The 72089-nt window shown below is 40.8% G+C and overlaps 1 protein-coding gene and 1 pseudogene across 1 annotated transcript; one reads left to right on the forward strand and one right to left on the reverse strand.

The window, feature by feature from the left end:
* Positions 1–3467: 3467 nt before the first annotated feature.
* On the reverse strand, positions 3468–3567 carry LOC127089183 (uncharacterized; annotated as a pseudogene).
* A 29045-nt stretch (positions 3568–32612) lies between these two features.
* Positions 32613–35413, forward strand: LOC127081268 (uncharacterized). The gene is made up of 2 exons (XM_051021537.1): positions 32613–32864; positions 33050–35413. The coding sequence occupies exon 2, from the start codon at positions 33153–33155 to the stop codon at positions 35118–35120; it is 1968 nt and encodes a 655-aa protein (XP_050877494.1). The 5' UTR covers positions 32613–32864; positions 33050–33152; the 3' UTR covers positions 35121–35413.
* Positions 35414–72089: the final 36676 nt, after the last annotated feature.

Raw genomic sequence — 72089 nt, forward strand, 5'->3', positions numbered from 1 at the left:
TACATTCACATGCCCTTATGGTACATTCGCCTACCGACGAATGCCATTTGGCTTATGTAACGCTCCCGCAACATTTCAAAGATGCATGATGGCAATCTTCGCCGATTTTATAGACGACATCATGGAAGTCTTTATGGACGATTTTTCTGTTTGCAGGCAAAGTTTTGAAGGATGTCTATCTAACCTCGAAATGGTACTCAAAAGATGCGTGAAAGTAAACCTCATTTTAAACTGGGAGAAATGCCATTTCATGGTTCAACAAGGAATTGTATTATGTCACGTGGTATCTGATAGAGGAATTGAAGTGGACAAAGCTAAAATCGAAATTATAGAGAACCTTCAACCTCCGAAAACCGTACGAGAAATACGAAGCTTTCTAGGACACGCCGGTTTTTATCGACGTTTTATTAAAGATTTCTCAAAAATAACCAAGCCACTTACAGGATTACTAATGAATGACGCTGACTTCATATTTGATGAAAAATGCTTAACGGCGTTCAACCAACTAAAAACATCTTTAATCACCGCACCCATAGTGCAACCACCTGACTGGAGATTACCATTTGAACTCATGTGAGATGCGAGTGATTACGCAGTAGGCGCAGTACTGGGACAAAGGAAAGATAAGAAGATTCATGCTATTTACTATGTGAGTAGAACGCTTGATCCAGCCCAAATGAACTACGCCACCACTGAAAAAGAACTTCTAGCCGTCGTGTTCGCTTTGGACAAATTTCGTTCCTACCTAGTAGGGGCAAAAATTATCATCTATATCGACCACGCCGCTATTAGATATCTGTTAAGTAAAAAGTATACCAAACCAAGACTTTTAAGATGGGTCCTGCTCTTACAAGAATTTGATTTAGAAATAAAAGATAAGAAAGGTACTGAAAACGTAGTAGCAGACCACTTATCTCGTATCGAAGGGAACAAGCCTGAACAAATCCCAATTAATGACGATTTCCCTTACGAACGACTCATAGCCTAAATGGAAAGTGATATGTCTGAACTGACATTAAACGATACAGAAATAGAAGAATCAGTGGAAGAAGTACACGCGAATGCTGATAACACGAAATTATATCATATTTTAGGACTTAATTCAATTAAATTTTATTATTATTTATTTCAGTTCACTTCATTTTATTAGATATTACGCGGTATTTTCTTCCTATTTGTCTCAGGTGGCTTATTTTGAAGCATAAGTAAAAATGGAAGAAAAGGAGGTGCAAAAAGGAGAGAAAATGAACCAAATGTCAAAGCCCAGCCCAAAACACAAAACGCAGGTGCCGTGCATGTGACGGACGTCACAGAGGGCGTGACGAGCGTCACGCCTTGCACACTCCTGTGACGGACGTCACACATGGTGTGACGAACGTCACACCATTCCCCTACATTTTTGGCGCAAGGAACGCCTCAGAGACGTTGAGCGTTGAGGGAGTGTTGAGCCCTATATCCACGCCATGCTTTTATGCACGTTGAAGACCTTTTTGGCAGCGGAAGCGGTTACTCAAGCATATATAAATAGCCACTTGCAAAACTAAAAAGGGTTCCGAAGCTTTTCCATATTTTTTCCTTTGCCGTTTTCGCTTTTGCATATTTTCTTTTCCAACAACTTAAGCAGTATTGTTTCTTTATTATTTTTACGAGTTCTACACTATTTCCCTTGCAATTTCCTTTTTCCTTTTTAGCATTTAGTTAATTCTTTTCGCACAATAGTTTCTACACCGGAAACCATTGTGCACCTTTTTACCGGATCTAACCTTACGTTAGAATCTAGTTTTTTATTTCCTTCGTTTTTATTTGTTGTTTAATTGAAGAAGCCAAGAACAAATCCTACCGGCTTGTGGTGGAGTGTTCAAGACTATTGTTTAACTCATTCAGGTTCTTTAATTATTATTTAATGCTTTGTCTTATTATTTATTTATATTATCTGCCTGGGATGAGTCTGTTAATGCATGATAAGTATTTTAGTTTGTTTAGCATGTCTGGCTAATTCGCTTAGATATCGGTATGTAAAGTAAGCGGAATAAGGGATCAGAACTAAGTCGGTTTAACTAAATTTAAAATCAAAATCACTCTTTTTACGGTCTCAATTTACAGGTTTAATAACAAAGGTTTTTACGAAAGTAAAAGACATAAAGAAGTTAAAATCAATAGAGCGAGAGTTTGAGGTTTTAACTGGACAGTGTAAATTAGACATTAATTCTAGATCAGGGCGAGAGCAAGTTTTAGAGTTAATTAAATTCTGATCTTTTCCAAAAAGTATTTTTAAAGATTGAATGTGAGGACGAGAGTTAAGCATTCAGATTTAATTATATAACCTAAGTCAACAGAGCGAGAGTTTGAGATAAGGGTGTTTAAACGGTCAGTGTCTTCTTAAAAAGGGTTTCTACGGATTTTATTGTTTTCAAAAAGTGGTTTTTGACTTGACTATAAGTGACAGCTACGTTAATATAAAATCATAGTTTATTCAACAGAGCGAGAGTTTGAGATAAAACTTTTAATCAATAAAGTCAACTGAAAAGATTTGTTTTAAAACCAGGAAACCGATAAAGAATTGATTCCCTAATTACGACAAACTACATACCGATATCCGCTTTATTAATATTCAATCTAGATCTTAGTTTAGTTTTTTTGCTTTTCCCCCAAACAATCAACCATTATCCACCTTAGCTTTACGAAGTAACCTTAGATAACGGTATATCGATTCATAAGTCCCTGTGGGATCGATATCTTTTAAAACTACGCGATAGAACTGTGCACTTGCAGTTTGTACACATTCTCGACTCACACAGTCGAGCGATCAAGTTTTTGGCGCCGTTGCCGGGGACTTTTATTTTATCGATATCGTAACTCTTCCATTACGCTGTAGAGACTAAGGTTTCTTTTTCTTCTATTCTTTCTTTCGTTGATTTGTATGCCACGCACTCGCTCACAAGGCGAACCGCTCTATTTACGAATCAACGACATCGAACTATATCTCTGAGTCCTACGACGAATTCGGGAATATCGTGCTGCAAACAATCTCCCTCCTGTAGAACTTCCTGATTTCAAAAACATTTTTCCTTCGATAACCGAGATGGCAGAACCAGCTCGTGCTCTTAGAGATTACGCCGCTCCATCGCAAGATGAGCCGCATTCAAGTATTGCTCCGCCCGCAATCGAAGCAAACAACTTCGAACTTAAACCTTCGCTGTTGCAGGCTGTGCAACAGAACCAATTCTCTGGAAATCCTACCGAGGATCCAAACCTTCATCTATCCGTATTTGTCCAATACGCTGATACTGTTAAAGCTAATGGTGTCACTTCAGAGGCAATTCGACTTCGTCTTTTTCCTTTCTCATTAAGAGATAGTGCTAGAAGATGGCTTCAGTCTCTCCCTTCAAACTCTGTCACCACATGGAACGAGTTGAAGAAAGTTTTTCTTGCCCGATACTTTCCGCCAAGCAAAACAGCTATGTTAAGAGCCCAGATAAACGGATTTAAACAGAAAGACAACGAGTCTCTTTTCGAAGCATGGGAAAGATACAAAGACATGATGAGACTTTGCCCACACCATGGTTTGGAAGACTGGTTAGTAATTCACACATTTTATAATGGTCTCTTGTACAACACAAGGTTAACAATAGACGCCGCTGCAGGTGGTGCACTAATGAACAAACCTTATGCTGATGCTTACCAGCTCATCGAGAGCATGGCCCAAAACCACTATCAGTGGGGAACCGAACGAACAATGGTGGAAAAACCTCAAACGAAAATTGGCATGTACGAGATAAGCAACCTTGATCACGTTAACGCAAAAGTGGATGCTCTGGTCCAGAAAATTGAAAATTTAAATGTATCACCTCCAGCCGCCATGGTTGCTATAACTCAGAATTGCGAGGTCTGTGGAATCCAAGGTCACACTCCTACGGATTGTCAACTCTTGACAGGAATCCAAGCAGAGCAAGTGAACTATGCTCAAGGAAGCCCCTACTCGAATACCTATAACTCAAATTGGAAGAACCATCCAAACTTTTCATATAAGAGTAATAATGCTTTGTACGCACCTGGACAATCTCCAAATCAAGCCCCAGCTATACCTCCGGGATATCAGAAACCGAACCCATCCATGCCTAACAATAACGCCCCTAGGAAATCCAACTTGGAAATCATGATGGAAAACTTTATAGCTTCCCAACAACAAACCAATAAAGATTTCTTAAACCAGAATGTACACACTGGCGAACAACTTAAACAACTAGCAAGCAAAGTAGATGCCCTGGCTACCCATAACAAAATGCTGGAAACACAAATATCACAAGTAGCTCAACAACAAGCACCTACTGCTGCCCCAACTGGTACATTCCCTGGACAGCCCCAACCTAACCCGAGAAGCCACGCTCATGCAGTTATATTAAGAAGTGGAACGGAAGTGGAAGGACCGTCTGATCCCAGGATAGAAAACCAAAACCCTAAGAAATCAACTGAGGAAAGTGAACCTAAGGAAAGGAAAGAAGAGAGTAATAAAGAAACCCTAGAAAAGAAGGAACCTTATGTACCTCCACCACCTTACAAACCACCTATCCCTTACCCTCAAAGGCTTGTTAAAACCAAAGATGCGGGCCAATTTAGAAAATTTGTTGATCTCCTTAAACAATTAAACGTTACAATTCCGTTCACCGAAGCTATCACGCAGATGCCCTCATATGCTAAATTCTTAAAAGAAATTCTTTCTAATAAGAGGAAACTTGAAGATAGCGAAACCGTTACACTCCCTGCCGAATGTAGCGCTATAATCCAAAACATGCCTCCTAAACTCAAGGATCCGGGTAGTTTCTCTATACCCTGTCACATAGGAAAATTTGTCATCGACAAAGCCTTATGCGATTTAGGAGCCGGAATTAGCGTTATGCCTTTATCCATATGCAAGAAACTGGAAATGGGAGAATTAAGACCAACCAAAATGTCTGTGCAACTAGCAGATCGTTCCATCAAATATCCTGTAGGAATCCTTGAAAACGTTCCCGTACGCATAGGTCAATTCTACATCCCAACTGATTTTACAATTATGGACATTAGAGAAGATGATATTACACCCATTATACTGGGAAGACCGTTCTTAGCAACTGCCGGTGCAATCATAGACGTAAAACGAGGATGACTCACCTTCGAAGTAGGTGAAGAGAAAATTGAGTTCATTCTTTCCCAATTCTTGAAAGCACCTGCAATAGAAGATACATGTTACTTCATGGATATCATCGATGAATGCATAAAAGAAGCAGAGTTAGTAGAAGACAAATCACCCGACTACCTTGTAGAAGACAGATCTAACCAATGTTTAGCAATAACACCGGACCCCACGCAATGTCTTAACAAACCAACCCCTGACCTGAAAACACTTCCCAAAAATCTGAGATATGAATTCCTAGACTTAGAACTTGAACGACCTGTGATAGTTAATGCAGACCTAGGAAGACTCGAAACAGAAAAACTCCTACATATCTTAAGAAAGTATCCAACCGCACTAGGTTACCACATCACCGATCTTAAAGGAATAAGTCCTTCTATTTGTATGCATCGCATCATGCTAGAAGAAGACTGTAAAACCTCTAGGGAACACCAGAGGAGACTAAATCCGATCCTGAGTGAGGTAGTAAAGAAGGAAATAACCAAGTTATTAGAAGCAGGTATTATATATCCTATATCTGATAGCAAATGGGTTAGTCCTGTACACGTAGTACCAAAGAAAGGAGGCATAACCGTTATTGAAAACGAAAAAGGGGAAACTATAACTAAATGAATCGAATCGGGATGGAGAATGTGCATTGACTATAGGAAACTAAACAAAGCAACCCGAAAAGATCATTTCCCTTTACCATTCATTGACCAAATGTTAGAACGACTAGCAAAACATTCGCATTTCTGTTATCTAGACGGTTATTCAGGCTTCTTTCAAATACCAATTCACCCTGATGACCAAAAAAAGACAACGTTCACGTGCCCTTTTGGTACCTTCGCTTATAGACGAATGCCGTTTGGCCTGTGTAATGCTCCCGCAACCTTTCAAAGATGCATGATGGCAATTTTCGCCGACTTTCTCGAAAACATCATGGAAGTATTTATGGATGATTTTTCCGTATACGGACAAAGTTTTGAAGAATGCCTTGAAAACCTAGAAAGAGTTCTTGAGCGATGTGTAAAAGTAAACTTAGTACTTAACTGGGAGAAGTGCCATTTTATGGTACAAGAAGGAATTGTTTTAGGACACATCATCTCGAACAGAGGAATTGAAGTAGACAAAGCCAAAATAGAGGTAATCGAAAAACTTCAACCCCCAAGAACCGTGAGAGAAGTACGAAGCTTCTTAGGACACGCCGATTTTTACCGACGATTCATCAAAGACTTCTCTAAGATAACTAAACCTTTAACCGGACTATTGATGAAAGATGTTGAATTCATATTCGACGATAACTGTTTAAAAGCATTTCAAACGCTTAAGCAAGCATTGATCTCCGCACCCATAATGCAGACACCCGACTGGAATGAACCATTCGAAATAATGTGTGATGCCAGCGATTATGCTATAGGTGCTGTTTTAGGACAACGAAAGGATAAAAAGCTTCACGTTATGTATTACGCAAGTAGGACCCTAGATGAAGCACATATGAATTACGCCACTACCGAGAAAGAACTCCTAGCAGTGGTATTTGCGCTAGATAAATTTCGTTCTTACTTGGTCGGAGCTAAAATAATAGTTTACACTGATCACGCTGCTATCAAGTACCTTTTAACAAAAAAAGATGCTAAACCTAGACTCCTAAGATGGATCTTGTTGCTACAAGAATTCGACTTAGAAATCAAGGACAAGAAAGGAACTGAAAACGTAGTAGCAGACCACCTCTCTAGACTTGAGAACCTTGAACCGGAAAGAACATCAATTAATGATGATTTCTCGTACGACAAACTTATAGCTACTTTGGAAGAGAACAACTCCGACACGCAAGTAGAAACCACCTTAGCTATATCTGTCACACCATGGTACGCTGATCTCGTCAATTATTTAGCTGCCGGAATAGTTCCGCCTACTTTATCTTACCAGCAGAAGAAACGATTCTTCTACGACATAAAACACTATTACTGGGATGATCCCTTACTTTTCAAAAGAGGCCCCGATGGTATTTTCCGTCGATGTATACCCGAAGAAGAGGTAGAAAATATAATCCAACACTGCCACTCCGCTCCTTATGGTGGACACACAAGTACATCCAAGACCTGCTCTAAAATCCTACAAGCCGGCTTTTATTGGCCAACTATATGGAAGGACGTACATGCGGCTATTAAGGAATGTGACAGATGCCAACGCACAGGAAACATATCTAGACGTGACGAGATGCCACAAAAAGGTATTTTGGAAGTAGAGATCTTCGACGTGTGGGGAATAGACTTCATGGGACCTTTTCCATCCTCTTTCGGTAACAAATACATACTCGTGGCAGTTGACTACGTATCAAAATGGATCGAAGCTATAGCTTCCCCAACAAATGACACCCGAGTAGTAACTAGACTCTTTAAGAATATAATATTTCCGAGATTTGGCATCCCAAGAATAGTAGTCAGTGATGGTGGATCGCACTTTATATCCAAGGTACTCGAAAAACTACTGCTTAAGTATGGAGTGAGACATAGGATAGCGACACCTTACCACCCTCAGACCAGTGGACAAGTGAAAGTGTCTAACAGAGAAATCAAGCAGATACTAGAAAAAACAGTCGCCACTTCAAGGAAAGATTGGTCATTAAAATTACCAGAAGCTTTGTGGGCATACCGAACTGCTTATAAAACCCCCATAGGGACGACCCCATTTAAGCTCATCTATGGAAAATCCTGTCACCTCCCGGTAGAGTTAGAACATAAAGCCTATTGGGCTATTAGAAATCTGAATCTAAACTATAAAGCCGCCGGTGAAAAGAGAATCCTTGACATAAACGAATTAGAGGAACTCAGAAGAGATGCCTATGAAAATGCCAGAATCTATAAAGAAAGAACAAAACAATGGCATGACAAGCGTATATCAAGAAAAATCTTCAAGCAAGGCGACGCAGTCCTTTTATTTAACTCTAGACTAAAGTTATTCCCGGGAAAACTACGATCCAGATGGTCAGGTCCTTTTCATATCACTAACATCTTTCCCAGTGGAGCGATAGAAATTAAAGGCAAATCCACAGAACCGTTCACCGTAAACGGGCAACGTCTAAAACACTATCACTATGCGGAAACCAATGGAGATTCGCAAATCCTACACTTAGACGAAATGCCCCCAGGGCCTATAGATTATACTTAACAGTTTCTTTGTCGAGCTTGCGACATTTAAACAAAGCGCTTAGTGGGAGACAACCCACAATTATTTTATTATTTTCTTATTCTATTATTATCATTTTCCTATTTCTTCCTTAACTATTCTTTTAATTTCTGTTTAGTATTCATTCCTGATTTATTTTAATTCAAAAGAAAATAATAATAATAATAATAATAATAATAACTTTTTTTTCTTCTTTCGGCATTTGGCCAAATCCTAACTAAAACTCATGTTTTCTTTTCTCTAGCTAACACTAACCAGATGGGACATATTGATCGTATGGGTATCAAATTCAGAGGGATGGCTCAGAAACAAAAGTTTGAAGAACTAGCCACTAGAGAGATGCTACCTAGTCTATATGCTGATGATTGGGCTATGACTGCCCTTGGACTAAGAGAAAGTGTCCTGTATTTGCTGAATCAGATAGGATGGGAGACATCCCCTATCCTAAGACATTTCGCCACCTACCGGAGACTCACACTAGAATTCCTTAGCTCATTAATCTATCTACCCAGCCATGGAAAAGGAATTAGTAGAGGTTTTATCCAGTTCAGAATGTTCAACATGGAGTACAAATTTAATATTAGAGACTTTACAAACCTATTGGGTTCTCCTACCTCCTTTGACACATTCACAGTAAGCCAGGAAGAACTTTTTGAGTATAGAGAACTTGAACACTTTTGGGGTAGTTTGACTGGAAATGACGATCCCGAGGAACATGAGTTTCTCTCTGGAAACATACACAACCCGGCCTTTCGCTATTTCCATAAGATCCTGACCCACACCTTATTTGGAGAGAAGCCAAACAGCACTTCAGTTTCACGTGATGAACTCTTCATCCTATTTTGTGCTTCTCAGAGCCGTGCAGTAAATGGTGCCACTTTTATGTTAGCTAATTTAGACCACCTTGTCCAAGATGAGCGAGCACCCATTAGAATAGGCGGTCTGATAACCATGATAGGTAATGCTATTGGGTTACGTCAGTCGATTCTCGACCTAAGCCCTTTTTGTGGCATTACTACTATGAGTATACCCTTCCTCTTCAACACTTTATTTATAGCAAACCTAGGATCTGATGAGTTTGAGCTTATTATTGATAACCAGGTTCTTTGCCTATTCACCATGCCCGATCCTAGGACTAGTGTTCATAACCGCAATAACTGGCTCTACAACCTGAACGAAACCCCAACTCCTGCTAGATCCACTGAATCCATCCAGGACTATGAGATTTGTGATGACTATGAGACTTATGATGACCAGATTCCTTATGCTGAATCTGACCCTCAGACACCATCTGGCTACCATGATATTGACCCTCCCCCTCAGCCTGTTCAGACCGAAGAATCAGCAATATCCGACCTCCGGCATCATATGCCCGGAACTGATTATAACACCGCCATTGAAGCTTTGATGTCAGAACAAGACGCCCTCAGAGAAGAATTTACTGACATGAGACACGAAGTTCTAGGATACATGAGCAGTATGACAGATCAGTTTCACGAGTTGCTACACCGTGTTAACTCTTTTGCTCCTCCGGCCAGAGATCGTGCAGATGGATAGAATTTAGTTATTTTTCTAAGTTATTTAGTTTTAAGTTAGATTATTCATTAATGTTATTTGAATTCATGTTCACATTTATTTCTCTTTCATTTTATTGTTTTCCTTTCCAGTATTACATTATGATCATTTTATTGAAGCTGTTTATTTAATTTTATTATGCAATAGCTACTATATTCTCTACTATTGCTGTCCATAACCTATTGAATTATTCATGCAATATTATATAGAATAGCATGCACGATAAATTAATTAGCAAGATAAAATAATCTAAAAGCAAAACAAAATAATAAAAAAATTAATAAATCCATTACCAAAGTGATTCTGTAGAACGCTACTGAAGCCTTGCCAAAAGGAATGTGTGACGAGCGTCACACAATCCATGACGAACGGCACGCCAAGTGCCTGTTACGACCGTCACACCCCTGTGACGAGCGTAACACCCTTCTGACTAGGTGAACGTTACAGTACCGTTGGAGACGAACGTTACACCCTTTCACTTTTTACCTTCCCCATTTATTCCCATTAACCCACATTTATTCACTTTTCAACCACCTCCTTTCCAACTTCCAAATTCTTTTCCTATAAATACCCATCAAAACATCCCTTCATTCACCACAAACCATTCTCTCCTATCAAATACATTTCTTTTCTTTCCAAATCACTCCTTCAAAATTCATTCATCACAATGGCGGGAAATCAGAATTTCGGAAATATCATCTTCCGATCCGAAGATGAAAATTATCAAAGGGAGCAATTCGAGCGTTTCCAACAGCGAGGCGTCGTTTCCACCAGGTACCCTGATTTTACTTGTTTACACCAATTAGGATTACTCCAAGGTATCGAATGGATGCTCCGTCAAGCCGACTTAACCTTCCTTTGCACTCATAATCAACCCACTTACCCTTCCCTAACCTTAGAATTCTTAAGTTCATACGCATACACCACTCCAGCCGGTGAGGACGAATTCCTAACCGGTACCGCAACCTTCCGTATGTTCAACACCGAGTACTCCTTAACCCAAAACCAGTTGAGTACCATGCTACAATTCTCCACAGAAGGCCAAGTCTACCCCAGAATCCCTCCCGACCTAAACTGGAACACAGTTGCCGTTTTCACCCTTTTTAAGAAAATATCCGGTCTAGATGCCTACAACTGGGAAGAACTCCTTCTTTCCCACATACATAACCCAACCATCCGATATTTTATCCGCATCTTACAGAACACAGTTTTTGGTAGACCAAACAACAGCAAGGTCAACGCAAAGGAACTCTTCTTCCTCGAATGCGTCTTCGAACCACGGGCTAAGGTAAACGCCGCCTCTTTCCTATTTCATCATATCCGCACCTTATGTGCTAGAGGCCGGCAACCTTTTATAATTGGTGGATTAATCACCACCATAGCACTTGGCCTAAACCTAGGGGATAAACTCCAAACTTTAGAATCTCTACCTCCCCTATCTATGGATATCAGCTACTGTCGATCCAGCCACCTGATTAAGAACAGAGTAGGCGGAGGATATTATCTTATGGTGAACAACCAGGCAACCCCAAGCGTTGTTCTACCCAATATCGCCCTAACTGATGTCACAAACCCCGACCGCCACCTCTATGATCTAAACGCTCCCGAAGCCACCGAGCCTTCACATGCAAACCCGCCCACAGACGAGTTTGAAGAAATGGAGCAAGGTGATCAGCCTCTTGCACCACAATCCGCCCCACCCAATCCTTCCGGTAATGCAACTGGCCCATCCTCCCAACGTCGTCGACGAAGAAGGCCTGCAACCAACGACGACATCATGGATGCTATTGATGGTATGCAGGCACAGAATGTCGAGATGATGCAGATGATGCGTCAAATGCAACAACAACAGGATGCTAGGAATGCCATAACCGACCAACGGTTTACTGAGTTGTTCAGCAGGTTCGACAACTTAGACTTACGTCAGAGATCACCTGGCCCAAGAACCAGAGGCGGAAGACAACCTTAGCTGTAGCTTCTTTTCTTTTTTTTCTTTCCATATTGTATCTCATTTCCTTAAAACATTGGGGACAATGTTTAATTTAAGTATGGGGGGGAAACCATGTTCTTTCTATTTCCATTTTTCAAGTATGTACCTTTCCCTTCATTGTTTTGTATTATTTATTTATGCAAAAAAAAAAAATCTATTATTTTAAAGTTAAGTCCCGAGTGTGAACAAATTTCTATTATCTATTCCCTCAATTTTCTTGAGCCATAACAAAAATTTAACACACCCAATAAGTATAAAGGTTGCTTATTTTATAAAACTTGAGTGAAATCAAAAACAAAATCATTACCATAACAACACTCTGAGAACCTCAACATGTTAGATCAGGATAAGTACCTATTATACCAATCCCTTGAATTTTTAGTTTTATAGTAACCCCGAGTAGTTTATACGAGAAGTCAGCACCATCTTAATAGCAAACTACGTGGAGAGCCGATGAATATAAGTGAATGATTCCCAAAGTAACATAAAAAAATATATATATATAAATATATCAGGAAATGCACTAATTAAATTAGGTGATCCTTACCAGATCATTTAATCTAAAGGTTGCAGATCATACAAAAGCATAAGATGAAAGATCCATTATGAGTTGGTTCAGTAGGTATCTGGTACTGAACTTGGTAGGGCGGACTACGGTTCGATCCCCCGCGATTTGCAATGGACTGAATAACGAAGTTATCCGACTTATGTACCAGAACTTCTAGCTAAAAGGGGATCAGAATCACTAACCGGCTACTCCACTATGTGCGCGAAAAGATAAAGGGCTTAATGTGATTTCGCTAGAATGAAAACGGGTGAAATAAGAGTAAAGGAACCAGGATAGCTATCATAATGTACTTGAACTGATTTACATAAGGCAGGGTTATCTAGGTTGTGACGGTGGTTGTTATGTCAAGATTAAACTCAAGTTGCTTCTAAACTAAATCCACTTGCAACCTATTACGAATTGATGTGTGTTTTGAAATTTTATCTGGCTAAAACCTTTAACGAGTTCTATACTGAATTTTGCTTGAGGACAAGCAAAGATCCAAGTATGGGGGAGTTTGATAACACGAAATTATATCATATTTTAGGACTTAATTCAATTAAATTTTTATTTATTTATTTCAGTTCACTTCATTTTATTAGATATTACGCGGTATTTTCTTCCTATTTGTCTCAGGTGGCTTATTTTGAAGCATAAGTAAAACTGGAAGAAAAGGAGGTGCTAAAAGGAGAGAAAATGAACCAAATGTCAAAGCCCAGCCCAAAACACAAAACGCAGGTGCCGTGCATGTGACGGACGTCACAGAGGGCGTGACGAGCGTCACGCCTTGCACACTCCTGTGACGGACGTCACACATGGTGTGACGAACGTCACACCATTCCCCTACATTTTTGGCGCAAGGAACGCCTCAGAGACGTTGAGCGTTGAGGGAGTGTTGAGCCTTATATCCACGTCATGCTTTTATGCACGTTGAAGACCTTTTTGGCAGCGGAAGCGGTTACTCAAGCATGTATAAATAGCCACTTGCAAAACTAAAAAGGGTTCCGAAGCTTTTCCACATTTTTTCCTTTGCCGTTTTCGCTTTTGCATATTTTCTTTTCCAGCAACTTAAGCAGTATTGTTTCTTTATTATTTTTACGAGTTCTACACTATTTCCCTTGCAATTTCCTTTTTCCTTTTTAGCATTTAGTTAATTCTTTTCGCACAATAGTTTCTACACCGGAAACTATTGTGCACCTTTTTACCGGATCTAACCTTACGTTAGAATCTAGTTTTTTATTTCCTTCGTTTTTATTTGTTGTTTAATTGAAGAAGCCAAGAACAAATCCTACCGGCTTGTAGTGGAGTGTTCAAGACTATTGTTTAACTCATTCAGGTTCTTTAATTATTATTTAATGCTTTGTCTTATTATTTATTTATATTATCTGCCTGGGATGAGTCTGTTAATGCATGATAAGTATTTTAGTTTGTTTAGCATGTCTGGCTAATTCGCTTAGATATCGGTATGTAAAGTAAGCGGAATAAGGGATCAGAACTAAGTCGGTTTAACTAAATTTAAAATCAAAATCACTCTTTTTACGGTCTCAATTTACAGGTTTAATAACAAAGGTTTTTACGAAAGTAAAAGACATAAAGAAGTTAAAATCAATAGAGCGAGAGTTTGAGGTTTTAACTGGACAGTGTAAATTAGACATTAATTCTAGATCAGGGCGAGAGCAAGTTTTAGAGTTAATTAAATTCTGATCTTTTCCAAAAAGTATTTTTAAAGATTGAATGTGAGGACGAGAGTTAAGCATTCAGATTTAATTATATAACCTAAGTCAACAGAGCGAGAGTTTGAGATAAGGGTGTTTAAACGGTCAGTGTCTTCTTAAAAAGGGTTTCTACGGATTTTATTGTTTTCAAAAAGTGGTTTTTGACTTGACTATAAGTGACAGCTACGTTAATATAAAATCATAGTTTATTCAACAGAGCGAGAGTTTGAGATAAAACTTTTAATCAATAAAGTCAACTGAAAAGATTTGTTTTAAAACCAGGAAACCGATAAAGAATTGATTCCCTAATTACGACGAACTACATACCGATATCCGCTTTATTAATATTCAATCTAGATCTTAGTTTAGTTTTTTTGCTTTTCCCCCAAACAATCAACCATTATCCACCTTAGTTTTACGAAGTAACCTTAGATAACGGTATATCGATTCATAAGTCCCTGTGGGATCGATATCTTTTAAAACTACGCGATAGAACTGTGCACTTGCAGTTTGTACACATTCTCGACTCACACAGTCGAGCGATCAAATGCAACTCTGCCATGGTATGCTGACTTTGTCAACTACCTAGTCGTCGGAGTACTTCCACCGGACCTATCTTATCAACAACAGAAGAAGTTCTTTCACGATCTAAAATAGTATTACTGGGATGAACCTCTTCTTTTCAAAAGAGGGACCGACGGTATTTTCCGTCGATGTGTTCCTGAGGATGAAATCGATGATATAATCTCCAATTTACATTCCGCTCCCTATGAAGGGCATGCAAGTACCTCAAATACCTGCACTAAGATCCTACAATCCGGCCTCTTTTGGCCTAATCTATGGAAAGACGTCCATAACGCGGTTATAAAATGCGACCGGTGCCAACGCACTGACAACATCTCAAGACACGATGAAATGCCACAAACAGGAATCTTAGAAGTAGAAGTCTTCGATGTATGGGGGATTGACTTCATGGGACCATTCTCAGCTTCTTTTGGTAATAAATACATACTCGTTGTTGTCGACTATGTTTCAAAATGGATCGAGGTTGTAGCCTCTCCAACAAATGACACACGAGTAGTGATCAAGTTATTCAAGAAAATTATCTTTCCCAGATTCGGTGTGCCAAAATTAGTAGTCAGTGACGGTGGCTCCCACTTCATATCGAATATATTTGGAAAACTCCTTTTGAAGTATGGAGTCCGACACCGCGTAGCAACACCGTATCATCCACAAATTAGCGGGCAAGTTGAAGTCTCGAATCAAGAAATAAAACAAATTCTTGAGAAGACTGTAGGAATATCCAGAAAAGACTGGTCATCTAAACTAAACGAAGCTTTGTGGGCCTACAGGACGGCTTACAAAACCCCGATATGAACCACACCCTTCAAACTAGTTTATGGTAAATCATGTCACCTCCCTGTGGAATTAGAACACAAAGCGTATTGGGCAATTAAAACCCTGAACATAAACTACACTTTCGTAGGCGAGAAACGGATTTTGGACATCCACGAATTAGAAGAGCTGAGATTGGACGCTTACGAGAATGCCAGGATCTACAAAGAACGAACCAAAAGATGGCATGACAAACGCATTTCTAGGAAGGAGTTTAAAGTCGGTGACATAGTGCTGCTATTTAATTCAAGACTTAAACTTTTTCCAAGAAAACTCAAATCTCGATGGTCTGGCCCTTTCGAGATCACCAAAGTTCTCACTAGTGGTGCGATAGAAATAAAAGGTAGAAATAGTGACCCTTTTGTAGTAAACAGGCAGCGACTAAAGCATTATCACAATATAGAAAACAGAGACTATTCGAACAGTCTCAGACTCATAGAGCTGCCCGCTCAACCCAAAACCTAGTACAATGCGACACTACTGTCGAACTTGCGACATTAAACAAAGTGCTTAGTGGGAGACAACCCACCCTTTTCCCCTTTTGTTCTTTTTCTTACACTCTATTTTCCCTTCTTTAATTTTCTTCTTTATTTTGTTTGCTCCCCTCTTCTTGATTCTTTGCAGTCACTCTTGTTGCTTCTAGTAACTAACTTAGACATATTGGATACTGACAAACAGGAAAATTACTAACTAGTTAGTTAATTACTTTCATCATGCAACCAGAGACAATTTTCAGAGGCAGAGTTCAACGCAGGCGGTATGATTATCTAGCCCGAAAGGATATGGCATTGACCATATATTATGATGGACCGACCATGGATAAATTAGGCATCCGAGATAGCATCCTATTTATGTTTAACCAGCTTGGGTGGGAGAACGCAGCCATTAAGAGACAGTTTGTCACGTACCGTGAACTAACCTTAGAATTCCTGAGTTCCCTTGTATACATCCCTCAGCATGGTTACGGACTTAACAAAGGGTTGATATCCTTTAGGCTATTTAGCATGGACTTCACCTACACCCGTCGAGACCTTGCTGACCTCCTAGGATTTCCTAGTGGCCCTTTCATTTTTACTACCCGCCAAGAGGACCTTATCGATGACATTGACCTCGATGACTTTTAGGGTAGCATATCTAGAGAATCCAACCCTAACCCGAATGAGATGCACTCACAAAAGATCCATAACCCTGCTATCCGATACTTTCATAAAATACTAGCCCACACCTTATTTGGTAAGGAAGAGAATAACACCTTAGTGTCCCGCGATGAACTCTTCATCTTGCTATGTGTCGATTGTAACACCCTTCTAAAATACCCCAAATATTTAATTAAAATAACAATATATCAATCAGAGTAAATATGCAATTAAGGGTGTCACACAAACATTTCACAACATTCACCATAATATTTAGTCATGCTCATTATTTAACTCAAAACGTAAAGTATTGCACAATACGCAGCGGATAGAGATCAAATCGATCATTCAAAACATGTAACACATTCCATGTAAAATTATTCAACAAGGTAAAACATCCCGTCCCGATGTTACATCTATCAGAGCATGACCCACTAAGGAACTACACTAGACTCCAAGCACTAGCTCCTACTCAATCACTGCTCGTTACCTGAAAAATAGTTGTAAGGGTGAGTTCCTCAATCGATATAATAAGCATTATAAAATATCATGCAATGTTATGTAATTTAACACATTTCATCACCCAAATCAGATTACACATTCAGCAACGGCAATATCAACTCAAATATCATACTCAATACCAATGCAACTCATACTCATACTCAATGTCAACACAAACACACGTATAATATTGGAATACATCCATTCATATTATACGCCATACATATATTATGCAATGAGACTCCATGCATGCGGTACCGACTATTCGTGAACATATAGTTCAACCTCACCGTCCAAATCCAGGCACGGCTACCAAGCCCACTAGTCCCACTCATTTGAGACCTAGTGACTCACTCACTAATTCCTCACCATGGGAATTAGCTACCACCCCAAGGGCCATGCTATGCACGCTAATCACCTAGCATGCAAACATCAACAACAATCCACAATGATTTACTCACTAATTCCTCACCATGGGAATTAGCTACCACCATAAAGGCCACAATATGCACGCTAATTCACCTAGCATACAACCATCAACAACAATCCACAATGGACATATGCTCACACTCTAAGCCATAAAACAGTCCATTCACAAATACATGCATAATACATACATTCACAACATTATGCATATTTTCACATATCATCGGCATATTTATCACATACTCATATCATGTCATGCCAAATAATTCAATCACAGTATTAGCACACTCTACTAATACCTACACTGTTCAAAACAACGGGAAGTAATCCCTAATACATCATACATCAGCTAAATTACATCACTCAGCTGAAACGACCAAAACTGCACAACAACAGCTCAGAAAATCACAATTCTGCTCATACGCGTATTGCCTAGTCCCATACGCGTATGGCCCATCTCCTGACCAAGTCCCATACGCGTAACACCATCTCATACGCGTATGCTACGCGTAACACCTCTCCCATACGCGTACCAACAGAGACAAAACCACGTTAAAATCATCATCTTCCTCATCCATACGCGTATTGCCTAGTGCCATACGCGTACCAGACCATCTCATACGCGTATTGCCTAGTGCCATACGCGTATGACCAGAAACCAGATTTCCAGATCTGCTATGGTCTTCTCTGCTACGAGATCTATCCAATTCAACCTTCCACAGTCCAATTTTACACAGTAATCGTTCATATCATCTAACACGAATCATACCCTATTCGATTTCACAAATTCTAACATTATTACATCTAATTCCTACAATTTTCCTTCGATTATAATCCAGATTTCGTTCATCCAAAAGTTCACAATTTCATCATGCATCATTCTAATCAGAGGCAATTCAATGGTTTATCACTACCCATTACATGTTATCCCATAATACCCATTAAACGATGATAAACCCCCCTTACCTGAGTTAATCCGGCAAATCTCTGAGCTCCAAGCTTTTCCTTCCTTCAACCCTTGTTCTCTTGCTCTTTTTCCACTTTCTGTCTCTTTTTCCTTTTCACGTGAAAATAACCCTTTTTACCAAATGGGACCTTTTCTAATTCCAATTTTTATTCTAATAATAATAATAATAATAATCCAATAATAATAATCCCAATAATATTCCAATAATTATTATTCCAATAATAATAATAATTCCAATTATTTAATTAAATTAATAAATATATTATTAACTCAATTTAAATAATTATCTTATTTTATCGGGGTGTTACAACTCTCCCCCACTAAAAGAGTTTTCGTCCTCGAAAACATACCTCAAGTGAATAACTCCGGATAAGACTCCTTCATCTGACTCTCAAGTTCCCAAGTCACATTGCCACCTGCTGGTCCTCCCCAAGCTACCTTTACCAAAACAATCTCTTTACCGCGCAACTGCTTCAACTCTCGATCCTCGATCCTCATAGGTGATGTTTCAACAGTCAGGTTATCTCTCACCTGTACATCATCTACTTGGACTACATGCGACGAATCAGGAATGTACCTCCTCAACTGAGACACATGAAAAACCTCATGCAAATTCGCAAGTGACGGCGGTAAAGCGATACGATAGGCTACCTCCCCTATCCTCTCCAAAATCTGATAAGGACCAATAAATCGAGGTGTCAACTTCTTCGACTTCAAAGCTCGACCAACCCCAGTTATCGGAGTAACACGAAGAAACACATGATCTCCCTCTTGAAACTCAAGTGACTTCCTCCTCTTGTCGTGATAACTCTTCTGACGACTCTGAGCAATCCTCATCTTCTCCTGAATCATCTTAATCTTTTCCGTAGTCTGTTGAACAATCTCCGGTCCAACCACAGCACTCTCACCGGACTCGTACCAACATAAAGGCGTCCGACATCTCCTACCATACAAAGCTTCAAACGGTGCCATACCAATGCTCGAATGAAAACTATTGTTGTAGGTAAACTCAATCAAAGGTAAATAACAATCCCAAGCGCCTCCCTTTTCCAAAACACAAGCTCTCAAAAGATCCTCTAGTGACTGAATCGTCCTCTCAGTCTGACCATCAGTCTGCGGATGATATGCAGAACTCAATCTCAGCTTAGTTCCCAAAGCCCTCTGCAAACCTTCCCAAAACTTCGATGTAAATCTAGGATCTCTGTCCGAAACAATACTCGACGGAATACCATGCAAACTTACAATTTTTTCAATATACAACTCAGCTAATCTCTCTAATGGATAATCCATTCTGATCGGAATGAAATGAGCCGATTTTGTCAATCTGTCAACAATCACCCAAATAGCTTCAAAATTCTTAATTGTCCTCGGTAAACCAGAAACAAAATCCATACTGATACTATCCCACTTCCACTCTGGAATCGCCAACGGTTGCATTAGCCCAGACGACTTCTGATGCTCAATCTTTGACTTCTGACAAGTCAAACAAGAATAAACAAAACTCGCAATTTCTCTTTTCATTCCCGGCCACCAAAATAACTTTTTCAAATCATGATACATCTTCGTAGCCCCAGGATGAATACTCAGGCCACTACGATGTCCTTCCTCAAGAATACTCTTCTTAAGTTCGGTAACATCCGGAATACACACCCGATTACCAAATTTCAAAACACCATTCTCATCAACTCTGAATTCACCACCTTGACCTTGATTCACTAGAGTCAACTTATCAACCAAAAGCACATCGGATTTCTGACCCTCTCTGATCTCATCCAGAATACCACTCGTTAACTTCAACATTCCCAATTTAACACTATTGTGAGTACTCTCACACACCAAACTCAAGTCTCTAAACTGCTCAATTAAATCCAATTCTTTAACCATTAACATAGACATATGCAATGATTTCCGACTCAATGCATCAGCCACTACATTTGCTTTACCCGGATGGTAATTCAAACCAAAGTCATAATCCTTCAGAAATTCTAACCATCTCCTCTGTCTCATATTCAGCTCTTTCTGATCAAACAAATACTTTAAACTCTTATGGTCACTGAAAACCTCAAATCTTGACCCGTACAAGTAATGCCTCCACAACTTCAGAACAAAAACCACAGCTGCCAACTCTAAATCGTGCGTCGGATAGTTCCTCTCATGAACCCTCAGTTGTCTCGAAGCATAAGCTATAACCTGCTTATTCTGCATCAAAACACCACCCAAACCCAACAATGAAGCATCACAGTAAACCTCAAATGGTTCCGACGGACTTGGTAGTATCAGAATAGGAGCAGTAGTTAACCTTCTCTTTAACTCTTGGAAACCTTCCTCACATTTTGAGTCCCAAACAAACGCTCGCCCCTTTCTAGTCAACATCGTCAACGGTAACGCCAACTTAGAAAATCCCTCAATGAACTTCCTATAATAACCTGCAAGCCCAAGAAAACTCCTTATCTCAGAAACTGACTTTCGGAGCTTCCCACTTAGATACCGCTTCTATCTTAGAAGGATCAACAGCAACACCACCTCTTGAAATCACATGACCAAGAAAACTAACCTCTTCTAACCAAAATTCACACTTAGACAGTTTAGCAAATAACTTCTTTTCTCGTAGAACTCCTAACACCACTCTCAAATGCTCAGCATGCTCTTCTTCAGATTTCGAATACACCAAAATATCGTCAATAAACACCACAACAAACTTGTCTAGGTACGGATGGAAAATCCTATTCATATACTCCATAAATACTCCAGGCGCATTAGTCACACCAAAAGGCATTACAGAATACTCATAATGTCCATACCTTGTTCTGAAAGCAGTCTTCTGAATATCCTCAGTTTTCACACGTATCTGATGATACCCCGATCTCAAATCTATTTTGCTGAACACGCTTGCACCAACCAACTGATCCATCAAATCATCAATCCTCGGCAAAGGATACCGATTCTTGATCGTCACTTTATTCAGTTGTCTGTAGTCCACACACAACCTCATAGTACCTTCTTTCTTCTTAACCAATAACACTGGTGCACCCCACGGTGACACACTCGGACGAATAAATTTCTTATCCAACAGATCTTCCAGCTGACTCTTCAATTCAGTTAACTCAACAGCAGACATACGGTACGGAGCCATCGATATCGGCCTAGTACCAGGTACCAAATCAATCGAGAACTCAACTTCACGCTCTGGCGGTAATTCATTCACTTCTTCCGGAAACACATCAGGAAAATCACACACCACGGCTAGATCGCAAATCACCAGTTTATCTTTAGCCTCCAAGGTCGCTAACAGCATAAACAACTCTGCCCCATCTGCTACTGCCTCATTCACCTGCCTTGCTGATAGAAACAAACTCCTTCCTTCCTCAATCTCAGGAAGGATCACAGTCTTATCAAAACAGTTGATATAAACTCGATTAAACACCAACCAGTTCATACCCAGAATAACATCAATCTGTACTAGTGGAAGACACACAAGGTCCATCCCAAAGTCTCTACCAAAAATACTCAAAGGACAATTTAAACAAACTGAAGTAGTAGTCACTGAACCCTTCGCAGGAGTATCAATCACCATACTTCCATGCATCTCAGATATCTCTAACTTAAGTTTCACAGCACAATCCAAAGATATAAAGGAATGAGTCGCACCTGTGTCAATAATAGCTACAAGAGGAAAGCCATTAATATAACACGTACCTCGGATCAAACGATCATCTGCAGAAGTCTCAGAACCCGATAAAGCAAAGACCTTGCCTCCCGACTGATTCTCTTTCTTCGGCTTAGGACACTGTGGACTGATATGACCCACCTCTCCACAGTTGAAACAAGTCACAGTCTTCGACCGGCACTCTGCAGCCAAATGACCACCTTTTCCACACTTGAAACACTTTTTCTCATTACTGGTACACTCATGGATACGATGTCCAGCCTGACCACATCTGAAACACTTAGTAGGGGCACTGGAGTCTCCCCCACTAGGCCTCTTCATCCCACTTTGTCTCTGGAAACCTTTGCCAGCTGCATACGGTTTCCCACGATCATTCTGATTCTTGCCTTTCCTATCAACCCTCTGCTGATAGCTCTCTGCTATAGCCTTGGTATCCTGTTCAAAAATCCTGCAACAGTCAACCAAATTAGAAAACACTCTAATCCGCTGATACCCAATAGCCTGCTTGATTTCGGGACGTAACCCGTTCTCAAACTTCACACATTTCGAAAATTCCCCAGTAGCTTCGTTATAGGGAGTGTAATACTTCGACAGCTCTGTGAACTTAGCAGCATACTCAGTAACAGACCGGTTGCCCTGCTTCAATTCTAAGAACTCTATCTCTTTCTTTCCTCTGACATCCTCTGGAAAGTACTTCCTCAGGAATCTCTCTCTGAACACCGCCCAAGTGATCTCAGCATTCCCAGCAGCTTCCAACTCAGTCCGGGTGGCAACCCACCAATCATCTGCTTCCGCTGACAGCATATGCGTACCGAACCTGACCTTCTGGTTATCGGCACACTCAGTCACTCGGAAGATCCTCTCGATCTCCTTCAACCACTTCTGAGCACCATCTGGATCGTATGCTCCCTTGAACATTGGAGGATTGTTCTTCTGGAACTCACTCAGTTGACGAGCAGCTCCCATTCCCACAACATTCGGATTCCCTCCAAGTACTCCAGCTAGCATACCCAGAGCCTCGGCAATCGCAGCATCGTCTCTACCTCTTCTAGCCATCTCTATTCTGAAAGCCCAACAAGCTAAAACAATAAGTACTGATAGGGTTACACAACACCTATCCCGTACAGGGGAACAAAATAATTACGACTCAACTCGACCAACCAGGCTCTGATACCACTAATGTAACACCCTTCTAAAATACCCCAAATATTTAATTAAAATAACAATATATCAATCAGAGTAAATATGCAATTAAGGGTGTCACACAAACATTTCACAACATTCACCATAATATTTAGTCATGCTCATTATTTAACTCAAAACGTAAAGTATTGCACAATACGCAGCGGATAGAGATCAAATCGATCATTCAAAACATGTAACACATTCCATGTAAAATTATTCAACAAGGTAAAACATCCCGTCCGATGTTACATCTATCAGAGCATGACCCACTAAGGAACTACACTAGACTCCAAGCACTAGCTCCTACTCAATCACTGCTCGTTACCTGAAAAATAGTTGTAAGGGTGAGTTCCTCAATCGATATAATAAGCATTATAAAATATCATGCAATGTTAAGTAATTTAACACATTTCATCACCCAAATCAGATTACACATTCAGCAACGACAATATCAACTCAAATATCATACTCAATACCAATGCAACTCATACTCATACTCAATGTCAACACAAACACACGTATAATATTGGAATACATCCATTCATATTATACGCCATACATATATTATGCAATGAGACTCCATGCATGCGGTACCGACTATTCGTGAACATATAGTTCAACCTCACCGTCCAAATCCAGGCACGGCTACCAAGCCCACTAGTCCCACTCATTTGAGACCTAGTGACTCACTCACTAATTCCTCACCATGGGAATTAGCTACCACCCCAAGGGCCATGCTATGCACGCTAATCACCTAGCATGCAAACATCAACAACAATCCACAATGATTTACTCACTAATTCCTCACCATGGGAATTAGCTACCACCATAAAGGCCACAATATGCACGCTAATTCACCTAGCATACAACCATCAACAACAATCCACAATGGACATATGCTCACACTCTAAGCCATAAAACAGTCCATTCACAAATACATGCATAATACATACATTCACAACATTATGCATATTTTCACATATCATCGGCATATTTATCACATACTCATATCATGTCATGCCAAATAATTCAATCACAGTATTAGCACACTCTACTAATACCTACACTGTTCAAAACAACGGGAAGTAATCCCTAATACATCATACATCAGCTAAATTACATCACTCAGCTGAAACGACCAAAACTGCACAACAACAGCTCAGAAAAATCACAATTCTGCTCATACGCGTATTGCCTAGTCCCATACGCGTATGGCCCATCTCCTGACCAAGTCCCATACGCGTAACACCATCTCATACGCGTATGCTACGCGTAACACCTCTCCCATACGCGTACCAACAGAGACAAAACCACGTTAAAATCATCATCTTCCTCATCCATACGCGTATTGCCTAGTGCCATACGCGTACCAGACCATCTCATACGCATATTGCCTAGTGCCATACGCGTATGACCAGAAACCAGATTTCCAGATCTGCTATGGTCTTCTCTGCTACGAGATCTATCCAATTCAACCTTCCACAGTCCAATTTTACACAGTAATCGTTCATATCATCTAACACGAATCATACCCTATTCGATTTCACAAATTCTAACATTATTACATCTAATTCCTACAATTTTCCTTCGATTATAATCCAGATTTCGTTCATCCAAAAATTCACAATTTCATCATGCATCATTCTAATCAGAGGCAATTCAATGGTTTATCACTACCCATTACATGTTATCCCATAATACCCATTAAACGATGATAGACCCCCCTTACCTGAGTTAATCCGGCAAATCTCTGAGCTCTAAGCTTTTCCTTCCTTCAACCCTTTTTCTCTTGCTCTTTTTCCACTTTCTGTCTCTTTTTCCTTTTCACGTGAAAATAACCCTTTTTACCAAATGGGACCTTTTCTAATTCCAATTTTTATTCTAATAATAATAATAATAATAATCCAATAATAATAATCTCAATAATATTCCAATAATTATTATTCCAATAATAATAATAATTCCAATTATTTAATTAAATTAATAAATATATTATTAACTCAATTTAAATAATTATCTTATTTTATCGGGGTGTTACATCGATCAAGGTCGACACGTCAATATAGTGACATTCATGATGGAAAGAGTTGTCCACCTTGCTAAGAATAATTGTACCCCAATAATCATAGGTGGCCTAGTAACCATGATAGCAGGCGCCATAGGACTTGTATGCCCACTTTATGAGCTTGTACCTTTTGGAAACATCCGTCCAATGGATATCGAATTTTGCTTTAACCGCAGAATCATAGGAAACATTGGGACGAATACCTTTGATTATCTAATCAGTAACGAAGTGGTTCGACTATTCACCTTGCCTAACCATGAGAAAACGAGTGTTCACAACCGAGATAACTGGCTCTACGACTTAGAGGAACACCCTATTGATCCACCTTCACCTCCTGCGACCCCACCTAAATATGAATGTATCAATGACCCTATCCTAATGGAAGAATCTGACCCTGAAACACCTCCTAACTATTATAACATTGTTGAACCGATTCCTCCATCTTATGCTGATAATCATGCCATGCTCATCACCCGTCTGAATGCTTTCTAAGTTGACATCACCATTGTGAAAGAAGAGATAAAACTCATACGCTTTGATGTCCTATGCCTGATGGATATAGCCGTTGAGCAGTTTCATTATCTGAACAAAGTTGTCGCTGCATTGGGACAAAAACGTGGCTAATACTATTGACCACTGATTTCTCCTACTCGCACTAAGCAATGAGGACACTGCTTTGTTTTATGTAGGGAGGCAGCATATTTATTTATTTCATTAATTTTGTTCTATTGCTTTTCTTTGCTATGTTATCGCTACAAATTTTTCCTATGTTACATTTAATTTCAATGTATTAATTCAATTGCTACTCATTTACTTATGCTTATTTCATCTATCTATTTATTTTTTGCATTTATGCTGTTAAAATTCAATGCTTAGTTATCATTTATGCTATTATCAAATGCTTCCGCAACCTGTGTTAGAGAATTGTTTTGAAATTCAGCGTGTGATGACCGTCACTATAGGGTGACGTCCGTCTCACAAACGTGACGACCGTCACGGATCTGGCACGATCGTCACACGCATGAAAGTGACCGTTACGAGCATATGACCATTGCAGACGACCGTCACACCCATGTGACGACCATCACGAATTCCAGAGAGCTCGCCTATAAATGCAGGCGCTCTTTCTCCCTTCTTCCTCACCAATTATCACTCTCTTACAGTCTGCTCTTCATCTATTAAATTCTTCACATTTTCTTCAAGCGTGTAACTCACAAATATTCCACTTCACCCACCAACACCAAAAGTTTCATACAACTCAGCAATGGCCCGTCAAGAAAGAGCTACTCCCGACCTTTCAACCGTCATATTCCGTGATGGAGAAGCCGGCGAACGCCAAAGAAGCAATTACCTCAAGTTCTACCAACGCTCCATTCAAGCCACGAGGTATGTTGATCATGAATGCCTGAGGGAGTTAGGACTTTTGGAGGGCATGGAGTGGATGCTAACAAACTCCAGCTTGACGCAACTCTGTACCACGCCGCAGCCAACCTACGAAGCCCTGACCCTGGAATTTCTGAGTTCCTACTCCTACATCACACCCCTTGGCGCTACCCAATATCTCACTGGTGTAGCCACATTTAGAATGTTCGGCACCGAGTATTCCCTTAATCAAACCCAGATAGCGAGAATGCTTGGTTTCCGACATGGAGAAGGAATTCACTACTGCATCCCAGAAGGATGGTCAGAGATAGCATTCCAAGTTTGGCACAACCTCACCAACATGAACGCGACGAGCTGGGACACGCTTAACGCAACATATATCCACAACCCGACCATTAGATACTTTCACCGAGTCCTGGGGCACACAGTTTTTGGAAGATTCAGCAACCACAAGGTAAACTCGAAGGAAATTTTCCTTCTTCACTGTGTGTTTGCCCAAATTGCGTTCAATGTTACTCCTTTCCTACTAGCCAACATCCAGGTTGCTTGCATGAGAGGCAACCAAGCGTTTGTTGTGAGGGAATTATCACCTCCATAGCATTAGGCTTGAACCTGGGAGATAGGCTAGCCAACTTACTAGCCCTGGAAGCAGAATTCCTCGACATCGACTACTGCCGTGCTTCACACCTGATCAAAGCAAGAGATGATGGGAAGTATCATCCTGTTGTCAGAAACAAGGTAGTTCGAAGTATCATCATGCCCAATAGGAACCGCACAGATCCAAGAGAAATGGAAAATTAGATTTTTGATCTGGCACCCCCGAGGCAAATGATGGAAATCCTGGTAATGGTACAGATGAAGTAGAGGAGGAGCTTGACAGAGGCATGTCTCAACCACCTCAAGAGCACGCTGCAGAGACTTCTTCCCGAGGACAGCAGAGTAGTGAACGAAGACCCGCCTCCATGGAAAACATCTACGCCGAGATGTTGCGACACAATCAAATAATGGAAGACCTCCAAACAGAAATAATGCAAGTGATCCAGCAAATGCAGCGGGATCAACACGATTATGTTAATTGGCATGATCAAGGGATGGCGGAACTTTCGGACCAAATGAGTGCCCTCACCTACCGCGTAGATACCATCCAGGAGTACACTCAGCATATGGGATTGGATCCTACCCAGCGAGGAAGAGGTGAGCGCGCAAGAGCAAGAGCCAGAGCACGCAGAAGCCAACAGCGTAGCGATGAGCAGTGATTTTTGTTTCTTTCTTTTATTTTTATTTTGTACATTGTCGCATTGAGGATAATGCATTGTTTAAATATGGGAGGAAATCCTTATCACTCCTCTATTTGTTTCTATTGCTAATATTTTTAGCCAATACAAAATTTTTCGCTTGTCCTTTTCAACCGTTTTTACATATTTTAGGCATACAATTTTTTTTCCTTAAGATTAAAATGCATACCCTACGAGTATATAGGTTGTCTTGCAGAGGTTTTGTTAGGAAAACTGAGAAAGATCTAACAAAATTGATACCGTCCCGACACCCTAGATCCTTCACTTCTACGAGATCAGTTTGAATAACCATTATACCAACACCTTAAGTCTCCACTCTAGATTAACCCCTAATAGTTTATACTAGCAGTCAGCACCGTCTCAAGCGCAAACCACGTGGAAAGTCGATGAATATAAGTGTTTGATGCCTACAAATTAAGAAACTCCTTCATACTGTTGCTATCAAGAAATTGATAAAAGAACCATACAAAAGGTTGCAAAGTTATGCAAAAAGAAGGAATAGAAACCCCAGTTGGTTGGTCCAGAGGTACCTGGTACTGGACTCGGTAGGGCGAACTATGGTTCGATCCCCCACAACCTTCAAAAAGGGGATATATATAAAGGGGTACCACACTAGTGTACCAGACCCCCGTGCTAAGAAAAGGATCAAAGTCAGTAACCGACTACTTCACTAAGTGCGTGCGGAGGAAAAAGGCTTAATGTGATTGCACTAGAACGAAACCGAGTGAAATAGAAACAGAGACACTAGGTCGAGCTATAATAGCATGATTCGAATTGGCCTGTGTAAATGAGAGATCTATGCTAAAGCCGAAAGCTCGTGTCATCACAGTATCTTTGGTGTTTTACTCAATATCGGACATCCTAACAATCCACCTGAAAACCACATACGAATGGGTAATGTATTCGCGTTTAACTTCGTTTTCAAATTGTGTTTGCTTAAGGACAAGCAAAGATTCAAGTTTAGGGGAGTTTGATAACGCGAAAACACATCAGATAATTGCCTTAATTTACACTCAAAGATCACACCATTTCGATTAATATCCCGATTATTGCGCAAGTATTCGTGTTGTTTTTGCAGGTATTTGAATCTCCATGCACTAAAGAGAAAAATAAAGAAAAGGAAGAAAAAGAGGAAGAAACACGTGGAAAAGCACAGAAAAACCAGAAAAGCAGAGTTTGTAGATTTTGCTGATGTGATGACCGTCACAGATTCATGACGCTCGTCACGACCCAGACTGTGACGACCGTCACAGGCCCATGACGAGCGTCACACGACCATAATATGCGCTTTGAAACAGTCAGCCACATGCACCCAAACGTGCCTAAATCTCCTCCAACAAACTTATTCCCACGGATTCCTCATTCAAAACCAAGTCTCCCTTGATTTTCTCAACCACCAAGACCTAATGGACACTATATAAAGGACCAGAATGGGAAAAATTGGGAACACCTACTTTTACACTTACGCTATGCAATTTAGTTTGACAACTTTCTAGCTTTTAGTATTTTCTTTTCAACAACCTTGTTTCCGTTGCCTTATTTTATTCGCCATTCTTTTTAGAATTTCATTTTCCCCTTTTCCTACAGTTTTCCAGTTAGCCATAGTAGTAGTTTCCTACACTAGGGAACTACTACACTCTATTTAATTTTAGTAGTAATTTGTATTGAAGAAGCAAAGCTTACCGACTTGTGGAAGACTGCTCAAGTACTCCAAGAATCACTATACTCTGTTACTTCGATCTCCAGGTTTTTATTGAATTATTATTATTTTTGCCCAATTGTTATTATAAGCCTGTTTGCCGCAATGTTGATTTGTTTATGCCTTGTGTTTGCCTTATTTAACATGTCCGGCTAAATTTCCGGTGTCGGTATGTAGCAACTTACTTTGATGGGATTTAATAATAACCGGTGAAAACCCTTTTTCTCAAATAACCTTTTAGGCTGAAGTTTTTAATTTAAATTTAATTAACTTTATCACAAAAGCGTGAAAAGCTATTTAATACGGTTTTGCCACGAGAGTGGAAAATTAACTAAGGTAAGAACCAACAATCGCGAGAGCGTGAGGCTCGAGCTGGATAGTAAAAATTAAACATTGAGTTTAAAAACAACGAGAGCACTTTAAAAGCAATTAGAACTTATTTATTTTCAAAAGGTAATTTTGACTTCAAATGGGACAGCGAGAGCGTACATTCTGACTCAAAGTTATAGGCCGAATCAACAACCACGAGAGTGTGAGATAACGTCTTTTAAATAAACATTTTCTACTGAGAGATATTTGACATTTAAACTATTCACCGGGGACTTATCGAATCCCTGAAAATTAATGCGCTGCATACTGATTTCTTCCATAAATTCCTTCTTAAAACTACATTTCCCTTAGATTTACTATTTTGTCCCCAAACTTCTACTAATCATTCCCTTAGCTAAACATAGTGACGTTAGTAACACTAGTTTGACCATAGGTCCCTGTGGGATCGATATCTTTTAAAACTAAAGCGACAGGACTGTGCACTTGCAGTCAAGTACCCGACAGACTATATTTTATATATAGTCAGATCAAGCATCAACGTACAAGAACATAAGCAAATTAAGAAATGTCATAAATAAGAACCAAATTAATAAGTAACAAAAAATTTATACCTGAAGTAGACTCATATAACCGACAAATTTCCTCGTCTAAAAAATAGCTGCCTCTCCAAGTGCAACATATAAAATAGTCATTGCATCACACCCCATGTCCACTTGATATGAACAAGGCTACTAAACAACCACATGTACTTCACATAAATATATACATGAGACTTATCCACTAAGATAGTACATCCTACAAGATGTTGCATGTATACTCCAACAGTTGCTTCATACATACACTGACACACTAGCTCAACATACCTATCCTAGAGCCAAGATAGATGAAAGTGAGCATCTCTGTTAGCCTTAAGCTCCTCTATCCCATGCACCTTAGCAATTCCCAAGTCCCGTATATCAGTAATACATGTTAGTTGTTGGCTATTAAGAGAAGCATTGGAAAAATTACCTACCAGGGGAAGATGAAGCAGAGATGAGAGATCATCCAAGGTAATCTACATCTCACCCAAGGGAAGATGGAAAGAAGATGTTTCCTTATGCCATCGTTCAACAAATGGTGTTAATAGCTAACCATTGAGCATTTCCAACGAACAGTCCACCAGTAAAAGGAGATAACACTCTTTGACAATCGCCCTGACCTCTCGTGACATCAGAGTATCTAAGAACTTCTTCAACTTCCCCCTTGTGGGTGGGCACCTTTAGTCGCAGCCGGTCCTGCAACAAGCCAAGTAGAAAACATTAGTTATTTTCAAGGTACCAATGATAAATAAAGTCAAGTTCAACATAACATATACATACATCTCTCTGCCATAATCTAAATGCCACATGATTAACATATCTAGTGAGCACAAAATAGTCACCGAGCTCTCCAAAAAACCCTCTATCTATGTGTACAAACGACTCTATCGAAGTCAGAGTAATAACCTCTATCTCAACTAAAGGAGTAACCTCCACATCACTCGTAGTAGGCACCTCGGTAAATGTTTGTGGAGTAACCTCTGTAGTAGTCAGAGCCTTCATCTCAGAATGATGGGTTACCTCTGTCTCGACCACCATCTTCCTGTCATCCTCAACTGGTGCCTAAACATCCTCATCAACAAACTCATTATCAGGATCTCTAGTCCATCCAGCAGCAGGTCTAGATCCTTTATGCCAAATACTGATATTACCGGGTGCACAAACTGCTCGATCGCCATCTGCCTCCTATGAGAATCGGTTAGAGCTACACTTCTTGCCTAGATATATGAGTCCTCGACGCCATCTCCCTTCGCACGAGCCCTCATTGCAGTAGTTGCAACTCTGTCACGTTGCCTAGAACCAATCATGTCGTCTGATCCTCTGGTCTTCACTAAAAAAATGCAATTTAAAATATCAGATCTTTTAAATATCCGAAAAACTTCATGCTTTTCTCGGATTTTTTGAAATTTCCAGTTAACCAAATAACAATTATTCACTATTGGTGTTTTCAAATCATCGATATAAATACATACATTTTTATCATTTTTTTTCTTTCAAAAAATCCGGTAAAAAATACGCATTTTTATCGATTTTTAAAAAGTTCAATATAAATCATACATTCTTTCAAAAAAATATGTTTTTATCGAAAATTTCAAAATATCCAATAAAAATACATTAAAACTAAATGTTTTTACCATGTTTTTTAAAGATTCAATAAAATTATAAAAAATCGATAAAATTAAATACTCACGGCTGATAAATACGGTATTTTGTATGAAATAGCTTTTTAAAATACTTGAAATATTGCAATAGAATAGTGAAATAGTTTTTTTTTCCAAGGTTAATAGGGTTGTTGCAAAACAACCGGACGGGTGCTAGGTTAAATTTCAGAGCTTGGATGATAAATTCTCAAACCCTAGTACTGAGGCCCAACGATTTTTGCGGATATATTGGGTTTATAAGAGCCCACGCTTTTACTTGTTTTTTTATTTCCCTATTTCTTCAACCTTGTTCTTTTCGTTTAACCTAGCAACATATCTGTTGGAGCCGCCACCCGCCACCGTAATTCAACCACGCCGCTGCTTCACACTCCTTCGTATTCGGATTCTTAAGCTTTCTCTATCAAGGTACTGTTTTTTTTTTGTTTTCCGAATAACCAATCTCAATTGTTATTCTCGTTAAATACATCTGAAGCAGCTGCGATAACGGCCAGCGACTACTCCCTTTGCGCCGCCGTTATTCGCCGCCGCGATTAACTATCTAGGTTTTCACGAAATTATCTTATTTGATCTTTTTTTTCTTTTTGTATCAGGTTGGAGTGTGATTACGAGCTTAAATTTGAAACGCACTTTTCAATTTAAGTTGAAGGATATTATCAATTTGTGTGTTTTGTATTTTGTTTGCCAGCCACTATCATGGCTGTTCATTCAAAATATCGTCTTATTACTTACTCACCGGAGATTATAGATGGAAAACCTATTTTTGTTTCGTCGAATTGTCTTCCGGTGAAGGCATCGAAATTTGAGCCGGCAGGTCATTCTTTTCATTCTGTCGCGCTTAAACTTCGCGGCGTTAAGAAAGAAGAAAAAAACAAAGAAGCTGATATTAAGAAAGTTGTTGGAGATAAGGATACAGCTTATTTGCCGTCGGATTCTTATAGTAGTAAGAGTAAGAAGAAATCTGGTGATGGAGATAAGCAGCAGCAAGATCATTATGCTTTATTGGGGTTGAGTCATCTTAGGTATCTTGCTAATGAGGATCAAATTAAGAAAAGTTACCGGGAAACTGCGTTGAGGCATCATCCGGATAAACAGGCTTGTTTGGTTCTTTCTGAGGAAACTGAAGCTGGGAAGCAGGCGAAGAGGGAGGATATTGAAACTCATTTTAAGGCGATTCAGGAGGCGTATGAAGTGTTGACTGATCCTGTTAAGAGAAGGATTTATGATTCTACTGATGAATTTGATGATGAGATTCCAACGGACTGTGCTCCACAGGATTTTTTTAAGGTGTTTGGTCCGGCTTTTATGAGGAATGGGCGGTGGTCGGTGAATCAGCCTATTCCATCTCTAGGTGATGATAAGACTTCGATACAGGAAGTTGATGATTTCTACGATTTTTGGTATACGTTTAAGAGTTGGAGGGAGTTTCCTCAGTCGGATGAGTTTGATCTCGAGCAAGCTGATTCTCGAGATCATAGAAGGTGGATGGAAAGGCAGAATGCAAAACTGTCGGAGAAGGCGAGGAAGGAAGAGTATACACGGATCCGTACTCTTGTTGATAATGCTTATAAGAGGGACCCTAGAATATTGAGAAGAAAGGAAGAGGCCAAAGCGGAGAAGAAAAGGAAAAAGGAGTCCAAATACTTGGCAAAGAAGTTGGAGGAGGAGGAAGCGGCTAGAATTGCAGAAGAGGAGAGACAACGAAAAGCTGAGGAAGATAAAAAAGCTGCTGAAGCTGCTTCTGCACAGAAGAAAGTGAAGGAAAAGGAGAAAAAACTCTTGCGGAAGGAGCGAACACGCCTTCGAAATCTCTCGGGGCCTTTCTCGTCAAAACATGTACTTGATATTTCTGAAGATGATGTAGAAAAGATTTGCATGTCATTTGATATTAACCAACTAAGGAGTTTGTGCGAGAAAATGGAAGGCAAAGAGGGGTTAGAGAGGGCAGAAGCTCTAAGAGATGCAATCAGTTGCAAGGAAGATAGCAAGAAAGATGTGGTTGATGAGAAAAGTACTCAACAAAATGGCACTGTCAAGGCTAATGGAAACCTTAGTTCTCTTGCTGGCTACACCGAGAAAAAGGAGAAACCTTGGACTAAAGAAGAGATCGAGCTATTGAGGAAGGGAATTCAGAAGTTTCCCAAAGGAACTTCAAGGAGGTGGGAGGTTGTTTCAGAATATATCGGCACCGGAAGATCTGTTGAAGAAATAATGAAAGCAACTAAAACTGTTCTCCTCCAGAAGCCAGATACAGCCAAAGCTTTTGACACATTTCTTGAGAAGAGGAAGCCTGCTGCACAATCAATTGCATCTCCATTGACAACCAGAGAAGAATTGGAAGGGGTATCCATACCAGCAACAACACCTGAAAATAGTACTGCCTCAAAAACACAGATCCCAACAGCAACATCGATCCCAACAGCAACACCGACGACAGCAACAAATAACATCAGCTCGGAAGAGTCTCAAGAAGTTTCTGAATCAGAGGTGTGGTCTGCAGTGCAGGAAAGAGCACTAGTTCAAGCTTTAAAAACCTTTCCAAAGGAAGCTAGTCAGAGATGGGAGCGAGTAGCTGCTGCTGTACCAGGGAAAACTGTGAATCAGTGCAAGAAAAAATTTGCCATGATGAAGGAAAATTTCAGAAACAAGAAAACTGCAGTTTGAATATTACCATTCATAACCCATAGTCTATGAAATTTTGTCCTCATGCCTGTTAGATTTTTTTTACCACAACTTAAACAGAATATGGGTTGCTACTCAATCTTAGTTAGGTATCTTGATCATTATTAAAATCAACATTCTATCATAGCACCGGATATATGTACCATTTTTGGTTTGCAAGAGAGTTTTCTTTTAATTCCGTGTTGTCTCATTTATGTCTCGAGCTGAAACGATGCTTTTGTAGTTTATATACTTGCAAGTTTATCTTTTATATTTATAAAATAATTTTGTCTGAAGTTTCAATCCTGCATAAATTACTTTTAGTTGTATCTTGTCATTTATTACTACTGCACATTGACAATGTGTAAATGAGACATACAATTCCAAGAGCACTCACACTTTCTCATGTAGCAATGCAAAAAGTCTCTCATTCTGAACCCAAGATATGCCCTTTTCCAAGCAAAGGCTGCAAATTACAAGGATGCATTTGTGCTACTTAATTTGTAAGACCATGCTGACCCTTGATTCTCCTTCTTCCCTTCAGACATGAAGTTTACAAGGATGGGTGGTAATTATACAATCTTGGGCCAGGTAACTTCTATCACCCTAAATTTCAATATCTGAAATAGCTTAAATGTGAGGTGTATTTTATTAGTAGCAATTCGTCCCTTGGTTAAACATTTTCTTTTGAATATGTCTCTTGACTCATGGGATTTATTCAATAAAAATGCATGCTTTTGTTATGTCTGTCCTATATCATCTTAAATGATGAAGTTGTGAGGTTTATCTATCTTTTTGTTTTCACTTGATGGATTCTACTGAGAATATTGATGTTCACACCTAGTAACAATTCTTCCCACTTTATAATATTGGGGTAGATAGTTGATATACTCAAAACCAAGTGTGGAAGAAGCAATCTTTATCTTGGGTAATCTTCACTACTAGACTGTTCAAATGTTGCAACTTCCACGCATCTGAATAAGGTTAAAAATCATAATGCTGGAGTAATTGATGACATCTCATTAACTTGGCTTATAAATCACTGATTCAGAGTGTTTGCACTTCATTTTTTTATGAGATATTGAATGTGACTGCTCCTGCCTATTTATAACATTCTGCAATTGCCTCTACACTACTATTTTTCATTGATTCTGCAAGTTCCTTTTTTTTTCCTCTCTTTTTCTTATATAGCATTTATTACATTGCCTCTAGCTTTTGTCAAACAGAAAATTTCCTCTACTCTACTGAAAATGTCAAGATATGAAGCAACTCTATAAATATAGAGAACATAGAATTTTACTTTCTGCTACCAGTATGAATGAGTAATGACAGTTCCACCCAAACATGAAAGTCTCACAAGAATAGTACTTATTAAGCTATTTTTTTTAACTCCTTCATAAATCATTTAACTGTTGAAGACTTTAAAGTGATATGAACAAGAACAATAATGGTTTTCATAGGCTCTCATACCTTTCTATGCCTTCACATATTTAATTTATTCATCTTGTTATCTTTTCGTACGGACCCGGCAAGATTTAAATTAAACTTATATATCACTAATATTTTAAGAAACTACTCCAATATTAAACGCACAATTTAAATTCATATTAAGTCCAGAAAATTTTACTCCACTTCAATTAAACTCATACCAAATGTTATAACTATGAACAGAATTAGCTTTAGATAATTGTTTCTCCATGAAGATTTGCTCTTATCTGCTAAATCACTCTTCTGAAATTCCATCAATACTTGTCTATGCGAAGACAAGTTTTATTTGGTTCTATTTTCTGTTTCTTTGCCTTTGATAACCATGCACTTTCAACTCTAAGTCTATATGCCTCTTATCTACCTAGTGTATGTACACCTTATGATATCATTATTCTCTTCAAACATAACGTAAAGTTCCCCAACCTACTTGGATGCTGCCTTCATCTTCTTTGGTAGATGTCTTTACTCTTCAACTTTTTTGTATTTGCAAGATTTTCTCATATTCCTATTCTGGATTATTCTCCCAAAGTTGTAGTCCATTATATACCTTGATTATCATAGATATTTTTTTTAAACTTCAGCCTTAATTCATCGATTTCCAAATTGACATTTGCTCTTCAGGTGGGTAACAATGGTCTATCCATCCATGATGACATGAACTTCACATTTTTCTTCAATGTCAATGATTACAAAATTCATAGGATACAATTTTTTTCCAAGTTTACTAATACAACTTCAATAAATCCGTGAGGAGCTATATAAGATTTATCTACTAAGGTCAAAGTTATGTTTGTGCCCCTTAGTTTTTCTCACAATCTTCTAATAATAGAGTGACATCAGTCTAATGCTTTTCCCCATATCGCATAATGATCTAGAAATGCTAATCTACTTATGTAGTGAAAACTTCTCAAATTTGGTTACTTTAGTGGAAGTTCCTTCTCATGATAGCACTACACCCTTATGACAAGTTCAATATCTCATGGTTTAGAAATTTCTTTTCTTTACATAGAGTTCTTTCACAATTTTTGTACAAGTTGAAATTTGTTAAAGTTCTTCGGAGAATGGTAAAGTGACATGCAAGCTCTTAAACAAAGTTAGAAACTTTCTATACTATCCTTTCTTCGGGTCTTTCTTCTTAAGAGGTGGATATAAAAATATCTTGGGAGGTATAATAACTTTTCTCTTTCCCGAACTTCTCACCCTTTTCCACTATTCCAACCACATGTTTCCTAATTCAATTTTTCCGGCCGATGATTTTCTATAGTGCTCAGGCCTTACAATGTTTACAAACATACTCCACATGCAACTTACATCATAGCATCTTTTATTCTTCTCTAGGTTCTCTATGATATTTGCTTCATGATTATTGGTGTATTTAGTTGCCAATTATTTTGAAAGTTGTTCGATTTGTGTCTCAAGATTTCTAATAGACGCTTTTGTGCTCTTTGCTAGTTGTTTCATGAGTCAATACTTCATGTTATCGAAATTTTCTTGTGATGATTGTATGAATTAATTTAGGATTTTTTCTGTATGAACATGTTTTCTTGTTTGATTGAGTTGCTGAATGTGCTCTTAAAATTGTTGTTGCTGGACATCATTATGATACCTTTGTTATTGTCTAATGTGAGGTGGTTGCTATAATTATATTGCTGGCTGCTACTGATTTTGGTATTGTTTTGCTGATTTTGGTATGGTTGTTGTTGATTAGAGTATTTTCGTTGCTTGTTTTTGATACGTATATACTGATTAGAGTATTGTTGTTGTTGATTTTGGTACTATTGTTGTTGATTAGAATATTGTTGTGGCGATGATATAAATGTGTACTTATGATTTCCTTTAGTAACTAGCCCATCTGAATGTTTAACCTGGTCTTTAGGAAGTCATAAGGTATTCTGTTATCCAACGTGTAGCTCAACTTGTTCTTCATCTGTCCATATCTTCATTTTAGGGAGTTGTTTCGATCGGGAGCCTTCTCCTTAGATATACTTATTATCTTAGTGTTTTTCTCTTCTCTTTTAATTTATAAATCGCTTTATCCATCACTTTTTTCATGTTGTCATATGGCTTCTACGCATTGGATTCATTGAAGTCCCAAACTTTGTAATTTGTTTGACATTCTCCCATGAGCATATTTTGATTAGGGTCAAAAACCTAAATAGTATATTCCTTTAGGGTTTCTGATTTATCCTAAAGAACATTGAATATGTTGTTAGTTGTAATCTTTTGATGCTTGTCGTCTGTTCTAGGTCGGTCAGAGGACTAATGCGGGTGAATTCCTAATCCCAACTCAACTATCCAAATTCCAATAAATTTTTTTCAACATATATAAATGGGACAAGTGAGATTCAAAGTACATTTTTTTGATCTTCATTTTTTTTTATTTCACTCTTCTTGGACTCTAACTTACTTGAGCATTGGAGTGCTAACTTTGCAATCCACCCCGCGCAACTATATCATAGATCAACATCATTGCTTCAAGAGTCCAACATCGTCAATCAAGCACAGATTTTCTGTTGCTGTGCATAGTCATAAAGAAAAGAATGTCTTAGAAAACATCACTTTATTTTTCTATTGCTAGCGATATATGTATACAAATGGTAAATGATTTAAGAATATCATTTTGTATGATTGAAGAATAGGAAATATAACCAGGAGGGATGGTCGCGCTTATTTATATGCTCTTTATGGTATCTTCAACTACTTTTTGGAGGATGAATTCCCATTCTGCCGAGTTGCCCAGTGAGGCAAGTGACATTGAGCTCCATGGATGTGACTTCTCCCTATATTTTTGAAAAGTATGTTATATTATCTTTGCTCCCTCTAGGTCGACATTGATTGTTACTGGTTCTCCTTGTAGATTGTGGTATTTAAGTTTAAGGTGGACCGACGAGGTGACAACGTCTAACATGGCTACAAAGGGTCATCCTAAGATACAGTTGTAAACACTCTTGCAAGAAACAATAAGAAATGAGAATTTACCACTCGAATGTTCTCTTAATTGTTAACACAAGCTATTAGTTCCACATATCCCTATGGATAGTTGTCCCCTTGAATGCTTTGAGGTTTAAGTCTTCATATAGAAGCAAGCTGCTTTGGTTTAGGTCTATCTTCTCGAATAATTCCGAGTACATGATGTCATAGGAACTGGCAACGTTGATGAGGATCTGTGATACTTTAAACTTCCCAACTATAGTAATGATCACGAGGGGGAAATTTTCGTTGGGAATGACTTTGACTTTTTATGAGTCCCGTAATCCCAACATAGGAAGGTCGGGAATTTTTCCCGACATGATGCCATCATTGCGGTAGACAACCATCATCTCTGCAATTTTTCTCTTCATGGTACATTTGGACGAGAGGTTTTCCCATGGTGTTTGTAGCACCTCAAATTTGCACCTACTTCTTGTACATACATTCTCATATTAGGTCATAACATAACATGGTCCACTGCATAACATTGCATTGTCCCTTTGCCTCAAGTGCAAGCCAGTCAGAAGAATTAGGTCAAACTGGTCAGGAGATCAGTCAGTCAAGCAAGCAAGTGCAATTTTCATTGAAACAAGGCCCTAGGGTTGGTCCAACATGTTCACATGACTTGGGGATCCATTTGAAGTGTTTTGGTCAAGGATTGGATGTTCAGAAGTCATCAGTCAATGCACAGTTTGCCAGAAACCCTAAAAAGTCAAACTTGGTCAACTGTGTCTGATTTTATGGTTTTGATGGTTGGATTTGGTTTGAGAGAGCTCATTCATGTCCAAATAGGCCTCATGTATCATGTCAAAGACCATTATTGAAGAATTGGAAGCCAGACAAGAAATTTCCAAAAATAGAAACTGGACCTGTAATTGAAACTTGCCAAAAATGGAAACTTCTTGAGCCTAAACTTACATCATGATACAAGCTTCAAATGATTTTTTTCCCAACATGAAAGTTGAAGATCTTGTTCTCCCATTTCCAAAAAGTCCAAGAACTCTCAATTCCCATGTATGGTTGGCAAGATATGATCAATTCATTTTCAAAAAATTCTTGAACTTCAAAAGGCCATATCTCTCAAACCATTTGGCCAATTTGGATGGGGTTTTTTCCAACAAGTCACATTTGACCTCATCTTTCCAAATATGTAACCCTCATGCACCAAAATCTCATAGATCAAAATGGCATTTTTGAACCTACATGTTTTATTTTCAAGTGAGGGTGAAAAGTGAACTTTTGATTTAATCATTTTTAACCACTTTGGCCTTTCAAATATGGTCTGAAATGTTGTTTATGACTTGTTACCAAGCCCATTTTCGTGCTACAGCCCTTACACCTCACCATTTGGACAAAAGTGGTCATTTAGCAAAACTTCATTAAACTAAATTGTGTTTAGCTCTCACTAATCCAACTTAAAACAGACATATATTAACTCATTTTCTGTCATTCTAAAACCCTAGCAGCCTCCTAACATCACAGAAAAACCACTCTTCTCTCAAATCACATTTTTGGCATTTGGAATTTTTCTTGAGAAGTTGTCAAAGAACTCGAGCCTGTCTTGCTTGCTCCACCATCCATCACCTTTGTTGAGCTTATTTCAAGCTTCATTTCACATCTGTAGCAGCATTTCATGGACTGTTTTCTTCAAGCTCCATTAATGGCAGAAGTTGATTAGAGCCATCCCAAGCTATCTCGAGCCAAACCCTCTTCATCATTCATCATTTGAAGGACTTTGGAGCACCTGTTTCAGCAAGGCATCACCAAACAACCACTGTTTTTCCATTTGCTTCAGAATCAAGTAAGATTTCGACTTCTTTTTTTCTCTAAATCATGCCATGCCATGTGTACATCTCCTTGCCCTGGTCACATTGAACTTTGAATGGTTGAAAATGGTTGAGTAGTTTAGGAGAAATCTAGGTTTTAAGTTGGATGTTTGAAATATGTTTTACTCGATTCTTAATGTTTGGCTTGTTTTAATGAAAATGAGTGATGGATTTGTAATGCTGGATGTTTGCTGATCACGATGATGCTTCCAATTCGAATTTCTGGAAAAATAATTTTTTCGAATTTGATTGATGAAGATGAAGCTTACTGTTGCCTGAAAACCCTAGTTTCCTGCCCAGAAACACGTTTCGCCTTTACATTGCATGTTCCTCCAAACTTCTGGGCCATGTCACCAATCAGCGTGTGACACGCAGGCTATCCAATGCACACCGTTTCATTTAAATTCCCCAATAATTACCACAATGCCATTTCCGGTTTTAAATTCAATTAAATCATTTATTTTCTCAATTTTTATTTCATTTGATATGCTCAACTTGCAAAATTCATAGATCATTCATTTGTGATCCAAATTTCATGGGAATTTTTGCTAAATGCTCAGCATGGTCTCTAGTATTTTATCATGATTTTTCCTGAATTTTTGGATGGTTGGATTTTAATTGGTGCTAGGGTTTTGTTCATGTGTCCATATTTTGTACCTTTTGCCAAAACAATTGTGAAATGATGATGCTTTATCCAATGGCTCCCAAATTTTTTGTGCTTAAACTAGACACATTCATGGTGATTTTGGTGTAGAGTTTGTGAATTTATCATTGCCGGTTTGTGAGTTATGATTTTTGAATTAGGGTGTGACAATTTGTGTCACACCAATGATGTGCAACTTGATGATTTTCAATACCATGCCTCTTGACCTCAAATTGGATTGAATTTTTGCATGAAAGTACTTAAGTATGTCTAGTTTACATGTGATTTTTCTTGGAATTATTTGTGGCATTTCCTAATTGTTTGAGATTTTTCTCCCCTGTTTGGTCATATGTTGACTTTTTGTGATACATGTTCCCATTTCATTTGTGAAATTCTCATACTTTATTAGATGGACATGAAATTTGACATGTGATTAGTAGACATCTTAAGGTTATCATGGTATTAGTCCCATTCATTTATCATTTGCTATCACTGATTTATGATTTATTCAAGTTGGTACATGTTTGGTTGACTTCTTTGAGCATTGTTCAAAATTGTTTTGCCTTTCTGATTTTCATTGACCACCTTCTACTTGTCCAATTGGGTTGAAATTTGACATGCTTACCATGCTATGGATTATGTTTGATCTTGAATTATTTGAGAATTTTGGAATTGTTTATGATTGGTTTTGAGTTGAGTCTTGCTATTGACTTCTATGAGCTTCCATATGCCATGCTTTGACTTCTTTTGCTTATAAAATGATGATGATGAATGATATGATTGTGGAACCAATTGAGCTTGTTTCTTGATTGTTTGAACTTGATTTTGGATGCTTGCCACTTGCTGTTTTGACTTTCTCATCCCCTTTTGACCCTAGGCTTGTCCTAGTGGTCCTGTTGCTCACGTTTGAGTTCATTTTTTCAGGTTAAGATGCAATTGCCTTAGGGAGATCAATACAAATTGATTGATGCTTGTTTATTTATCATGACTAACTTGTTTGTTTTGTAGGTTGCTTAGCTCACATGCTTTGAGCCTTGTGCATTGCACATCTAACTGACTATGCTGTCTGTTGACTTATGCTGTTTTGCTTTAACTTTGTGTCTGGCATACTAACTGTGCTTGACTGATTTCAGGTACTTTAGTTGTTTTTAGTTCCTTGTGAACTTTGCTTTGCTTTGCTTGATAAGCAATTTGCATTGAGGTATAACTTCTTTACTTCATGTAGTCTGGAAGACCTGGCCTGTTACTCGGCCAGGCAACTGTCTGAAGTCCTCCTTAAGAGGCAATGTTTGTGATTGTTTACAATTTGTCCTTGTACATATTTAAAGACCTCCTAAGTGAAGAGGCATTGGCAGACACAAGGGATGTGCAATCCATCCCCTGCTATTCTGTGCGTCATCTGCTTTTCTCACACCACTGTGTTGATGCATTGCAGGTACCAACCCAAGATCTTGTACAGTTGTATAGTTGAGTCAGTTTCAAATGTGTAGAAGGGTTCCTACTTTCTGAACCCACACATTCTTGTCTTAAGCTCTCCCAGGCCAGGGATAAGAGTTGTGAAGTCCTATCTTCACTCACCTTTCATCTGCTTCACCTTAGCCCCTCAATGGCAAGGTTAAGAGCTAACACTACCCAGTTCCAGTGGTTTGTTTGTTGAGGTTGATATGACCCCTCGACTAAAACCTGACCTTGTTTGAGCCCATTGCTTGCATATAGTGTGTGCTACTTGTGCTTGTGTGTTTGCTTTAGCTTGCTTCCTGTGCAAGTTAGGTTTAGTTTGGCTTGCTTCCTGTGCAAGTCATGATTAGGATAGGCTTGCTTCCTGTGCAAGTTAGCTAGAAACCTTAACTTAGGGATGATTTTGCATGATAACATCTAGGCTCGAGTCGTAGTCTCCCTAGTTGTGTCTCCCTCTGTTATCTGGTTAGGCTAGTCCTTTATCCCTTCGTAGGGGAACTACGTCGCCCTGATCCTCATACCAGATGAGGTACGTAGGCAGGAGATGAGCTGATCTCTCCGGGCGCCCTTTTTCTTTTTCCACCTTTTGTCTTCAACCCTTCTGTGTGTTGTTGTGTGCTTGGAAGCTGATGTAAGTCCATCGAGTGGCATTCGGGTTCCGGTGTGTGTTTGTTGGTTCGGATGCTGATGTAAGTCCAGCGATTGGCATTCGGGCTCCACGTTGGCCTTTGCCTTTGTTTGTTTGTGTGCGTGTCAGCCGAGCTACGAATGCTCTGATTCTCCTTCGTCCGAGGAGATACGTATGCATAGGATGCGATATCCTAGCGAGCATGTGTCGTTTCCCCAGTCCGAACTACTTCGACTCTGATGTCTATGCCTGATAGACTAAGTAGGCCCAGGATGCGGTATCCTGCCGAGTCAGTTTCAGTCTTGTGTGTTTTCTTGTGTCTCTTTCAGCCAGTGTGTGTGTGTTTGAGCAGTGTTTTAGCAGCCATTTTCCTTCCTTTTGTGCGTGGATCCCGTCGAGTACGACGGATGCGTAGGGGTGCTAATACCTTCCCTTCGCATAACCGACTCCCGATCCCATTCTCTTTGGTCGCGAGACCATGTTCTTCCCAGGTTTACTCTGAGCGTTTCCTTTCCCTCTTTTGGGATAAATAACGCACGGTGGCGGCTCTGTTGTCTTATTTTCCCGCCGGTTTTTCGCGTAATGCGACAGCTGGCGACTCTGCTGGGGATCTTTCTAGAAGTTGACCTCTTGCTGGTCCGTCTTCCCTGAGCGAGTCTCTCCTAGCGCTCTCTAGGATAGAGTTTGGTTGCTATTGGCTGTTATTTATTGCATTCATTTGTATATATGTGCATTTATCGTTTGCATTTATTGTTTGCATTAATGTTTGCATTCATTCATTGTTTACCTGGCTGGCTGGTTGTCTGTTTCTCTCTGTTGGGGTGGGAGTTACATGAGGTAAAAGGCCCAATACCCAGGCCATGAGTGAAATCTAGGATACTTAGGAATAGAGTGATTCATGGGAAGCGGGTGGTATTGCGCCACTTAGCGGAACATTGATATCACGAGCAGTTCAGACCCTGGTGGGATATTATCGTTACATACTTCGGGTGTGTATATGATGATGTTCTGCGAAAGGTTATTTATGCTGCATTTCTCTCGACCTTACCCTGGCCTAGATGACACCCGTGAGTGGGAATGATCATTATTACAGGTACAGTTGGTGACTTGTTGGTGACTTGTGATCCTGTTGGTGACTATTGGTTCAGAAGTTTGGGGTCTCAGATGACTTTGGGTTTCAGATGAATTTGTGGTTCCGAGTTCAAGCCGAAGCTTTGATCCTGTGTTCCGAGAGACACAGCCAACCAGTCTTGTCTGCATCATTTGCATCATAACATGTTTATTTTCAAAAAAATACGCAATAAATAAAAAAAAAAACTAATCCCTGCATGCATATCATTTCTCAGGTACATTCCAGAGCTTGTTCACTGATAGAGATGGCAACAGTCCCAGAGTTAAAGCGGAAGACTTGTTCCTACAGCTTTCACCGTGAACCTTTGACGTCTCTGATTGAGTTGAGCAACCTTATGACCAGTGGTAACCAGAAGGGGTTTGTTGACCAGTATGGAGATATTCTGACACTGTTGAAGATGGTAGTCGATCCGGTGCCGTTGCAGACTCTTCTACAGTTCTACGACCCAGAGCTTCATTGTTTCACCTTTCAAGATTATCAGTTGGCGCCTACTCTTGAGGAGTACTCCATTCTGCTGAGTGTCCCGGTCCGGTATCAGGTTCCTTTCTTGGATGTGCCCAAGGAGGTTGATTTCAGAGTTGTTGCCAGAGCTCTCCATTTGGGTATCAAGGAAGTCAGTGATAGTTGGAAGTCCAGTGGGGATGTTGTAGGATTGCCTTTGAAGTTTCTGTTGAGGGTAGCTAGAGAAGAAGCAGAGAAGGGAAGTTGGGAAGCCTTTCATGCTCAGTTGGCCGTCATGATCTATGGGATCGTCCTGTTTCCGAGTATGCCCAATTTTGTTGACTATGCTGCAGTCAGTATTTTCATTGGAGGAAATCCAGTTCCTACTCTGTTGGCTGACACTTACTATGCTATTCACAGTAGGCATGGTAAGGGTGGGGCTATCAGGTGTTGTCTCCCGCTTTTGCTCAGATGGTTCTTGTCTCTCCTGCCAGTCAGTGGACCTTTTGTGGATGCTCAGAGCACGCATAAGTGGACTCAGAGGGTTATGTCTCTTACCTCCTATGATATCAGGTGGCAATCTTACCGGATGGATGTGCGTAACGTCATTATGAGCTGTGGAGGATTCCGTAATGTGCCACTCGTAGGGACTAGGGGTTGCATCAATTACAACCCGGTTCTTTCTCTTCGCCAGTTGGGGTTTGTGATGAAGGGAAGACCACTTGAGGCTGAGGTAGCTGAAAGTGTGTATTTTGAGAAGCAGAGTGACCCGGCCAGATTGGAGCAGATAGGGAGAGCTTGGAAGTCTATTGGTGTGAAGGATGGATCTGTCTTAGGGAAGAAGTTTGCCGTTGCTATGCCTGATTACACTGATTGGGTCAAGGAGAGAGTAGAACTTTGTTGTTACCCTACGATAGGATGGAGCCGTTGCAGGAGCAACCACCTTTGATCCTTGCTGAGAGTGTGCCTGCGGAGCACTACAAGCAAGCCCTGATGGAGAATCGCCGTTTGAGAGAGAAGGAGCAAGATACCCAGATGGAGTTGTACAAAGCCAAAGCTGATAGGTTGAATTTGGCTCATCAACTCAGAGGAGTGCGAGGAGAAGATGCTAGCAGACTGAGAAGCAAGAAGAGATCCTACGAGGAGGTGGAGAGCATGTTAGATGCAGAACACCGGGAGTGCTTGAGGCTGCAGAGAGTTGAGGCCAGCTATCAGAAGAAGATCAGAGACTTGGAGAAGCAACTCAGAGATAAAGACATCCAGTTGAAGAAGGAAGTAGACTTGAGACAGGCATCAGAGAACCACCTTGGAGGAGAAGTGGTAGAGCTTAGACGACAACTGAAGGAGAAGATCACTCTTTTGCCAGAATGTTCAGAATGTGACCTGTTGATAGACCAGTGTCAGTACTTGAAGACTCTCATTCCGGGAGGCCGTTTGTCTTAGCTTGTATCTTTGATGTGTATGTTGAGAATCACCTCCAGGCTTGTTGGATGGGATTCATTGTTGTACTCCGATTGTTTGGATTTTCTTTGTCGACTTTGTTGTATGATCCTGTTACTCATATAGATGAGGTTGTTGGTTTCACCTTGTACTCATCACTCTTGTGTATGTTGTTTCTGTGCTTCTGTGTTGTTCTTGCTGCAGGTTGCCATCTTTTGAGGATGACTCAGGCTCTTTGAATGCCTGAGAAATGAACATATCATGTGCATCATACGCATCATTAGCACCATACTCATATCATTTTGCATAACAGGTGTACTTGGTCGTGACTTCTCACTCTGGTTCCTGTTTTAGGCAGGATAGCTGATCAACGTCCGCACCGCTACTCAACAAGACTGAATCAACAGAGAGGTATGGATCAAGTTCAAGCTGAGTTGGCTGAGATGAAGGCTAACATGGCCCAGTTTATGAATATGATGCAAGGGGTTGCACAAGGTCAAGAAGAACTTCGAGCCCTGGTTCAGAGACAAGAGGCTGCAATTCCACCGGTCAACCATGCTCCGCCAGAGGGAGGCCCGGTCAATGATAACAATGTTGCTGCTGCTGTACCCATCAACAACTATGCTGTAGGTGATGAGTTGGGGGGTATTCGAATCAACGGTCAACCTATTGCTCCAGATGCCGCTAATGCCAGAGCGGTCCGTGCCCCGGCCCGTAATCCTGCTCCGATTGTTGACAGACAAGAGGATATGTTTACTCTGCTCAGTGAAGACGAAGACGTTCTGGGAAGGGTTGATGAGAGGGATCGTAAAGTTGATGCCCTTGCTGAGAAGATCCGGGCTATGGAATGTCAAAATTCTCTCGGTTTTGATGTTACCAATATGGGGTTGGTGGAAGGTTTGAGAATCCCTTACAAGTTCAAAGCACCGTCCTTCGATAAATACAACGGTACTTCTTGCCCTCGCACCCATGTGCAGGCTTATTATCGAAAAATCTCTGCGTATACCGATGATGAAAAGATGTGGATGTATTTTTTCCAAGATAGTCTATCTGGGGCTTCTTTGGACTGGTACATGGAATTAAAGAGAGATTCGATCCGATGCTGGAGGGATCTGGGTGAGGCCTTCTTGAGGCAATATAAACATAACATGGACATGGCGCCTAGCCGGACTCAGCTGCAGAGTCTATGTCAGAAATCCGGAGAGAGCTTCAAGGAGTACGCCCAGAGGTGGCGTGAACTGGCTGCTAGAGTTCAACCCCCTATGCTGGAGAGGGAGTTGACAGATATGTTTATCGGTACTCTTCAGGGTGTGTTTATGGACCGGATGGGGAGCTGCCCATTCGGTAGTTTTTCTGATGTTGTCATTTGTGGAGAGAGGACTGAGAGCTTGATTAAAACTGGGAAGATCCAAGATGCTGGTTCCTCTTCTTCTAAGAAGCCGTTTGCTGGGGCACCTCGTCGAAGAGAGGGTGAAACTAATGCTGTTCAATACCGCAGAGATCAGAACAGAAGTCAACACTGTCAGGTTGCTGCAGTGACCATTCCGGCACCTCAACCTCGTCAACAACAACAACAAAGAGTTCAACAACCGCAACAACAACAACAGCAACGTCCGTATCAGCCCAGACAAAGGATGCCTGATCGACGTTTTGATTCGCTACCCATGTCGTACGCCGAACTGCTGCCCGAACTACTCAGGTTGGGGTTGGTTGAGTTGCGTACAATGGCTCCGCCTACAGTATTGCCTCCTGGGTACGACGCCAACGTCCGTTGTGACTTTCACTCTGGGGCACCAGGGCATCATACTGAGAAGTGTCGGGCTCTCCAGCACAAGGTCCAAGATTTGATCGATGCCAAGGCGATCAACTTCGCTCCAGTGCCTAACGTCGTAAACAACCCTATGCCTCAGCATGGTGGGCATAGAGTGAACAATATTGAGGGGAAAGAAGCTGAAGATCTGGTTGTTAATGTTGATGATGTTCAGACTTCTCTGCTAGTTGTGAAGGGCCGTCTGCTGAATGGGGGTGTCTACTCGGGCTGTGATGAGGATTGTTTGGGCTGTGCAGAATCTGAGAATGGTTGCGACCAGTTAAGGGCCGGTATCCAGGGTATGATGGATGAGGGTTGTTTGCAATTCAGTAGGGCTGTAAAAGATCGTGGGACAGTGTCAACTATCACCATTTACTTTAAACCGTCTGAAGGACGTGGACAAAGGGTCGTTAGTGCACCTGCAACAAATGGTACCCCAGTTACCATTTCCGTGCCTGTAACCATCAGTGCTCCAACTATCGTTGCGTCTGGAAGAAGGGCTGTTGAGAATAGTAGAGCCGTGCCGTGGAAGTATGATAATGCTTATCGCAGTAACAGAAGGGCTGAAAGTCAGACGAGACCAGTGAATCAAACTCCAGTGACAATTGGTTTACCGAATAGAGTTCCTGCAACTGTTGGTCCGGCTGTGGATAATGTAGGGGGTCCAGGAGGTTTTACCAGAAGCGGTCGTCTGTTCGCACCGCAGCCTTTGAGGGACAATAATGCTGAGGCTCTCGCCAAAGCAAAGGGTAAGCAAGCTGTGGTTGAGGAAGAGCCTGTCCAGAAGGAAGCGCCCGAGGGCTCATTTGAGAAAGACGTGGAGGAGTTTATGAAAATAATCAAGAAGAGTGACTACAAGATTGTAGATCAGTTGAATCAAACTCCGTCCAAGATTTCTATACTTTCACTGTTGTTGTGCTCTGAGGCACACCGTAATGCCTTGCTGAAGATGTTGAATCTGGCTTACGTGCCTCAGGAGATTTCTGTCAATCAACTGGAGGGTGTGATGGCCAATGTGAGCACCAGGCATGGTGTAGGATTCACCAACCTGGACTTAACGCCTGAAGGGCGAAACCATAACAAAGCCTTGCACATCACCATGGAGTGCAAGGGGGCAGTGTTGTCTCACGTATTGGTAGACACCGGGTCGTCGCTGAATGTGCTGCCTAAGCAGATTCTGAAGAAGATTGATGTGGAAGGGTTTGTGCTTACTCCCAGTGACCTGATCGTTCGTGCTTTCGACGGATCCAAACGTTCTGTGTGTGGGGAAGTTACCTTGCCTGTGAAGATAGGTCCTGAGGTATTCGATATCATCTTCTATGTTATGGACATCCAGCCCGCCTATAGTTGTTTATTGGGGCGTCCATGGATTCATGCAGCAGGGGCAGTCTCGTCGACTCTCCATCAAAAGCTCAAGTATGTCTGGAACGGTCAGATTGTGACCGTGTGCGGTGAAGAAGAGATTCTGGTGAGTCATCTATCCTCGTTCAAATATGTTGAGGTGGATGGCGAGATCCACGAAACCTTATGCCAGGCGTTTGAGACTGTGGCTCTTGAGAAAGTGGCGTACGCTGAGCAGAGGAAGCCAGGTGCTTCAATTACTTCTTACAAGCAGGCTAAGGAGGTTGTTGATTCTGGCAAAGCTGAAGGCTGGGGCAAGATGGTGGACTTGCCTGTCAAAGAAGACAAATTTGGCGTTGGTTATGAGCCTCTCCAAGCAGAGCAGAATGGTCAAGCGGGTCCGAGTACCTTTACCAGCGCTGGGCTGATGAATCATGGCGACGTCTCTGCAACCGGTAGTGAAGACTGTGACAGTGATTGTGATCTGGACAACTGGGTTCGCCCGTGTGCACCAGGGGAGTCTATCAACAACTGGACGGCTGAAGAAGTGGTTCAAGTTACTCTTCTGACAGAGTAATTTTCTGTTGTTTTTCATTTTGCATGAAAATCCTACGATCTGCCCAAGGCGTAGTGATTCATTGTAGGGCCTCATCATGTTTTAATGATTATCATTAATGAAGGACATTTTTGCAATCAAACTTTGTGATCCCTGTCTTTCTATTTTTGTTTTCATCTTTTTTCAAAAACAATAAAAATGGCAATGTTTTTGTTTTTTGTGACTTTATTGAACTCTTTTTCTAAAACAAAGCATTAAACATGCAGAAGCGATCTTATGGCATTCACTATGAACAGTTCTGTTATGGCTCAGTATGATTTCGACAATCCCATCTACCAAGCTGAAGAGGAGAGTGAGGAAGACTGTGAACTTCCTGCAGAATTGGTCAGATTGCTGAAGCAGGAGGAAAGGGTCATCCAACCTCATCAGGAGGAGTTGGAGGTTGTTAATTTGGGTACTGAGGACGCCAAAAGAGAAATCAAGATTGGGGCTGCTTTAGAGGACTCTGTCAAGAGGAGGCTGATTGAGATGCTGAGAGAATATGTGGAGATATTCGCCTGGTCATATCAAGATATGCCTGGGTTGGATACAGACATTGTGGTGCATCGATTACCTCTTAGAGAAGGATGTCCTTCGGTCAAGCAGAAGCTTCGTAGAACGAGTCCTGATATGGCAACTAAGATCAAGGAAGAGGTTCAGAAGCAGTGGGATGCGGGTTTTTTGGCTGTTACAAGTTATCCCCCATGGGTGGCCAACATCGTTCCTGTGCCGAAGAAGGATGGCAAAGTCAGAATGTGTGTCGATTACCGGGATTTGAATAGAGCGAGTCCGAAAGATGATTTCCCATTACCTCACATTGATGTATTGGTTGATAATACGGCTCAATCCTCGGTATTCTCTTTCATGGATGGTTTCTCTGGATATAATCAGATCAAGATGGCGCCAGAGGACATGGAAAAGACGACATTCATTACACCTTGGGGCACGTTCTGCTATAAGGTGATGCCATTTGGGCTAAAGAATGCTGGTGCTACCTATCAGAGGGCAATGACGACTCTTTTTCATGACATGATGCACAAAGAAATTGAAGTGTACGTAGATGATATGATTGCGAAGTCGCAGACAGAAGAGGAGCACCTGGTTAATTTGCAGAAGCTGTTTGACCGGTTGAGAAAGTTCAAGCTGAGGTTGAATCCGAACAAGTGTACGTTTGGGGTGAGATCAGGGAAGCTTTTAGGCTTCATTGTCAGTGAGAAAGGGATTGAGGTTGATCCAGCGAAAGTCAAAGCTATTCAAGAGATGCCTGAACCAAAAACGGAAAAGCAAGTCCGTGGGTTTTTAGGGAGATTGAACTACATTGCAAGGTTCATATCTCACCTAACTGCCACGTGTGAACCAATTTTCAAACTGCTTAGAAAGAATCAGGCGATCAAGTGGAATGATGATTGTCAGAAAGCTTTTGACAAGATTAAAGAGTATTTACAGAAACCTCCAATCCTTATACCTCCAGTTCCAGGGAGACCTCTGATAATGTACCTGTCAGTGACTGAGAACTCGATGGGGTGTGTATTGGGACAGCATGACGAGTCTGGTCGAAAAGAGCATGCCATATACTACCTTAGCAAAAAGTTTACCGACTGTGAAACAAGATATTCACTGCTCGAGAAAACTTGCTGTGCTTTGGCCTGGGCTGCTCGCCGACTGAGGCAGTATATGTTGAACCATACTACCTTATTGATTTCTAAGATGGATCCAGTGAAGTACATCTTTGAGAAACCGGCTCTCACCGGACGCGTTGCTCGTTGGCAGATGATTCTAACAGAATATGATATTCAGTACACGTCACAAAAGGCCATCAAAGGTAGTATTCTGTCAGACTACCTCGCCGAGCAACCGATTGAAGATTATCAGCCTATGATGTTTGAATTCCCTGATGAAGACATCATGTATCTTAAGATGAAAGATTGCGAAGAGCCTCTTGTCGAGGAGGGACCGGATCCGGATGACAAATGGACACTGATGTTTGATGGGGCTGTGAATATGAATGGTAACGGTGGGGGCAGTATTGATCAATCCCAAAGGTGCTCATATACCCTTTTCTGCCAGATTGACGTTTGACGTCACCAACAACGAAGCTGAGTATGAGGCTTGTATCATGGGGATAGAAGAAGCCATTGATCTGAGGATCAAAACTCTTGATATATTTGGAGATTCCGCTCTAGTGGTCAATCAAGTCAATGGAGATTGGAATACGAATCAGCCGCATTTGATTCCGTATAGAGATTACACCAGAAGAATACTGACGTTCTTCAAGAAGGTGAAGTTGTATCATGTCCCCCGGGATGAGAATCAAATGGCTGATGCCTTGGCTACTTTGTCGTCTATGATCAAAGTTCATTGGTGGAATCATGTGCCACATGTTGCGGTGAATCGACTCGAGAGGCCTGCGTATGTGTTTGCAGCCGAGTCTGTTGTGATTGATGAGAAGCCGTGGTATTATGACATCAAGAACTTCCTCAAGACTCAGGAGTATCCTGAAGGTGCGTCGAAGAATGACAAGAAAACCCTGAGAAGGCTAGCTGGAAGCTTCTATTTGAATCAGGATGATGTGTTGTATAAGAGAAACTTTGACATGGTCTTGCTCAGATGCGTGGACAGACCCGAGGCGGACATGTTAATGCAGGAAGTTCATGAAGGTTCCTTCGGTACTCATGCCGGCGGACATGCAATGGCTAAGAAATTGTTGAGAGCGGGTTATTACTGGATGACTATGGAATCCGATTGTTTCAAGTATGCTCGGAAGTGCCATAAGTGTCAAATTTATGCTGATAAGGTGCATGTACCACCAAGCCCTCTGAATGTCATGAATTCGCCTTGGCCGTTTGCCATGTGGGGCATTGATATGATTGGGAAGATTGAGCCTACTGCTTCGAATGGACATCGCTTCATTTTGGTAGCGATTGACTATTTCACCAAATGGGTGGAAGCAGCTTCCTATGCTAACGTTACCAAACAAGTGGTTACCCGGTTCATCAAGAAAGAAATCATATGTCGTTATGGAGTTCCTGAGAGAATCATCACTGACAATGGTTCGAATCTCAATAACAAGATGATGAAAGAGCTTTGTAAAGATTTCAAGATTGAACATCACAATTCTTCTCCTTACAGACCGAAGATGAATGGTGCTGTAGAAGCGGCGAACAAGAATATCAAGAAGATTGTGCAGAAGATGGTCGTTACGTACAAGGATTGGCATGAGATGCTGCCTTTCGCTTTGCATGGGTACCGTACCTCAGTACGTACGTCGACCGGGGCAACCCCTTACTCCCTTGTGTATGGTATGGAAGCTGTCCTACCTGTTGAAGTGGAGATTCCTTCTCTGAGAGTTTTATTGGATGTCAAGCTGGACGAAGCCGAGTGGATTCGAACAAGGTTTAACGAGTTGAGCCTTATCGAAGAGAGACGGCTAGCAGCTGTATGCCATGGACAGTTGTATCAGCGAAGGATGAAGCGAGCCTTTGATCAGAAAGTGCGTCCTCGAAGCTATCAGATCGGTGATCTAGTTTTGAAGAGGATCCTCCCTCCCGGTGCAGATAACAGGGGCAAGTGGACTCCTAATTATGAAGGTCCATATGTTGTGAAAAAGGTATTCTCCGGTGGAGCCTTGATGCTTACAACTATGGATGGTGAAGACTTTCCGTCTCCTGTTAACTCAGATGTAGTCAAAAAATACTTCGCATAAATTGACCCGCTGGACAAAAAGAAAAAAGAGTCCAGGCAAAAATGGGCATCCCGGCGAACCAAAAAACAGAAAGAAAGGTTCGGGCAAAAATTAGGGATAAAATGAAAAGAATTTGTACACCCGGTAAGTCGAAAACCCGCAAGGGCGGCTTAGGCAAAAATGGGTATCCCGGTGGATTGAAAACCCGAAAGGGCGATCCAGCCAAAAGAGGGATTAAAGCGAAGACTACAGTCTGAGTTGTCTGTACTTCATCAAGCTTTGTCGTCTGCCATCTCGAAAGATGTGATCCGTCCAGTCATTCTTCTCAGAAAGCAAGGAGTTGGGAGGAAAACTGATGATCTGTGAGTTATAACAGAATTGGGAAATAGTGGATGCCGTGTTCACATTGCCATTAGGATAGATTTTTCCTTTTACGCGCAATTACCTCTTTCTAGGAATTGCTTCCCAATGTATTTGCCTTTTCAGGCACATTTTCAATCAATAAAAGTCGTTATTCAGATAAATGGCTCTTTTGCTTTTATTTTTTACTGTTTTGTTTGCAAAAATGTCCGAACTTTTGATAAGCATTGCATATAAGAACATGAAGGCTACACAATAACGTGCAAAAGTGACAAAACATTTGAAAATCATTTTGAATGTTGAGGACACTTGAGCGTATCTTGTCCATGTATCCCCTGGGGCATTTTGTTGTGCTGTTTTTCAGGTTGGCGTCTGTGAGGACGTTTCCCCCAGCAGATATTTTCCCCAAGCAAGTTTGGAAGCTATTAGAGCTCTGTTCCCCTGCGGAGACGTCTGTGGATAGTGCCTTCTATTCCCCAGCAGATCCAAGGATTGCCTATCCCCAGCAGGCCTGTATTTGCCGATTTCCTCCCCGAGTGAGGCAGGTTCATTGAAATTTATCTCCAGCAGTTATCCTATCTGTGGACTAGATGGGTCGTCCCCAGCGGAGTAGCTTTTATTTCCCAAAGCAAAGTTTTTTCCTATTTGTGGATTGGTTGGCTTTCCTCCAGTGAAGTCACCAGGTTGTCCCTAGCAAGTCGTCTTATTACTCCCCAGCGAGTGGCTTTGTTTACTCCTCAGCGCAGTCGTTTTGGTTCGTCCCCAGCGTTGTATTGGTTGTTCCCTCAAGCGGAGTCCCCGAGTGGATTAGGTCCTATGAAAGATATCCCCAGCGGAGTTTACCTTTCCCCAGCAGCAGTGCTATTCTCCAACATGAGTGAGAAGTCGTTGCTCTCCCTGCAGAGTCTCCCCGCAGAGTTGGAGTACCCGATCAGTTTTGGCTCCCCAGCCGGAGTTTTTCATCATTTTTGCATTTTTGCATTTTAGTGATCATTGCATCCTCAAACTGCGTAGCATTCCCATTAAATATGGAGCATTACGCCATAGAAAAATTCAAACATATGCATTCATGTGTTAACCTCACCAGACCGTATCCCCGACAGAGGCGGATCATTTCATTCAACATCAGCACAGCAAGTCTGCTACAGTTGCTCTCAACAGCATTCAAGATTGATATCCCCACAGAGGTTTGTTACCTCACCCGTTGGCGACAGAAAGTTTGTTTCTCCCCAGTGAGACCCCCAACAAGTGGTCAACCTTGCCTTGACATATCTAAGATGTCGTTCTTGTGATACCGGTAAGTGTCATGCCAGCACCCGCGTGTGTTTCTTTGTTTGGTGTCGGTAAACACCATTGTTTCGGTGTCTGTAAACATCGGGTATTCTCCCCAGTCATCAGTAAATGTCTGGTCATCATTTTTGGTGTCGGTAAACACCATTGTTTCGGTGTCTGTAAACATCGGGTTTTCTCCCCAGTCATCGGTAAATGTCTGGTCATTTTTTGATGTCGGTAAACATCATCTTTCGATGTCGTTAAACATCGAGTCTTTTCTGCAGACATCGGTAAATGTCTGATAATCCCTAGCTAGAGATCCCCAGTAGAGTCATCGGTAAATGTCCTATCTGGTTTCCAGTTGCAAATATTTGTTTTTTCCTTAGTGAAGTGTTCCCGGTCATCGGTAAATGTCTGGTCGTTTGTTTTGATGTCGGTAAACATCATCTTTCGATGTCGGTAAACGTCGAGTCTCATCCCAGTCATCGGTAAATGTCTGGTCATGCTTTGTTTCCTTGTTGATAAAATCAAGATCCCCAGAAGTCGTCGGTAAACGTCTTGTCTGATTACACCACAAAGATTTTGTTCCTCCTCAAGTGGAGACGCCATCGGTAAATGGCCCCGTATGCTTCGATATCGGTAAATATTGAATGCCCAGTTTTATCCGCCATCGATAAATGGCCCCGTTTTCTTCGATATCGGTAAATAGCGGATCCCTAGTTGCAGTAGCCATCGGTAAATGGTCGAGTTGAAGTTGATATCGGTAAATGTCAAGTTTCTTTGAAACCACCATCGGTAAATGGTTTTGCTTCCTTTTACATCAGAAGTTGTTTCCCAGCAGCCATCGGTAAATGGTCTTGCTGAAGTTGATATCGGTAAATATCAAGTTACCAGTTTCTAACCATCGGTAAATGGTTTTGCCTTTCTGAAGTTGTCAATTGCAGGCGTCATCGGTAAATGACGTGGTTCTTCTTGTATCATATCCGGCAGAGTGCAAATTTCTACGGTTCTTTTGTATTCAATCCCTGTTTACCCTGAAAGTCTGACAGCCGTCGCTATCATCCGTTCGGGTTCCCAGCTGATTGAATAGGGGCAGCTGTAGCACCTCAAATTTGCACCTACTTCTTGTACATACATTCTCATATTAGGTCATAACATAACATGGTCCACTGCATAACATTGCATTGTCCCTTTGCCTCAAGTGCAAGCCAGTCAGAAGAATTAGGTCAAACTGGTCAGGAGATCAGTCAGTCAAGCAAGCAAGTGCAATTTTCATTGAAACAAGGCCCTAGGGTTGGTCCAACATGTTCACATGACTTGGGGATCCATTTGAAGTGTTTTGGTCAAGGATTGGATGTTCAGAAGTCATCAGTCAATGCACAGTTTGCCAGAAACCCTAAAAAGTCAAACTTGGTCAACTGTGTCTGATTTTATGGTTTTGATGGTTGGATTTGGTTTGAGAGAGCTCATTCATGTCCAAATAGGCCTCATGTATCATGTCAAAGACCATTATTGAAGAATTGGAAGCCAGACAAGAAATTTCCAAAAATAGAAACTGGACCTGTAATTGAAACTTGCCAAAAATGGAAACTTCTTGAGCCTAAACTTACATCATGATACAAGCTTCAAATGATTTTTTTCCCAACATGAAAGTTGAAGATCTTGTTCTCCCATTTCCAAAAAGTCCAAGAACTCTCAATTCCCATGTATGGTTGGCAAGATATGATCAATTCATTTTCAAAAAATTCTTGAACTTCAAAAGGCCATATCTCTCAAACCATTTGGCCAATTTGGGTGGGGTTTTTTCCAACAAGTCACATTTGACCTCATCTTTCCAAATATGTAACCCTCATGCACCAAAATCTCATAGATCAAAATGGCATTTTTGAACCTACATGTTTTATTTCAAGTGAGGGTGAAAAGTGAACTTTTGATTTAATCATTTTTAACCACTTTGGCCTTTCAAATATGGTCTGAAATGTTGTTTATGACTTGTTACCAAGCCCATTTTCGTGCTACAGCCCTTACACCTCACCATTTGGACAAAAGTGGTCATTTAGCAAAACTTCATTAAACTAAATTGTGTTTAGCTCTCACTAATCCAACTTAAAACAGACATATATTAACTCATTTTCTGTCATTCTAAAACCCTAGCAGCCTCCTAACATCACAGAAAAACCACTCTTCTCTCAAATCACATTTTTGGCATTTGGAATTTTTCTTGAGAAGTTGTCAAAGAACTCGAGCCTGTCTTGCTTGCTCCACCATCCATCACCTTTGTTGAGCTTATTTCAAGCTTCATTTCACATCTGTAGCAGCATTTCATGGACTGTTTTCTTCAAGCTCCATTAATGGCAGAAGTTGATTAGAGCCATCCCAAGCTATCTCGAGCCAAACCCTCTTCATCATTCATCATTTGAAGGACTTTGGAGCACCTGTTTCAGCAAGGCATCACCAAACAACCACTGTTTTTCCATTTGCTTCAGAATCAAGTAAGATTTCGACTTCTTTTTTTCTCTAAATCATGCCATGCCATGTGTACATCTCCTTGCCCTGGTCACATTGAACTTTGAATGGTTGAAAATGGTTGAGTAGTTTAGGAGAAATCTAGGTTTTAAGTTGGATGTTTGAAATATGTTTTTACTCGATTCTTAATGTTTGGCTTGTTTTAATGAAAATGAGTGATGGATTTGTAATGCTGGATGTTTGCTGATCACGATGATGCTTCCAATTCGAATTTCTGGAAAAATAATTTTTTCGAATTTGATTGATGAAGATGAAGCTTACTGTTGCCTGAAAACCCTAGTTTCCTGCCCAGAAACACGTTTCGCCTTTACATTGCATGTTCCTCCAAACTTCTGGGCCATGTCACCAATCAGCGTGTGACACGCAGGCTATCCAATGCACACCGTTTCATTTAAATTCCCCAATAATTACCACAATGCCATTTCCGGTTTTAAATTCAATTAAATCATTTATTTTCTCAATTTTTTTTCATTTGATATGCTCAACTTGCAAAATTCATAGATCATTCATTTGTGATCCAAATTTCATGGGAATTTTTGCTAAATGCTCAGCATGGTCTCTAGTATTTTATCATGATTTTTCCTGAATTTTTGGATGGTTGGATTTTAATTGGTGCTAGGGTTTTGTTCATGTGTCCATATTTTGTACCTTTTGCCAAAACAATTGTGAAATGATGATGCTTTATCCAATGGCTCCCAAATTTTTTGTGCTTAAACTAGACACATTCATGGTGATTTTGGTGTAGAGTTTGTGAATTTATCATTGCCGGTTTGTGAGTTATGATTTTTTGAATTAGGGTGTGACAATTTGTGTCACACCAATGATGTGCAACTTGATGATTTTCAATACCATGCCTCTTGACCTCAAATTGGATTGAATTTTTGCATGAAAGTACTTAAGTATGTCTAGTTTACATGTGATTTTTCTTGGAATTATTTGTGGCATTTCCTAATTGTTTGAGATTTTTCTCCCCTGTTTGGTCATATGTTGACTTTTTGTGATACATGTTCCCATTTCATTTGTGAAATTCTCATACTTTATTAGATGGACATGAAATTTGACATGTGATTAGTAGACATCTTAAGGTTTATCATGGTGTTAGTCCCATTCATTTATCATTTGCTATCACTGATTTATGATTTATTCAAGTTGGTACATGTTTGGTTGACTTCTTTGAGCATTGTTCAAAATTGTTTTGCCTTTCTGATTTTCATTGACCACCTTCTACTTGTCCAATTGGGTTGAAATTTGACATGCTTACCATGCTATGGATTATGTTTGATCTTGAATTATTTGAGAATTTTTGGAATTGTTTATGATTGGTTTTGAGTTGAGTCTTGCTATTGACTTCTATGAGCTTCCATATGCCATGCTTTGACTTCTTTTGCTTATAAAATGATGATGATGAATGATATGATTGTGGAACCAATTGAGCTTGTTTCTTGATTGTTTGAACTTGATTTTGGATGCTTGCCACTTGCTGTTTTGACTTTCTCATCCCCTTTTGACCCTAGGCTTGTCCTAGTGGTCCTGTTGCTCACGTTTGAGTTCATTTTTTCAGGTTAAGATGCAATTGCCTTAGGGAGATCAATACAAATTGATTGATGCTTGTTTATTTATCATGACTAACTTGTTTTTTTTGTAGGTTGCTTAGCTCACATGCTTTGAGCCTTGTGCATTGCACATCTAACTGACTATGCTGTCTGTTGACTTATGCTGTTTTGCTTTAACTTTGTGTCTGGCATACTAACTGTGCTTGACTGATTTCAGGTACTTTAGTTGTTTTTAGTTCCTTGTGAACTTTGCTTTGCTTTGCTTGATAAGCAATTTGCATTGAGGTATAACTTCTTTACTTCATGTAGTCTGGAAGACCTGGCCTGTTACTCGGCCAGGCAACTGTCTGAAGTCCTCCTTAAGAGGCAATGTTTGTGATTGTTTACAATTTGTCCTTGTACATATTTAAAGACCTCCTAAGTGAAGAGGCATTGGCAGACACAAGGGATGTGCAATCCATCCCCTGCTATTCTGTGCGTCATCTGCTTTTCTCACACCACTGTGTTGATGCATTGCAGGTACCAACCCAAGATCTTGTACAGTTGTATAGTTGAGTCAGTTTCAAATGTGTAGAAGGGTTCCTACTTTCTGAACCCACACATTCTTGTCTTAAGCTCTCCCAGGCCAGGGATAAGAGTTGTGAAGTCCTATCTTCACTCACCTTTCATCTGCTTCACCTTAGCCCCTCAATGGCAAGGTTAAGAGCTAACACTACCCAGTTCCAGTGGTTTGTTTGTTGAGGTTGATATGACCCCTCGACTAAAACCTGACCTTGTTTGAGCCCATTGCTTGCATATAGTGTGTGCTACTTGTGCTTGTGTGTTTGCTTTAGCTTGCTTCCTGTGCAAGTTAGGTTTAGTTTGGCTTGCTTCCTGTGCAAGTCATGATTAGGATAGGCTTGCTTCCTGTGCAAGTTAGCTAGAAACCTTAACTTAGGGATGATTTTGCATGATAACATCTAGGCTCGAGTCGTAGTCTCCCTAGTTGTGTCTCCCTCTGTTATCTGGTTAGGCTAGTCCTTTATCCCTTCGTAGGGGAACTACGTCGCCCTGATCCTCATACCAGATGAGGTACGTAGGCAGGAGATGAGCTGATCTCTCCGGGCGCCCTTTTTTCTTTTTCCACCTTTTGTCTTCAACCCTTCTGTGTGTGTTGTTGTGTGCTTGGAAGCTGATGTAAGTCCATCGAGTGGCATTCGGGTTCCGGTGTGTGTTTGTTGGTTCGGATGCTGATGTAAGTCCAGCGATTGGCATTCGGGCTCCACGTTGGCCTTTGCCTTTGTTTGTTTGTGTGCGTGTCAGCCGAGCTACGAATGCTCTGATTCTCCTTCGTCCGAGGAGATACGTATGCATAGGATGCGATATCCTAGCGAGCATGTGTCGTTTCCCCAGTCCGAACTACTTCGACTCTGATGTCTATGCCTGATAGACTAAGTAGGCCCAGGATGCGGTATCCTGCCGAGTCAGTTTCAGTCTTGTGTGTTTTCTTGTGTCTCTTTCAGCCAGTGTGTGTGTGTTTGAGCAGTGTTTTAGCAGCCATTTTCCTTCCTTTTGTGCGTGGATCCCGTCGAGTACGACGGATGCGTAGGGGTGCTAATACCTTCCCTTCGCATAACCGACTCCCGATCCCATTCTCTTTGGTCGCGAGACCATGTTCTTCCCAGGTTTACTCTGAGCGTTTCCTTTCCCTCTTTTGGGATAAATAACGCACGGTGGCGGCTCTGTTGTCTTATTTTCCCGCCGGTTTTTCGCTTAATGCGACAGTGTTCCTCTGGTTATGGCCGCAACGTATATGCATTTGCTTTTGCTTGGCTCCTTGCTTTCTCCGTTTGTCCCGGCCATTGTGATCTTCGAGGGAGACTTATCTTTAGGCGAATCCAATTTTTCCCGCTTTATTCCTTTCACATATTCGACTAGTCGGGCCCTCTTCATCAGATATTCGATGGCATATTTCAACCATATATAATCATCCATTATTGAGGTTGTGGGTTATATGGAAGCGGTAGTATTTTGACTTGTCTGTCTGAGATGTCTCTTTGACGGGGTATGGGGTTCAGATTCCTGCTTTCAAAAATTCAGTATTTACACAATCTTGATAAAAATTCTCCTCTAGAGGAGCGTACTTGTTAACTTCACTAACATTCCCAGATCATGATCACCCTGACACCGATGACACTCCTTCCCAACCGGGCGAAGGAAGTGATATTTGACGGTGCCAGGATTATCAGAACGCATAGTTAGTTTCTCTTTCAAGATCATGTAAGGCTCGACCATGGTTAACATTTCTTGGACACATTTTACCTTCTTCTTTCCTAACTTTTGCCTAAAAGGTTGGTCCCTCAAAAGACGGTTCTCGAAGATCCAACATTTAAGACCTTCCTGAGTTCCGTCTACCTGAATATAGACCTACATGAAATGGTCTAAATATGAGGGCAAACTTTCTCTCTTCTCCTGCATGATCCCACTTAGAGAAGCTTTAGTTACAAGTCATTGCTTCTAGGCAGTGAACTGCGCATAAAATATTTGTGGAACTCCGTCCAAGAATATTACATCCGTCGGGCAGGACAATAAACCATAATCGAGCTGGTACGACCATGGTTAGTGCAAACAACTTGCACTTGGATGCATCGTCAGTGCTGAAGCAACTAAGTTGATCATCCACAAGCTGTACATGCTCGTTTAGACCCTCTTTCCTGTCATAATTGCTCAATTTGGATGGTTTCTCCATAGATTTTGGGATCTTGCTCTCCAATATTCTTACTGATAATGGGTGTTTCAGTTGCACCTTGTAGGTGTTTAATTGGCTGCATTAGATGGTAAAACACTAGCTGGATTCTAATGTCTTGACTGATGTCATGACATGGTGTATATGTGTGACTACACTGTAGGTTAGAATATCTAACTGTACTCTGATGTCTTGACTGATGTCATGACACACTTGAGTAGTTACTGCAGGATTAGCTAATACAGGATCTATTGAATGTCAAACTGGATGTTGTGACATTCATCCCTGTCAGCAGATACTAAGGAATAGAACAGCCGGTGTTCTGTTAGAACTTAGTATTTATTTCCAGTCTAGTTATCAAGGAAATACCAGACCTGGCATAAGGCCTACTGACTGAATGTCAAACTGGATGCTATGACATTCATCATTGACAGCATATACTGAACAATAGACAGAGTGGTGTTCTGCTATACTTCAACATGTTTCTTAGTCTGTTCTTCAAGAGGATAACAGAACTGACTTAAGGCCAAATGTATAAATGTCAAATTGGATACTTTGACATTTATTAATGTAAGCTGTTACTGTAGTATGGTCATTTTGGTCATATACAGGTCAGCAAAATTGTACAGTCTGTTTTCAGGAAAAACAGACTTAGCATATGATCCTTGATGTCAAGCTGAATGTCGTGACATTCATTCCTGACAGCATATGCTATATTGTAGGTTGTTCAGTTTTCTGTTTCAGCTTTTTCTCAGGCTATTCTTCAGGGATTCAACAGCTGAGAGAAAATCCAGGAAATCAACAACCAAGCTACATTTAATGAACCTAACAAATAGCCTATTTGTTAGTAACCTAGATGTGGAATTTAGGGGAACTCGCGTGACCTTAAATTCAGGAGAATACAAGTGCAAAGGCCCAAGTACTGCAATATAAAAGGAAGTCGTTCCTTCATTCAGAACTGGGGATTTTGAGGCGTGAAGATTTAGTGTGTCCATCATACTTCACTGCTGTATTTTTGTGAGTCTTGTATTAGACATATCTTGTAAGCCAAGCCATTATCACGTAGATGATTGCTTTGGCATAGGGTGTTCATTGAGTTGTAAGTGTTGTGTCGCTCAAAGCTTTTAAGCGTGAGTGCTGTGTATCTTGATTAAAGCTGTTAAGCACAATCAAGAGTTGTTTGAAGTGTGACTTCAAAATTGTCTTTAATATTGATTAAAGGTAGTAATCACTGAGGTGATTGAGGGGGAGTGAGTAGGAACTCTGATCTTAGAGTAAGATTGAAATTGCATTGGGTAGGGATTAAGTGAAGAGTTGTAAACGGGTGAGTTTAGCTTTGAATTAATACTACTGATAGTGGATTTCCTCCCTGGCTTGGTAGCCCCCAGATGTAGGTCATGTTGGACTGAACTGGGTAAACAATTACTTGTGTTATTTACTGCACTTACTTTTAAGTTCTGCATAATTCTTGTCTGTGCAGAATTGGATGTCATAACAACCCGTGTGACATCTAAAGTATGATAACTAGAATTTCAATTGGCATCAGAGCAGGCACCCTGCCTGTAAATTTCTGGGTGAGATCTAGGGAAGTTACTTTCTAGTACCATGGACAAGGATATAGGACACTCAAATAGACCACCCATGTTGGATGGCTCTAACTATGATGACTGGAAGCCTCGTATGATAGCCTTCTTAAGGTCTCTAGATAGCAAAGTCTGGAGAGCTATCAACAAAGGATGGGAACATCCAACAAAGACAGGTGAAGATGGAGTCAGTGTGCAGATTCCTGAAGAAGAGTGGGACAGGGAGCAAGAGGCATTAGCTCTTGGAAATTCCAAGGCCTTGAATGCATTGTTCAATGGAATCAGTAAGAACATCTTCAGGCTGGTGCACCACTTTGAACTAGCTAAGGAAGTTTGGGATACCCTCAAGGTAACTCATGAAGGTACTTCCAAGGTGAAGATGTCCAAACTTCAGATGCTGACCACCAAGTTTGAAAATCTGAGGATGAAAGAGGATGAGACTATTCATGACTTTCACATGAATATTCTTGAAATTGCAAACACCTCTGGTGGACTAGGTGAGAAAATGGATGAAGAGAAACTTGTAAGAAAGATTCTCAGGTCCTTGCCTAAGAGATTTGCTATGAAGGTCACAGCCATAGAAGAGGCTCAAGACATCTGCAAGATGAAGGTAGACGAGCTCATTGGTTCCCTCCAAACCTTTGAAATGGGCTTAGGTGAGGATACTGACAGGAAGAACAAGAGCATAGCCTTTGTTTCAAATACTGAAGAGAAATCAGAAGAAGGAAACTGTGGAGGAAATGAAAGCATCGCAGAAGCCATAGCCATGCTTGGAAGACAGGTCACCAAGTTCATAAAGAAGGTTGATCAACAGGGTAGACCCAATGTCAAGAACATCCCGTCTGACATAAGGAAAAGATCAACTCCTGAAGAAAAGTTCAACCAAGGCAAGGGAATCCAGTGTCATGGATGTGAAGGATATGGTCATATTAAAGCAGAATGCCCTACCCTCCTCAAGATGCAAAGGAAAGGGATGACTGCCACCTGGTCAGAAGAAGACACTGAGAGTGAATCTGAAGGAGAGTCTGCTAAACATGTCACAGCTCTGACCAGTGTTTGTGCCTCAGAGGATAACTCAAGCGCAGATGAGCTTACCTTGGATGAACTTGCTGCCTCATATAAAGAACTATGTGTTAAAAGTGCAGAAGTATGCATCCAAGGAGAGAAGCAGAAGAAACTCATCAAAGAGCTGGAAGCTGAGAAACAGAAGCAGCTGAAAATCATAGAGGGTCTAAAGTGTGAGATTTCCTTGCTGACTTCTAAGCTAGACCAAATGACCAAATCCATCAAGATGTTAAATAAAGGAACTGACACCTTGGAAGAGATTCTAAAGGTAGGACAGATGTCAGGATCCATGTCTGGCTTAGGCTTCGCTAAGAATTCTTCGTCTGAACTCAAAAAGTCTAAGGCTGGAGTTCAGAAATTCAAGCGGAAGTCACATCCGATGTCTCAACATCAGGGAAACAGAATGAGTAAACATCAGAAGAAGAAATTTCAAAGATGGAGATGTCATTACTGTGGGAGATTCGGTCACATAAAACCCTTCTGCTACAGGCTGCATGGTTATCCAAACCAGACTTCTCAGGGAAGACCTAAGAAGAAGGCGTCCATGCACAACGCCCCCATTAAGAAACAAAAATGGGCTGCGAATCAGACACCTCATGTCAAACCAAAGCAGCAGACATCTGAGATTAATCTCTCCCATGAAAATCAACAATGTGTTGCTAAACTAGCTCACACTTCTCCCAGGGCACCTACCAGACACGACTGGTACTTTGATAGTGGCTGCTCAAGGCATATGACTGGGATGAGCAACCTATTGGGGAATCCACAACCCTCTACCATCAGATGTGTGACGTTTGGTGATGGAGCTAAAGGAGAAGTACAGGGTGTGGGTGAACTGGATTATCCTGAAGCTCCAATACTGAGCAATGTACTGTTGGTAAAAGGACTAACTGCAAATCTCATAAGCATAAGTCAGCTATGTGACCAAGGATTCAAGGTGGAATTCACTAAGGGAGGATGTGTGGTGTTGAATGGGTGCAATCAGGAAGTGATGAGAGGAGACAGATCCAAAGATAACTGCTATCTATGGAAATCTAAAGACTCAAGCCACTTTCCCAAGTGCTCCTTAGCCAATGGAGATCAGGAAGGGAAGCTGGGACATGGAAGACTTGATCAACTTCATGTAAAATGAATAAAGAAGAGCATTTCCAAGGGAACTATGAGAGGAGTCCCATATCTGTCTTTAGATAAAAAGACAGACTGTGGAAAATGTCTGATTGAAGGTTATGAGCCAGTGACACCCATTGGTCATGATATGACAGTAAGGGAGAAACAGATGGGTGTACTATTGTCGTCTGCAGAAACCAAATACCTAGCCTCTGGTAGCAGGTGGTCAACCCCAGTATGGAGGAACCTGATGCAGACTGAGTACAATGTCACCCAGAATGTCATGACATTGTACGTAATCAGTTTGAAAATAGTAAGGGCAAAGAGGGAATGTATACGTCTGATAAGTTATAGCAACTAATGAAGTTAGTTAGCTACTGTTTAGTAAGTCAAATTATTAAACAACAAATAGTGTGCTCTGAGTGGTCAAAAACTAATAGACCTTACTCTTGCAACAAGCGTTTCACATTTCGTCGCTTCAACTCTCATTCATGCAAACCTTCTTCCAAAGAAACGGTTCAACTCACCTCTGAGATATTTAGCATGGCTCACCAATCCGATTCCACCTCCTACACTACTGTGTCCGATTCCCCCAGCACGGAGTCCTGCAACCCTAACCGGGAGAAGATTGGTGTTGACGCTGCAACATCTTCTCATGCAAGAAGACCGAAAGAAACGGTCTCCAGAGTCTCCTCAGCTATCGCTCTGGACAAACCGTCCAAGGAAGGATCGAGGTATGTGCATAATGCCATTGCCTCTATTGTCACTAAGATTCTGTCTGGTGATCAGAATGTTCCTGAGGTTTTCGTTCCCTTGAACACTATCATACCCGATGAGGTTGCATGTCGAGAAACCGCAGTCGTGGTAAGAGAGAATGTGTCTGGAATACCTGAAGAGGGCCCTAAGAACGATAAACCTGTAAACAAGGTGAGAGGTGAGAAGGTCAATGTCACTCAAGGTGTTGATGACAACCCTAGAGCTGAAACAGTTAACCTGGAAGAGTTCTCTGATAATGAACTTTTGGCTTCAGTTGTCCCTAGCATAGCCAAGAGGGTTAGGACTAGGAGGGAGAAAAAGACTGTGGTGCAGAGGTCCCCAACCAAGGAGGTCGATGAGACAACCTCTCCCAAGCAAGCAGTGACAGAGAGTGCACGCAAAAGAAAAGGGCATGGACCTGCAAAATCTTGGAGCAAAGAGGTGCCCAAGAAAATGAAGACCAAGGCTGCTGTGGTGGAGTCTGACTCAGATGTTCCTTGTGATGTCACAACATCCCTGTCCAAGAAGAAGCCAACCTCTAGCAAGTTGGCTGCTAGTGTTCCAGAGGTACCCATTGACAATGTGTCCTTCCACTTTGCCTCTAGTGTGAACAGGTGGAAGTATGTCTACCACAAGAGACTGGCCTTGGAGAGGGAATTGGCTCAGAATGCCTTGGAGTGTAAGGAGATTGTGGACCTCATTAAAGAGGCAGGGCTAATGAGAACTGTGAATCAGTTCCCAAAGTGCTATGAGACCTTGGTGAAGGAGTTCATTGTTAATCTGTCTGAGGAGTGTGCAGAGGGGAAGTCTAGAGAATTTAGAAAAGTCTATGTGCGTGGCAAGTGTGTGACTTTTTCCCCCTCAGTAATTAATCTGTACTTGGGAAGAGCAGATGAAGTGCACCCAGAGCTTGAAGTGACTGACAATAGAGTCTGTCAAGTCATCACTGCAAATCAAGTCCGGAAGTGGCCTCTTAAAGGGAAGCTGGTGGCCAGCCAACTCAGTGTGAAATATGCCATGTTACACAAAGTTGGAGCTGCAAACTGGGTCCCTACGAATCACAAGTCAACTGTGTCTGTGATGTTAGGAAAGTTCATCTATGCAGTTGGTACCAAGGCAAAGGTGGACTATGGTACCTACATCTTTGAGCAGACCATGAAACATGCTGGAAGTTTCAGTGTGAAGGGACCTATAGAATTTCCATCTCTCATTTGTGGCATTGTGTTGAACCAATTCCCAAACATCTTGACAGACAATGACTTTGTGCAAAGAAGAGAGAGTCCACTGGCCTTCAGTTACAAACTGTTCCTGGGTAAGCATGTTCCTGACATTGTCATGACACCTGGAGAAACATCCAATGTTGGCATCCATCCAGAAAAAGTTGCTGTCATTGCTGTGCTCAGGGAGACTTGCAAAGAGCTGGAGGCTAGGAAGCACGCGTTGGAAAAGCTGATCTCTCAATTGGAGGCGTCTGCTGAGGATACTGATGGAGCAGCTAGGCAAAGTTCTGAGGATGAGGAGGAGACCAGGTCTGATGAGGAGGCTGATGATGAGGCTGAGGAATAAATTTTTTATTTTGTCATTTGTGTGTAATTCTGTCTATTACTTATGGATCTGTAATTTAAAGTGTTGCTTTCGCAACATTTTTGACAAAAAGGGGGAGTAACAGGTGATACCCCAGACAACAGATTGGTCTGTTAAAACAGACTTTCATGACAGATTCGAAGATTCCTTCCCCTGCAGCTGATGTGTGTTGAAGTTTTTATTTAACTTCTGTACCTCTGTATGTGTGCTGTGGATGTGTGCTGCAATTAGAAGTTTTTATTTAACTTCTGTATGTGTGCTGCAATTAGAAGTTTTTATTTAACTTCTGTATGTGTGCTGTTATGTGAAGTTTTATTTAACTTCCATATGTGTGAGTGTGCTGCCACTCTGAGTGTATTAGCTAGGTCTATTTCCTGCTAGATGTGTGATTCCGCTGCTATGAACTCTGTTATGGGGATCAAGGTGTTTTAGCCAAAAAATTGTCAAAGGGGGAGTTTGTAGGTGTTTAATTGGCTGCATTAGATGGTAAAACACTAGCTGGATTCTAATGTCTTGACTGATGTCATGACATGGTGTGTATGTGTGACTGCACTGTAGGTTAGAATATCTAACTGTACTCTGATGTCTTGACTGATGTCATGACACACTTGAGTAGTTACTGCAGGATTAGCTAATACAGGATCTATTGAATGTCAAACTGGATGTTGTGACATTCATCCCTGTCAACAGATACTAAGGAATAGAACAGCTGGTGTTCTGTTAGAACTTAGTATTTATTTCCAGTCTGGTTATCAAGGAAATACCAGACCTGGCATAAGGCCTACTGACTGAATGTCAAACTGGATGCTATGACATTCATCATTGACAGCATATACTGAACAATAGACAGAGTGGTGTTCTGCTATACTTCAGCATGTTTCTTAGTCTGTTCTTCAAGAGGATAACAGAACTGACTTAAGGCCAAATGTATAAATGTCAAATTGGATACTTTGACATTTATTAATGTAAGCTGTTACTGTAGTATGGTCATTTTGGTCATATACAGGTCAGCAAAATTGTACAGTCTGTTTTCAGGAAAAACAGACTTAGCATATGATCCTTGATGTCAAGCTGAATGTCGTGACATTCATTCCTGACAGCATATGCTATATTGTAGGTTGTTCAGTTTTCTGTTTCAGCTTTTTCTCAGGCTATTCTTCAGGGATTCAACAGCTGAGAGAAAATCCAGGAAATCAACAACCAAGCTACATTTAATGAACCTAACAAATAGCCTATTTGTTAGTAACCTAGATGTGGAATTTAAGGGAACTCGCGTGACCTTAAATTCAGGAGAATACAAGTGCAAAGGCCCAAGTACTGCAATATAAAAGGAAGTCGTTCCTTCATTCAGAACTGGGGATTTTGAGGCGTGAAGATTTAGTGTGTCCATCATACTTCACTGCTGTATTTTTGTGAGTCTTGTATTAGACATATCTTGTAAGCCAAGCCATTATCACGTAGATGATTGCTTTGGCATAGGGTGTTCATTGAGTTGTAAGTGTTGTGTCGCTCAAAGCTTTTAAGCGTGAGTGCTGTGTATCTTGATTAAAGCTGTTAAGCACAATCAAGAGTTGTTTGAAGTGTGACTTCAAAATTGTCTTTAATATTGATTAAAGGTAGTAATCACTGAGGTGATTGAGGGGGAGTGAGTAGGAACTCTGATCTTAGAGTAAGATTGAAATTGCATTGGGTAGGGATTAAGTGAAGAGTTGTAAACGGGTGAGTTTAGCTTTGAATTAATACTACTGATAGTGGATTTCCTCTGGCTTGGTAGCCCCCAGATGTAGGTCATGTTGGACTGAACTGGGTAAACAATTACTTGTGTTATTTACTGCACTTACTTTTAAGTTCTGCATAATTCTTGTCTGTGCAGAATTGGATGTCATAACAACCCGTGTGACATCTAAAGTATGATAACTAGAATTTCAATTGGCATCAGAGCAGGCACCCTGCCTGTAAATTTCTGGGTGAGATCTAGGGAAGTTACTTTCTAGTACCATGGACAAGGATATAGGACACTCAAATAGACCACCCATGTTGGATGGCTCTAACTATGATGACTGGAAGCCTCGTATGATAGCCTTCTTAAGGTCTCTAGATAGCAAAGTCTGGAGAGCTATCAACAAAGGATGGGAACATCCAACAAAGACAGGTGAAGATGGAGTCAGTGTGCAGATTCCTGAAGAAGAGTGGGACAGGGAGCAAGAGGCATTAGCTCTTGGAAATTCCAAGGCCTTGAATGCATTTTCAATGGAATCAGTAAGAACATCTTCAGGCTGGTGCACCACTTTGAACTAGCTAAGGAAGTTTGGGATACCCTCAAGGTAACTCATGAAGGTACTTCCAAGGTGAAGATGTCCAAACTTCAGATGCTGACCACCAAGTTTGAAAATCTGAGGATGAAAGAGGATGAGACTATTCATGACTTTCACATGAATATTCTTGAAATTGCAAACACCTCTGGTGGACTAGGTGAGAAAATGGATGAAGAGAAACTTGTAAGAAAGATTCTCAGGTCCTTGCCTAAGAGATTTGCTATGAAGGTCACAGCCATAGAAGAGGCTCAAGACATCTGCAAGATGAAGGTAGACGAGCTCATTGGTTCCCTCCAAACCTTTGAAATGGGCTTAGGTGAGGATACTGACAGGAAGAACAAGAGCATAGCCTTTGTTTCAAATACTGAAGAGAAATCAGAAGAAGGAAACTGTGGAGGAAATGAAAGCATCGCAGAAGCCATAGCCATGCTTGGAAGACAGGTCACCAAGTTCATAAAGAAGGTTGATCAACAGGGTAGACCCAATGTCAAGAACATCCCGTCTGACATAAGGAAAAGATCAACTCCTGAAGAAAAGTTCAACCAAGGCAAGGGAATCCAGTGTCATGGATGTGAAGGATATGGTCATATTAAAGCAGAATGCCCTACCCTCCTCAAGATGCAAAGGAAAGGGATGACTGCCACCTGGTCAGAAGAAGACACTGAGAGTGAA

The sequence above is a fragment of the Lathyrus oleraceus genome, chromosome 5 (assembly GCF_024323335.1).
Source record: "Lathyrus oleraceus cultivar Zhongwan6 chromosome 5, CAAS_Psat_ZW6_1.0, whole genome shotgun sequence".
NCBI classification, from domain to species: domain Eukaryota; kingdom Viridiplantae; phylum Streptophyta; class Magnoliopsida; order Fabales; family Fabaceae; genus Lathyrus; species Lathyrus oleraceus.

Coding starts and splice junctions, on each gene's coding strand:
- LOC127081268 (XM_051021537.1), top strand. CDS start 33,153: ATGGCTGTTCATTCAAAATATCGTCTTATTACTTACTCACCGGAGATT.